Source organism: Schistocerca gregaria, chromosome 8, assembly GCF_023897955.1.
Source record: "Schistocerca gregaria isolate iqSchGreg1 chromosome 8, iqSchGreg1.2, whole genome shotgun sequence".
NCBI classification, from domain to species: Eukaryota; Metazoa; Arthropoda; class Insecta; order Orthoptera; family Acrididae; genus Schistocerca; species Schistocerca gregaria.
In genome coordinates, this window is record NC_064927.1 from 167,050,947 (window position 1) to 167,123,035 (window position 72,089).

Sequence of the window (72,089 nt, forward strand, 5' to 3'; positions counted from 1 at the left end):
TACAGTGGTAACAGTGGGGAGGAAGTATTGACAGGGGAAAGTCTTAAAAATTCCGTAAAGTGATTGCTATACGGAAATTGTCCCACCGTATGTGTACTCATTCTGTCCAATAGACCGAGTTCCACCACTCAAGCGTAAAAAAAAAATGGTTCAAATGGCTCTGAACAGTATGGGACTTAACTTCTGAGGTCATCAGTCCCCTAGAACTTACAACTACTTAAACCTAACTAACCTAAGGACATCACACACATCCATGCCCGAGGCAGGATTCGAACATGGGGCCGTGGCGGTGGCGCGCTTTCTGACTTAAGAGCCTAGAACCGCTCGGCCACTCCGGCCGGCCACTCAATCGTGACAATAACTAGCACCATGAGAATCACCAATATATATTGGTTAATGCCGCCAACACACAGTCGTTTCAATGAACAATAAATAAACCAAAGGAAATTAGCTGAAGCCTTTTCACATGCATCATGTTAATTTGACAGACGTTGCAGTGAGGGATCTCAGACAATCATCAACTACGAGAGTTACCCACTTATGAATGACTACTGCCATGATCAAATGTCACCTCTCCCTAAGCACGTCAAAATACCGTCGATAATGGAATACATATTAGACTGAAGTAAAGGTAATTCCAAACAACATATCACAAAATCAACACGTTCTGATACCTGCCTCCCAAGACCAAACAGGGCTGCTTCGAAACGGACGTCTGTTCACTTGCTGAGCCCAATCAGAAATGTTTGAAAACCATCTCCGCTAGCGAGAAAAGCTACTCTGCTACAAAAACAAAACAAAAAAATTATGGGGAGAGATAAGCTGAGTTTGAAATGTCCAACAAGCTCTCTTGCTCCAGGCATAGCATTTTCATACTTGTCAGGACTGTTCCGTTCTCTGTCGTGTCAAAAACGACGCTAGTTAGAGAACGGTTCTCAGTTTAAAATGTGGAGTGGAGAGATATGTTGAATTTAAAATGCCAAATCAAATCTCACGGAGTATGCCCAGCTTTTTCATTCGTGTCAGTCTCCATTCTCCTCTCCGCCTCCTTCTACTTTTTTTATAAACACCCCTGCATTGATCCAATAACAATTATTTATGAAATACAGGTTAAACGAAAATAGTATCCACTGCGATAACTGAAATAAAACAGAAATCTTGGTCAATTTTTTCTCCATAGGTGTAGTGTTGTATTACCAGCGTAAGAACTAGCATTGCAAATCCGATAAATACGCAAATGATTCAAATTAAACGAAACAAACAGACCGGGTCGTTTCAATATAAACACTTCATTTTCGACTTATCAACATAGTTAAAAAAGGAATGATATTTCATACCAGTCTGCTGGTAAGTGTTGTGACGTCAGCACTACAGCAACAATTTTGAAGCCTTAAGGCACTTGTAACATCAGGTTGGGTGCAATCTTAAAGCATGCACTTATCTTCACTGCAGACTAATTGTGGGTACAGGACTTTTATATAGGCTCTTCTTTATTATTGCTGTATTGTTTTTTTAATGAAATTTCATGGTCAATTGTTCGATAATGTCCTCTGCTATTTCGTGAATCGGGTGCAGGATTGTAGGATTCCCCTTAATAGGTCAGGCGGGCATTACACGCAGGAAGCAGCTACTACGTGTGGCGTGCACACGGGGCTTTTTTAGTTTAGGTGACCCATACCTTGGAAGCAAACACGATTTGCCTGTTAAGTCAACCACAACTACCTCAGAAAATCTTGGTCCTCGCAGATCAGAGATAGAAAAGATTAATATGATTTTAGTAAACTGCAGGAGCATCCATGGAAAGGTCCCAGAATTAGTATTGCTTACTGAAACTTATAATGCACAGATAGCATTTGGAATAGAAAGCTGGTTGAAGCGAGACGTCAATGACAAATCCTAAGTTCAGACTAGAGTGTTTATCGTAAGGATAGGTTAGTCACCAATGGTGACGACGTATTTATTGCAGTAAAAAATTCGATAAAATCTATTGAGGTTATTACGGATTCCGAATGTGAGTTAATCTGGATGAAACTGAGTATCAAATAACGGTTAAAAATAGTGTTCGGACGCTTTTATAGACCGGATCTGTAGTGGTAGAGCGCTTCATACAGAATTTGCAGAATATCATTAGTAATTTTCCGGATCATACCGTTATAAAAGGGGGTAACATCAACTTGCCAGGTATAGATTGGGAGTGTTATGCCATCAAAACTGGTGGCAGAGACAGGGAATCGTGTGGCATTGTTCTAGATGTCTTGTCTGAAAATTGCCTTGAGGAGATAAACCAACTCGTGAGGGTAACGTCTTAGACTTCCTGGAAACAAACAGACCTGAACTTTTGTTAATCTGTTAACGAAGAGGAGGGAATAAGTGATCATAAGGCTGTGACAGCATCTATGAAGACGGTCCTACAAGGAATGTTAAGAAAGGTGGAAAGATATATTTGCTCAGCAAGGGTGACAGATACAAATTTCAGAATATCTCAGCAGTCAGCATCTAATATTCCGTGAAGAGAACGAAGATGTGGAGAACAAATGGAAAAAATTCAAAGGCATTGTTCAATATGCCCTACACAAGTATGTTCGAGTAATTTTTTAAGGGATGGGAAAGATTCACCATGGTTTAATAGCCGTGTTACAAAAGCACTTCGTAAACAAAGAGCACTTCATCTTAAAGAGAAGTAAAAACCTAATTGACAAACAAAAGTTGAACGAAGCGAAAATGAGCGTAAGGAGAGCAATGAGAGAAGCGTTCAATGATTTTGAAAGTAAGACGCTGCCACCGTTGAGTAAAAACCCTAAGAGATTTTGGTCGTATGTAAAATCAGTAAGTGGGTCAAACTCATCTAGTCATTCTCTCAGCCACCACACCGGCACCTAAATGAAAGATAACGGAGAGAAAGTCGAAATACTGAATTCGGTCTTCCAAAGTTGTTTCACCGCGGACAATCGTAACACTGTCCCTCCTTTCAATCGCCGTGCGAACGTCGAAATGGCATATTTTGAGATAACCGATCACGCAATTGAAAAGCAGCTACAATCGCTTAGTTGTGGAAAGGCTTCAGGACCAGATGAGATACCTATAGGATTCTATAAAGATTATGCGAAAAAATTTGGTCCCCTTCTAGCAGTAATTTATCGTAGATCGCGTGAGCAACGAAAGGTAGCTAACGCCCGGAAAAGAGCGATGGTCATTCCCGTTTTTAAGAAAGTGCGTCAGACAGATCCACACAATTATACATATATATCGTTGACGTCAATCTATTGTAGAATTATGGAACATGTTTTATGTTCAAGAATTCTTGGAAATAACCAGCTCCTCTATAAAAATCAGCATGGATTCCGCAAACAGAGATCCTACGAAACTCAGCTCGCTTTGTTCCTCCATGACATCCACAGTGCAGTGGACAACGGCACCCAGGTTGATGCCGTGTTCCTTGATTTCAATAAGTCACTTTACACCGTTCTGCATTGACGTTTAATGAAAAAAGTACGAGCTTACGGAGTATCGGAGCAGACCTGCGATTGGATTCAAGACTATCTTGCAGACAGAACTCAACACGTCGTTCTTCACGGAACTAAATCAACAAGTGTAAAGTTAATATTCGGAGTACCACAGGGAAGTGTGATAGGATTGCTGTTCACAATATACCGTATACAAATGATCAAGTAGAAAGCATCGGATGCTCTTTAAGGCCATTCACAGATGATGCAGTCGTTTATACCAAAGCAGCAACACCAAAAGATAGTAAGAATTTGCAGACCGACCTGCAGAGAACTGATTAATGGTGCAGACTCTGCCAGTTAACCCTGAACGTAAATAAATGTAACACGTTGCGCATACATAGAAATCCACGATTCTACAGCTGCACTATCGACGAAAAATAGCTAGAGACGGCGCCTGCCGTAAAATATCTAGGCGTAATTATCCAGAGCGACCTTAAATGGAATGACCACATAAAACAGATAGTGGGAAAACCTGACACTGGACTCAGACTCATCGGAAGAATCCTAAGGATATGTAACTCAGCTACGAAAGAAGTGGCTTATAAGGCGCTTGTTCGCTCGATTCTTCAGTATTGTTCGCCTATCTGAGATCCCTATCAGGAAGGACTGATAGAGGAAATAGAGAAGAGCGGCACGTTTCGTCACGGGATCGTTTAGCTGGCGAGAGAGCGTTACTGGAGATGCTAAACAAAACTCCACTGGCAGACGTTACAAGAGGGGCATTGTGCATCACGGAGAAATTTACTACAGAAATTTTGAGACAACACTTTACAGGAGGAGTCAGACAACATATTACTTCCCTCCAAATACATCTCACGTATTGTCCACGAGTAGAAAATTCGCGAAATTAGAGCCAATACAGAGGCTTATCGACAATCATTCTTTCCACTCACAATTCACGAATGGAACAGGAATGCAGGTATCAGATAGTGGTACCGAAAGTACGCTCCGCCACACACCAGTAGGTGGTTTGTGGAGTATGATACAGATGTAGATAACTTGTGTAAATCTACGAGTTTTTGCACACAAAATGATTAATTTTTCATCTCCTAAAATTTAATTCGGTCAGTTGAGCGATATTGATCGTATATCTGGATGTGGTGTATTCCAATACTGCAGTGCCTTCAGTATAGTTATAACTTAAATAGAATACATGGCATTACATAATTGCAGTTTGTGTTGTTCATTATATCCAGTTTTAGAGCACATGTTACTGAGTTTACTAATATGATTTTAGTATCATCAGAATTGATGTCTGATGAAATAAGTTAACTTTCATATTTATAATTTAAAAAATCTGAACTAATATTAATTTATTTTATACCATTCTCATCTATATAAAAATCTGAATATTGTACTGACTCTCAAACATTATAAGTTTACACAAACATTTTGAAGGTAGATGTTGTAATGTTGTGAAACTACGGTGGACAGAAGAGCATGTGGCGAATTCCAGTGAAAAATCACGAAGCTTAATGCAGATTTTTGTAACTAGGCTGTCTTTCAAGTAGACAACTAATTGCCAGTATTTGTCTCTCTGTACACAATATTCTTTTCTCGCCCCTACAAGTGAAGTATTTGTGAGGTTAGACTGCATGCATCCCAAAATTGGACAAACGAAAGTGAACAGTTGTCTGATTTATTCTAATTCTTGTAATAAGTGATGCAATCTTATTTTCTGTATGGTAATATAGAAAGATATCCGATCTTTTGAAGTCATCATGGTTCTGCATATTGGCATGTCATGTTTAATCTCTTTCCAATTAACAGTCATTTAAGTGTCAGGAGAAAGGGGACTGAAATTGCGGTCAATACATAAAGGGGAAACACTGTTATCAAAAATCTCGAAAAGTTCTTCACTGATTCACCTCAAATTTTCACATGATACTCAACTTTTGGACGGTCATAGGCTACATATATTTCAATATATAAATATATATGTAATATATAAAAGGGGAAACGAAACCATATATATATATATATATATATATATATATATATATATATATATATATATATATATATATATGTTTGTGTGTGTGTGTGTGTGTGTGTGTGTGTGTGTGCGTGATATAGAAAGGGGAAAGTTGTAACCAAAAACCTCAAAATGTTCTCGATTAATTTACTTCAAATTTTTGTAAGATGCTTTAATTAACATGTGAAGAGTGTAGGCCATGTAATTTAATGTATACATTGTATAAATATATGTATTAAAAGTACGAAGGGGGTATGTTGTTGCCAAACATGTCGAAAAGTTTTTGACTGATTGGCTTCAAATTTTTACTCAATACCCTAATCAACATTAGGACAGACAAAGGTTACGTATTTTTTTAATGTATGATTTTATATGTAATAAATAAAGAGGAAATGGTGTTACCAAAAATCTTCAAGTCTTAACGACCGATATACTGCAGATTTTTACACGATACTCTAAAGAACATTTGGATGGACATAGGTTATAAATTTTTTGTAATATATGAATATATACGTAATACATAAAGGGGAAACGTTGCCACAGTTTCCGAAACGTTCGTAACCGTTCTGCTTTAAACTTTTACACTATAGTCTAATATACGTCCGGACGGACATGAGCCACGTGTAATTTAAACAAAAATGTACAGGTTTTCTGGTAAAACTTACTCCGAGGAAGGAAACCATGTGTTGTGCTCTGCTGTGAAAATGTGCGGTTTTGTTTTCTTTCCCACAGTCAAGAAATTGTTTCTTCGATACTCATTCTCTCTCATTATATGTACTTTTAAACAGTTGTGTGCAGAAGAAAGTGTAATTTTGTTTTTTCTTCGCAGTCGCTTTCCACAGAACATAGAAAAGTTTGTATATGGTTTATTGGCTTATCATTAGACTAGCACTATGGAGTACGAATTTGCCGTAACAATAAACGAGGCTCAAAGTCAGAGAAAGGAGGGAAGACTAGATTAATGGAAGGGGGGAGGGAATGGACAAAAAGAGGGGGAAGAAGGAGATGGAGGAAGAGAGGTGGAGGAAGAGAGAGAGATGGGAAGCGGAGGAGATAGAGACGCCAGGGAAGATGATGAACAGAGAGATGGGGAGGAGGAGGAGATGGACAGAAAAAGGGGAGAGAAGGAGATTAGACTGTATTTCCACACATATTTAGCAACTGCGAAGCACTGCTGCGTTCGCCAGTACAATATAATAACAAATGGCTGATTATCGGCTTCTGCTGACTAGCAAGCATCTACAGATCATGCTTACTAAACGCCCAGTACCTAAATACAGTGTTGGTCACAGCACCATCGTTGCTAAATGTAACTTACACTATGTGATCAAAAGTATCCGGACACCTGGCTGAAAATGACTTACAAGTTCGTGACGCCCTCAATTGGTAATTCCAAAGGTGTTTTATAGGGTTTCAGGTCAGAACTCTGTACAGACCAGTCCATTACAGGGATGTTATTGTCGTGTAACCACTCTGCCACAGGTAGTTCATTATGAACAGGTGCTCGATCGTGTTGAAAGATACAATCGCAATCCCCGAATTGCTCTTCAACAGTGGGAAGCACGAAGGTGCTTAACACATCAATGTAGGCCTGTACTGTTGTAGTGCCACGTAAAACAAGAAGGGGTGCGAGGCCCCTCGACCAAAAACATTGCCACACCATAACACCACCGCTTCCGAATTTTACTATTGGCACTACACACCATGGCAGATGACGTTCACTGGGAATTCGTCATACCCACACCCATGGGATCGCCACATTGTATACCGGGATTAGTCACTCCACACAACGTTTTTACACTGTTCAGTCGTCTAATGTTTCCGCTTCTTACGCCAAGCGAAGCGTCGTTTGGCACTTATTTGTGATGTGTGGCATATGAGCAGCCGCTCGACCATGAAATCCAAGTTTTCTTACCTTCCGCCTAACTGTCATAGTACTTGCAGTGGATCCTGATGCAGTTTGGAATTCCTGTGTGATGGAATGGTTAGATGTCTGCCTATTACACATTACTTTCAACTTTCGGCGGTCTCTGTCAGTCAAAAGACGAGGTCGGCCTGTACGCTTTTGTGCTGTACGTGTCCCTTTACGTTTTCACTTCACTATCACATCCGAAACAGTGGGCCTAGGGATGTTTAGGAGTGTGGAAATCTCGCGTACAGACGTATGACACAAGTGACACCGTATCACCTGACCACGTTCGAAGTGACTTCCACGGAGCGCCCCATTCTGCTCTCTCACAATGTCTAATGACTACTGGGGTCGCTGTTAGGGAACTCCTGGCAGTAGGTGGCAGCACAATGCACCTAATATGAAAAACGTATGTTTTTGGAGGTGTCCGGATACTTTTGGTCAATAAAACTTGATAAAAGCATGACTCCGTCTTCTGCTGGTTTTATACATTAACAGTCACGCTTTGACTCTTTTAATGCGGTCAGGTTATGTTTATTAAGGACTGTGTTGTGACCAACACTACTATACTTAGATATCAATTCTTTAGTAAGCGTCATGTGAGTTACTCTTAGTAACAATGGTGATGTAGCCAACATTATCCATAGGTAATGGTTCATGGTGTGGGTTCCTGTAGTCATGTCCTAGTTCATGAACCATGGGCAACGTATGAGTGGCCAAGTAAGTGGTCCCGACAGTCGGGATACCAGTTACTTTGGAATAAGGCTGGGCATCTCGGACATATTCTGAGTCGTGGTCACCTTTGTGCTCATAAGGCAATGACTACCAAATCCACCAGTTAGACAGCCGTTAGGGGTAAAACCCAATGGGACTCGGGGCAAGTGAGGCTAGCAACCTGCTTCCCTGGTAGTTTAAATATGATGCTGGCAACAATCAGAGCAAAATGCCTCGGACCTTTGGAGGTGACGGAGTCCCACCTCTAACTGACAAACCAGGGACTCCTAAGATACGACTTGGCAAACAAATGGTAATGAGATGGGGAGCTATTAATATCAATGGGGGCTACTCTGGGAAGAAGGTAGAGCTGGCAGAGGCTGCAAGTAAGATGGGGCTGGACGTTTTAGCTGTTAGTGACATTCGGGTAAGGGGTGAGAAAGAAGAGAAAGTGGGAGAATACAAGGTCTACCTGTCAGGAGTCAAAGCAGGAATAGCACAATGGGGTGTAGGGCTTTACATCAGGAAAGAAATGGAACCGAGCGTAGTTGCAATAAGGCATGTAAACGAACGACTGATGTGGATAGATTTGACAGTGTCTAGCAAGAAAATTAGGGTAGCGTCAGGATATTCGCATTGTGAAGGGACAGATCAACATAAGATGGATCGTTTTTATGAGGCACTCAGTGATGTAGTTGTTATAGTGAAGGACAAGTGCAGTGTTTTGGTCATGGGTGATTTTAACACCAGGATTGGAAATCGAACAGAAGGATATGAAAAGGTTAGGAGTAAATTTGGAGAGGATATGGAGGCCAACAGGAACGTGAAACAACTCTTGGATTTCTGTGCCAGTATGGGCTTAGTAATCACAAACTCCTTTTTTAAACATAAGAACATTCACCGGTATACCTGGGAAAGCAGGGGAACCAGATCTGTCATTGACTATATAATAACAGATCAGGAATTCAGGAAGGCTGTGAGGGACACACGTGTATTCAGGGGATTCATTGATGACACTGATCATTATTTAATCTGCAGTGAAATTGGGATTGTAAGGCCGAAAGTGCAGGAGGTCAGGTCTATATGTAGGAGGATAAGAGTGGAGAAACTTCAGGATAAGGAAATCAGGTAAAAGTACATAACAGCGATGTCAGAAGGTACCAGTTAGTTGAATGTAGTCAAATAGAGTCATTAGAAAAGGAATGGACAAGGCACAGGGACACAGTACTAGAAGTGGCTAAAGAATGTCTTGGAACAGTAGTGTGTAAAAGTAGGATGAAGCAAACAGCTTGGTGGATTGACACAGTTAAGGCAGCCTGTAAAAGGAAAAAGAAGGCGTATCAAAAATGTCTACATACTAGAACTCAGGTAGACAGAGAAAGTTATGTTGAAGAAAGAAACAAAGCCAAACAGATAATTGCAGCATCCAAGAAGAAATCTTGGGAAGACTTTGGAAACAGGTTGGAGACTATGGGTCAAGCTGCTGGAAAACCATTCTGGAGCGTAATTAGCAGTCTTCGACAGGGAGGTAAGAAGGAAATGACAAGTATTTTGGACAGGTCAGGAAAACTGCTGGTGAATCCTGTGGATGCCTTGGGCAGATGAAGGGAATATTTTGAAGAGTTGCTCAATGTAGGTGAAAATACGATCAGTAATGTTTCAGATTTCAAGGTACAATGGGATAGAAACGATGATGGAAATAGGATCACATTTGAGGAAGTGGAGAAAATGGTCACTAGATTGCAGTGCAATAAAGCAGCTGGGGTGGATGAAATTAAGTCGGAACTCATCAAATACAGTGGAATGTCAGGTCTTAAATGGCTACACAGGATAATTGAAATGGCATGGGAGTCGGGACTGGTTCCATCAGACTGGACAATAGCAGTAATCACACCAATCTTTAAAAATGGAAACAGAAAAGATTGTAACAACTACAGAGGTATCTCTTTAATCAGCGTTGTGGGTAAAATCTTCTCAGGCATTGTTGAAAGGAAAGTGCGAGTATTAGTTGAGGACCAATTGGATGAAAATAAGTGTGGGTTTAGGCCTCTTAGAGGTTGTCAGGACCAGATCTTTAGCTTACGGCAAATAATGGAGAAGTGTTATGAGTGGAACAGGGAATTGTATCTCTGCTTTATAGATCTAGAAAAGGCATATGACCGGGTTCCTAGGAGGAAGTTATTGTCTGTTCAACGAGATTATGGAATAGGAGGCAAACTTTTGGAAGCAATTAACATCAGAAGAGGCACCAATGTTAGCACTGAATAGGGGATCATGGAGGAATTGTATAAGGAGGGCTATGCTCCAGACTGAACGCTGAAAGGCATAATCAGTCTTAAATGATGATGATGATGAATGATTCCTTAATATGCACGAACTGAGGCTGTTGCTGGCCAACCGAATTCAGTAATCAGCAAGTAATAACTATATTTTATTACGAACAAGGCTATTAAATTTTTTTACAAGTAACAGAGCTTGTTGTATCTCCTTCACTCTAAGATGAAATAAATTAAGTGTACCTTTATTTACATCAGGTGCTCTGTGGCAAGTGTATCATGATAACAAATTGTCGATTACTCAAGTTTCGGCTGCTGAAGTTCTTGAAATCATAAGCCGATTACTGTCTTTTAACTCTTCGAATATATGGTGATCTTATTTCAAACCAAAAATGACATTAATTTAGATTTATGTAAATTAGAAAGCCATTTATCTACCCTATCATTAAAAACGTTTCATAATACTGTCACAAAGGCATTGGTTGTCCATCTCTTAAATTGCCCCGCATGAGAAAACTGTAGGTGTTTTGCTTCATTGTTGGTTCTCTGAAACATCTATAATGATGCTCTGTCGAAGGGACATTAAACTCTAATCGTCTTTACTTTTGCAGTTCACTGAAGATGAAGATAGGTTACGGTATGTTGTTCACATACTTACCAGAAGTTATGATTTGGCGGAAAAAGATCGGTCCAATTATTCGTGTTGCGGTAATTACGCAACGTACACGTGTTTCCTGTAAAAAGGGCCTCTTGATATGAAGTGTAAGTATTTTTGTAACTCCGACATTACTTGAACTATTTGCTCACGTTATCAGGATAAAAGCAGCCATGATTCGTCACAGGAAAAGAGTATTATAGAAGCAACTATAAATTCAGAATATCCCTGGAAACCTTCGATGTGACCTTACATTTCATTCAATGACGAACAAAATTTGTATGTGTAAAGTAACAGGTAAATCAAACCTGAACTTAAACCCCATAGTATACACATGTATCAGTTTGATCAGAAGAAAGCACCACTCAGAAAACGAAACTATTGAACGAGTAATGGATTCATCTTCTAATCTTCCAAGCCATATGTTGTAATCAATAAAAATCATTACACATGAGGTAGGAACGCTACCCAGTGATGTCAACTGAGAGGGACGCCGAGTTGAGACAAGACTAGGGTACTGAGTGATGTTAGATGTCGAAAGCAAACACTGGTAAGTGGCCTTGACCTATGTGAAGAAATAAGTTTAACAGTTCTGAGAAAGAATATTCAGTTTGAAAGACAGTGCTGGACACTGAATATAATAATACTCAAATGAGTTTATTTCCGCAAGTGAAAACACGCGGTGGAACAGGTAATTACAGTGTAAGGCAACGGTTGGAGTCGTAATATAACAGTGGAAATAATACGCAATAAGGCAAAAGGAATGATTGTAGGTCGCTTTCTGCCCGATAAAACGTTTGTCTACAAATGTACCTCAAGAATAAATCGACGCACTCCATCGCAGCTCAACCCTTTTGCACCTTTCGTTGTTTACGATTTCGTGCATTGCTAAAGTCGCATGTTTGTTGCTTTTGCTATCTACCGCAGCCTGTGCCGATAATTGGAAAAAGAATACAATGGAACGCTACTGTCTTATTTCTTTTGAGATTAGCAACCTTTTCGCTTGTCACGTACTAATCGACTGTCGGTACTATATGATTGAGTTGGTGAGCATCTCAAATGGGCCGCGGTAGGTTAGGGGAGTATCATTCCCTCAATACCCACCAATTCCGAACTCCCTGTTTCCGCTCGACTGATGTCCAGCAATACAGCAAATCCTGAGCTTTTTCCCGCTTTTTTCATCTTCGTTACATTGGACAGACGAACAGTGCTCTGCCCCTCCATGCAGCAAATGAGGTTCCGTTTCCAATAGACGCCTGGTTTTTTCTGACACTCCGTAGGTAATTGCCAAGGTGTAAGTTTGTCTGTTCCACTGGAAGATGGTTTGGTTGAAGTCGGGTTGCTTTGTGTTCGTGTCGACTTAGTAATTAATAATGTTTTTCTATTAACCTTTTGTTTGAATCTAAGTAAATTAGGGTATAAGGTAAGTTCTTGTGGTCGTGCTCCGTCCTTAGGCATTATTTGCTATTATGCTAGTTTGTTGCTAATTTTAGTGTTTTATCATAATTATTATGTAATACCTTTGATTTCGTGAAGTATTAATTTGGACCATATTCAACGTCAATGAACTTCTCCAGTGTAACGGACTTTAGTGTACCCTGAGTGATGTTTCCCTGTAGTTTAAATTCCACTTATGATTCTTTCATTTAATAACCATTAGCTAGTTGCCCTGCTATCATTCATCCGCGGTCAGTTATGTTTTTCTTTCCATGTTACACTCCTGGAAATGGAAAAAAGAACACATTGACACCGGTGTGTCAGACCCACCATACTTGCTCCGGACACTGCGAGAGGGCTGTACAAGCAATGATCACACGCACGGCACAGCGGACACACCAGGAACCGCGGTGTTGGCCGTCGAATGGCGCTAGCTGCGCAGCATTTGTGCACCGCCGCCGTCAGTGTCAGCCAGTTTGCCGTGGCATACGGAGCTCCATCGCAGTCTTTAACACTGGTACCATGCCGCGACAGCGTGGACGTGAACCGTATGTGCAGTTGACGGACTTTGAGCGAGGGCGTATAGTGGGCATGCGGGAGGCCGGGTGGACGTACCGCCGAATTGCTCAACACGTGGGGCGTGAGGTCTCCACAGTACATCGATGTTGTCGCCAGTGGTCACCGGAAGGTGCACGTGCCCGTCGACCTGGGACCGGACCGGAGCGACGCACGGATGCACGCCACGACCGTAGGATCCTACGCAGTGTCGTAGGGGACCGCACCGCCACTTCCCAGCAAATAAGGAACACTGTTGCTCCTGGGGTATCGGCGAGGACCATTCGCAACCGTCTCCATGAATCTGGGCTACGGTCCTGCACACCGTTAGGCCGTCTTCCGCTCACGCCCCAACATCGTGCAGCCCGCCTCCAGTGGTGTCGCGACAGGCGTGAATGGAGGGACGAATGGAGACGTTTCGTCTTCAGCGATGAGAGTCGCTTCTGCCTTGTTGTCAATGGTGGTCGTATGCGTGTTTGGCGCCGTGCAGGTGAGCGCCACAATCAGGACTGCATACGACCGAGGCACACAGAGCCAACACCCGGCATCATGGTGTGGGGAGCGATCTCCTACACTGGCCGTACACCTCTGGTGATCGTCGAGGGGAAACTGAATAGTGCACGGTACATCCAAACCGTCATCGAACCCATCGTTCTACCATTCCTAGACCGGAAAGGGAACTTGCTGTTCCAACAGGACAATGCACGTCCGCATGTATCCCGTGCCACCCAACGTGCTCTAGAAGGTGTAAGTCAACTACCCTGGCCAGCAAGATCTCCGGATCTGTCCCCCATTGAGCATGTTTGGGACTGGATGAAGCGTCGTCTCATGCGGTCTGCACGTCCAGCACGAACGCTGGTCCAACTGAGGCGCCAGGTGGAAATGGCATGGCAAGCCGTTCCACAGGACTACATCCAGCATCTCTACGATCGTCTCCATGGGAGAATAGCAGCCTGCATTGCTGCGAAAGTTGGATATACACTGTACTAGTGCCGACATTGTGCATGCTCTGTTGTCTGTGTCTATGTGCTTGTGGTTCTGTCAGTGTAATCATGTGATGTATCTGACCCCAGGAATGTGTCAATAAATTTTCCCCTTCCTGGGACAATGAATTCACGGTGTTCTTATTTCAATTTCCAGGAGTGTATATGTTTGGTAAGTTGAACCTGTTCTTTGTGTGGCACTGACTATCCCCTAGTTTCGAATACGTGTTTTACAATTAGTAATTCTTTCTATTAGCTCAGTGCACTGAGTATAATGAACCTCTAGATCGATGATGATAATCTCCTGTAACAGATCATGTTCTACATTCGTTAGTTGACTCTGGTTCTCTTACGTATTCAAAGCCTCCCTCTCTAATCACATGGTGCTATTTATTCTGAGCATAATGAATCCCTATATGTATGGCAATCGTTCACCAGGAGTGCTTGACTTGGATTTTCTCCGCTTCCTGTGTGTTTATTTGGGTCGATCCATTTTTTTTTTTTTTTTTCGCTAACTCCAAAGCATAATATCCCATGTTCTCTCGAGACATGATTCATGCTGATTAAGATAGTCAATCAGATAAATATTTCCTGTGTGTGAGGAACGGTAATGAATTAATGTATCTACGTGACGTAATGACTTTTTCTGTGTGGAAGCGGAGGACTGTCCAATAAATGTCGATTTCATTTGAGCTTATCTCCATTTGCTTCATCCTCTTTCCGCGGTCCACTTCCGTTAGTATTTCATAATAACGAACTTGTTCCCCCTAAAAGACACTGTTTTAGTAAGAGCATCTGAGAAATATGTTTTGTATCGATTTGAATAATGTATCAATAAAGAATTTATCTTCATCCTATATCACACAGTATCCCACAAATTCTCTCCCGTTGTGTGCCCTAGTGTTATACCTATCAGTTCACTAGAGCCTCTCTGCCATTTTAACGTTGGTTCAGTACGCCCTCGCACGTACGGTGAGTGGCGATACTACCTATTTAAGTAAGAGTAACAGAAGCATTTAACCACGATTGCCTGTGTAAATTCAGTAGTGCAGTTAAATCTATTTGATATTGTGAAAGAAGAGACTCCCCACGAATGTTGATCGAATGTTACAAAAGAGTAGAAGCCTTCATTGGCGTTCCCAATATCATCCGTAAACGACTAGAGGTAAGGATCGTTTCTTACTTTCCAACCATTAGTGATAACAGCTTCGAAAGCTCGGCCCCCCTTTAGCGTCTTTCTTCAGGCTGTGACATCTTTCCATGCTAAAGACTTGGGACTGTCAGTGTTGCTTACATGTCGCACAGTTTCTAAATAACTTCTGCTGCAGCGTTATGCTGTCTGAAAAAAAAAGTACTTATAGCAACGGTGCTGTTCTTATGCACAGTAAAAGTTTCATACTTTCTTGGAGAACATCTTAGGAAGCGATTTAGTAACAGAGAGAGAGGTTGCTTAACTTTCTTCTTCTCATATCTCCATGAGAAATAAAACGTAAGACCAACTCCGAAAATCTCTCTCTGTCATACAGCAATGTACCCGCACGACCGAACGTCCAATTCTTCGCTGTCATAGTGTATGTGCGGACAATAACGTGACCGTCTTAAAAATAGTTCTTCTTATCTATGGTTGCGTAAGATAATGGCAGAAGTCGGGCCTTGAGAGTTTACAATTAAATTATATAGTTCTACTTGTTTGTTGTGGACGTCAATTATTTGTCTATACTTTCCGCTGAATGATGGTTTTCAGAAATGAAAATTCAGAATATTATTCATGTCGCTCAGCTTCCCCAAATAACATACAAGGAAAACAAATAACAGCATCTTTTGGAAAATTTCTGGACGGAACTAACGGCATCGATTTTTTATTTGCTGCTGTAGATCCAAATTCGGGAGTGGCCTACCTAGTGTTTTTAACTGAATTTATTCACCGAGAGTCCTGTCGCTTTTTGGTGTTTTTAATAATTCACTTAGTTGGTCCATATTTGTAACTTTTACAGTTGACTGAATTATCACTTAAAGAAAACACTGTGCACAAAGGTGAAGTGTTTTAACTACCTGACCTCAGAATCAACTACAACATGTTTAGACACAACTGTTTTACACGAACGGGACAATCGTAAACAGAAATACGATACTGTTGTTTTAAAAACGTGCTCAAAATGTGGTGAATAAGTTAGTTTTTTGTTCTGTCAGCCCTGCTGTTGTGAAATATACAAATATTGAAACAAAGCCTCTGAGTTTCAAAATCTAGCGGCATTATCATATTCAAATTATATACAGCCAGACCAGTATTCGATGAACGGGTACCTCGACTAAATCAATCAGAACGGCAAATTTTGAGGCGTGGTACTATAAAACTCCTGCTGTCATCAAAGTGATGTAAAACAAGTATTGTATTCACACTTTTGAAACGGTCAGAAAAGCGTTAAAACAACATATTTTAAGAAGTCTACATTTCAAAATTATCCCGTGGAATGTTCAGTACCGGAACTTTTTTTTTTCAAATCAAACACTGTATGCACCCATTTATAATTATAATTAAGTGTATTATTTCTGTATTCGATGTAATTAATTTGCGTTTCCTAACGCATTTAATAACTTTCAGAAACATTTTAAGACTCGCTTACATGAAGTTCGAGCCCGAATGTTTTCCAACATTGGCGCTAGATAGCAGAATCGTGCTTCTCTTGGTTCTGCACTTCACTGCTCTCTGGCGGTAGGAGCGTAAACCTCCATGTCAGAGCAAACTTCCCTCCACCCTGCGATATGCAGCAACGACCTAATAAACAACATAGACCGGCTATGGCACCGCCATCTTTGAAGCAACTTGAAAACTGAGCCGCCATGTCTTGTAGCGTCAAGGTGCAGCCTACACGTCGTCTGCTAATACTGAATGTTGTTATTGTTTACTAAGCATGTCGTAAAAAAAAAGCCGATCTGCACTTACAATATGATTTCTCTACTGTAAAACATGTACTGATGAAGCCTAAAAGAAATGAAACACACTTCTGATATCGATTAATTGAAAAGTTTATTACGAAATGTTGCAGTTCCTTTCGCTGCAAAGCCATATAGATTAGGTCAAACACAATTTTAAATAGTTCAGTAGGTCCAAAAACGATCAATTTACAGCGCAGGACCTTTCATTGTCCCTTAAACAATATAAGTTTGTATATATTTGCCGAATATGTTTCGCTCTTTCTTCCGTTGGCCTGGGTTTTGCACAAATGGTGTAACCTATAATTAAAATACTATTTTAACAGTATCGTGATTAGAAAAGAGTAATGTGACTCTTCTACAAATTCAGCTGGCACCATTAGATGGTCAAAATCGAGTAAATAAATTCGGCCTGTCATCCAACATTTTGAACAATTCCACTCAACAACTACAGAACGAAGTTCTTCTTCCATATTACGGTTTGACAGTCCCTGAAAACCCTTTCTGCCACTATTAACAATTTGAATACACCCTTTGGAGCAGTATAAAAACTATTTTTGATGCATTTTATTGCAATGAAACCTGTTTTCAATCCGTTTCCTCCAATTTACGGAGGTACCGCTGCAGTAAATTAAGTTTCACACTTGCTGTTAAACCATTAAGAAAACAATAACCAACAGGAATTTTCCATCTCTTATTAATCCCAGTGACCTTTAACACTAATGCCTCTTTTGGTATTTGGCTATCATGACTTCCCTCACATCCTTGCCCTAAGTCAACATAACCCCAGACCTTATTACCATCCCATATCAAGTCTTTTTTAAGAGCCACCTCATTGAACATAAGTGCAGTTAAAATAGGTCCTGAACTACGTTGAACCTCATCTGCAAATTTTTTAAGCTTTCTTCTGTAAATTCAGGGCTGCAGTTTACTGTAGTCGCCCACCTGCGAAGTGTTCGAGGATGGGGTAATTTAACAGACTTCCTCAAATAATTATAAGCTTTGAAGGAGTAAAAATTGAGTGTAACGGCAAACTGTCATTTCTTTAGGATATTCAGGAATTGAATATTTGTTTTCCATTGCAAAAAGTGCTTCAGATTATCACTATTTTTGTCACATCCTATCACTTCAGAAGCACAGTATTTAAGTCTCTTATTTAGGCCTCTTTCTTGAAACACTTTGCCTTGCATATTTCGCTTGCTTCCTCAGATTCTCGGTCCTTTTCTGTAGTGCCTAATAATTCTGTTTCAATTTTTTGGGGCTAGTCAAACAATAAGAATGATCTGTATGATCATTCTGATTCACTCTTTCACCTACAAAGATGAAGTATTATCATTAAGCTTTGTTTTTCTTTAAACATACATTGATTAATAGTAAAATTCACACATAACCCATATAACAAATAAATAACAGGAAAACTAATTTACCTGGTTCATTTGATAAGGAAGCTGATTCTTCACTGACAGGCTGTTTCCTTGGTTGTCTCTATACTATAGTTGTTTTCTGCAGATGGCCAGGAAACGTAAATATTGACGATACTGCGTTTGCCAGAAGTCGCCTTTATCGTTTGTACTATACATGTATGTATCTTCAAAGTGAAACGAGCATATATAGCTATATTGAGTTGGCTGCCACTTATCTCGCCTCGTATTGGCTACCCACCGACTTAATAGCTCTTTCTTTTTCAGAGGAAATCTAAAAATAAAGAGACCTGCATACAGTAGCATATTTACATTTTGTATACAGCTTAAACGAGAAAATGATGCACAAGACGCAAAGTACGACACGCATTTAGATACTCACCTGAAATATGATATTCCAGTAGTTTTATCACTTCTATTAACGTAATTGTACGCTACACATACACTGGGCATGATTCGCGATCGGTCAATAAGATTTTTAAAACAAATTACAACCGGAAAACAGTGATTTTCTGACACCAGTACTGTGCACCAAACTTAAATATACTGACAAGTAGACGTTTCAAAAAATGGCGGCCGGTGTTGCTTTTTGCTGCCGCTGGGAGCGCTGTTACCTCACAGATAGCCACTCTATGTAGTTTATATACCTCCTTGATATGCAGCGTACAGACACCGATCGCGTAGCCTTTTACACACTGTTTATGAGCGCAGACGGCGTCAATCACGCTCTGCAGTACAGTTTATTATCATTAAATGTGACAACTACAGATAGAAGCAGTCAACACAATAGAATTTGTTATCCTTCTACCAGAACATTTTCTTAAACAGAGGCTTTATGTTCATGTTAGTACGAATGATAACGTAATCAATTTTTGAGCCAAGGAATATTTAATACAATCCTTAAAAACTGTCAAAAATGTTTGTAACAAACATTTACAATTATTTGAAATAACGTGCAGTAGTGTAACAATTATGAAACTATAAGTTTTTAACAAATGCGTCACTGCAAAACCAGAATGAAACTTAAGGATTACAATTATACTAACTTTTACATCTTTTATTACTAATAAATTAATGAAAAGAATGCATTATAACAACAAATAATTATTTTAACGTTCTGGCACTTACCATCACGTTTACTGTTATTTATAATCTCGTTCTGCAGTTTTCATGCTCATACTCTTGTTACCGCATTGTGATTTTTTTATCATAGGAACAAATCGATCATAGGAAGAAATCGATTACGCTCCCTCAAAGTATATAGGCCTGTGTCCTTGTTGTAATGAATACGTGAGCAGTTTTGTTTACTACAGAGTGACAGGACCGTACATTGTGAGCTAAGTTCCTTGTTGCTGTTGCAGAGTCGTTCTCTAACACTTTTGTTTTCAATTTGGAACCAAGATTAGGTTTTTCATTCACACTAAAAATGTTTTCCGCCACTTTCAACACGCTGAAAACTGCTTCTGAGGCATAAACTAAAAGGTCACTCCCAGTATAGGTTTTAAGCTCTGTTAATCTACGGGTTTCTTCACATTCTGATGCTCTTGCGTAAAAATTCAACAACTGCGTTCTGACAGTTCTCATACTGACTTGAGCGAAAATATTGTGGAACAACGGTAAGGCGTAAAGTATTTTAAATGACAGAGCATCAGGAAGAGGATTATTTGTACGAACTGTGCCGAAAATATTTTACCTGGTTCGAGACCTGTATTTAAAGTGCCCTCTAAATCGTCTTGAGCAGTCCTTTTTTTCTATGGGTTTCTTCCCTTCTTTGCAGAACGATTGATACCATCCTCTCAATAATTTTCGAATTGATCTGGTTTAAAATGAAGCTAAGAAAGGAAAAAAATTAAAGCAGAACTTATTCGTGACTTCCTTAAATAACGCAGTAACACTTCGGCTCAGAGGAGGAAAGTGATGTCATTCCTTGATGGAATACAAAGATTTTATGTGTGGATTCTTACCTCTCACAGTTTAGAGAACTGCTCCTTTCTTCATGTTCTGTGCAACCACACCCAGCAATGTTCCCCATTTCTTTCCTCTTGTGAAATTTTGATTATCTTGTACCCACGATCTGCTCCTGAGCTGCAATTAACGGCACAACAGTGAGGCATTATTTCTGAAAGTGTAATAAGAGCGAGAAAAAGGTCGCGTTACTGTACTTATATTAGTTAGTTGTCTCTCACAGACAGTTATTCTAAATTTTATTCGCCTACACTTACAAAAAATTGTGATTAAGTTAAAGTATTTTGTCCCCAATTTTGATGATTTCACGTTAAAAAAAATCTTATTACATTCAGATCGAATGTACGCTACACGTAATCTGATTCACAAAGTAGCCACCTTGAGGATTCGCTACAACCACAAACACACTAATGATAGGTAATGTGCAAACGGTTTTGTAAGAACACTATTACATGAAACGATAGAATTACACAGTAATTTCACATTTATGCAAAAAACAGCATGAAAATATTATATTAAACATCATAGAGACGTGAATTAACTAAAATATTATCCAGACACAGAAATGCTAACGATATTGCATAGCTCATCACAATGACTTAAATTCAAATTTTTTGTGTCTAGCATTAATTTCTATATCACAAAAACAACTCAGTAAGTTCGTTCACACAAAACATTTTTGTATGACACAAAGGCTTCATACAAAGAAATAAAACTTAAATTAGTACTTCTCTTGCTTAGATTGGCCCAGAAATGCCTGCCTCGTACCACGTGAAGTTCAGCTGACCAATGGAGAGATGCGATTGTCGGCAATTCATACATAAAAGGTTGTCGTTACTTTCTTTATAGGGCTTCACACGGTGCTTGAAATCAGAGAACACATGCTCGAAATGACGTTTTATGCGCAATACGCATAGAATCCTCTTTCTTTCATTTTCATACAATTAGTGTAGAGTAACTGTAGCTCTGTAATATAGTAGCGCTTTTGCGTCATTATCCTGGAGGACAACGTAATTATAAAATCTGGTCTCACAGTCGTGACTTCGGTTCATGCAATATATCTAAGTAATCCGATGCCAATGTTATGTCTCTCATTCCTATAAAAAATAATGTAGGACGTGTAATACGATTTCGGAGTTGTGAAGTTGAAACATGCGTCATCTCATTCTATTTAAGTTCTCCATAGCTTTTCTAAATTACATGAGGAGAAATCTGCAGCCTGCTAGTGTGGCCGAGCGGTTCTAGGCGCTTCAGTCTGGAACCACGCGACCGCTACGGTCACAGGTTCGAATCCTGCCTCGGGCATGGATGTGTGTGGTGTCCTTAGGTTAATTAGATTTAAGTAGTTCTAAGTTTAGGGGACAGATGACCTCAGAAGTTAAGTCCCATAGTGCTCAGAGTCATATGAACCATTTGAGAAATCTAAACAGACCTCTTTGAATAAGTGATAATATCTGATTACTTCGTCATTGACAGAAAGCTAAACCTTAAACATCCTTATGTCCTTGTTTCTAAATAGATGATAGCCGTAGTCTACATTCAGAACAATACGAGAACAGTAACTACCAGGGTGCCTTAGAAACATTTCGCGTGAAAATTTAAAGAAAAACGACATTCTGTATTCAACTGTAGCATATCAAAGCTTTTGTTGTTAAAATAAACTCGCATATCGTTAAATCATGAGTATCTGTTGAATACAGTATCGAAACGCATCATAACGTAAAAGACTGCTTCAGCTGCATGATAAATATTTATTAATGATCCAATTAGTTTCGCGGCGCCACAGCCACATCTTCAAGGATACAAACTTATTTCATAATTTAGTTCAACGATAAAAAAGTGCAGGCGTCAAAGGGTCAGTATTTCAATTTAAAATACGGCAGAATGCAGGGAATATCACCCCGATACAGAATATCAAAGGCGTAGTACCATCGTCTTGGTAACATGAGGCACACAATGGTCGCCTAGACGAATGAATACATCTACATCCATACTCCGCAACCCACCTGACTGTGTGTGGCGGAGGGTACCATGAGTACCTCTATCGGTTCTCCCTTCTCTTCCAGTCTCGTATTGTACGTGGAAAAACAACAGAAAACTTGCTGCATTTTAAGAGCACAAAATAGCAAAAATAATTGTCTTTTACAAAAAGCAGATCTCCATCACTGAATTTCTATCCAGCGAACGCGAACTTGACAAATATCTAGTTTTATCCATAATGAACCATAATTTTTAATATTCGACGTATAACAACTTTGCAATCGATCCAGAATTAAATTACAAAACAATAGTAAATGTTCCGTCCTGTAAAATAGCTGAAAGTGTGTTACAAGTCAATAGCAGTAGTGGTAATTAAGTTAAGTGTTTGCTGTCTTGCAGACCGATACGTCTCGAATACGCGCGAAAATTTACTGTTAGAAACTCGCGAGAAACGACAGTGTAATTAAGAGTTAGACGCCGAAAGTTGGTCGTGACCAGACGTGGCATGTATATAAGGTGATTGTCCAGACAGGGGGCTCATAGTCTCCAACAGCTCTCAGAAGACAGCAACACGTGTGGAACATGGCAGCCCGTGCAGTTATGGTAAGTTATAAAGTGCATTTCTTTTAGAAAATGTTATTTGTTTCTGTTGTCATTTACCTGGCAAAAGTACATCGAAAAAGACATCACTGTTGTGAAACAAACAATGAAACATATAATTAGGTGTGATGAAAGTATAAGAGTAATATAATAATAATGACAACAGCAAGAGTAGCAGTCTGAAATATCTACTTCAGTACCAAAAAATGTTAAACTGGTATCAGAAGAGAAAGAAATACGTAAAACAAAGTTCACTAAAAGAGACGGAAAAGGCAGAAAGATAGCAACAAAATAGTAAATACAACAAACGGGAGGGAAAGATAGTCCACAAAGAGCATCAGAAAGATGGGAAGTTGTGAGGAGAAAATTTTATATCGGAAGACACAATTCTATCTCCCGTTATACTTTATACCAGAACAATTAGTTATGAAAATAATAATCTCATAAAAGGGAACACTTATATTTTTGACAAGAAGGAACGTTGAACTAAGCTTCTCAACCTTGTTCATTATCATTTATTTCTTAGTTAAAAAATTTAAAAAAAAGTATTACCTTCTCGTAAAAAGGAAACAGATTTTCATAGCTTCATCTCACGTAAAAGTAATAAAAATAATGTTAGGAGTATATTACACCTGATAATGGAGGAACCCACAGGGACCGATAGCAATGTGTATCACAATTAACTACGAATATTTGTTACTGAAGGCGTTGCTTGACGTCTATTTGCAGTTCGCGTTTTCAGTCGTAAGCAAACGTCATGTAAAGGGGCGAAACCCGTGTGGAGGCAGGTTAGGACCTCTCATTCATCGCCTTTTCTTCGGAAATTTCTATTGAATGAGTACATTACCCCATTTAATGAAAGGTATAACAGTTTCAAAATTTCGGTAGATACGACAGTTACGAGCGTTAACCACACTCGACGCTGCTTGTCCACTTGCACCTCATCACTTGTGAATTGCACGTACAGAACAGTTTATGAAAAAATTCAGATGTGCATGTGCAGCGAATTATGTACAGACCTATGGCAGTATAATAATTACGTTATAGCTGTCACATGCAAATGCAACAAATTCACGATAAATACAATCCAAGAGATAGCTTTCCTGGTGTTCAGTTTTCTATGTCATATAATAATGTTTTAGACCTTTAATATTAATAATAACTGTGTTCGGTGTGTGTGTGTGTGTGAGAGAGAGAGAGAGAGAGAGAGACAGTCCATTCCAAGTAAACACAGCCCACACCATTATGGAGCTACCGCCAGCTCGCACAGTGCTTTGTTTGACAACTTGTGTCCATGGCTTCGTGGGGTCTGCGCCGCACTCGAACCCTACCATCAGTTCTTACCAGCTGAAATCGGGACACATCTGACCAGGTTATCGTTTTCCATAGGTCTTGGGTCTAACCGATATAGTCACGTGCCCAGGAGAGGCACTGCAGGCAATGTCGATGCTGCTATTAAAGGCACCCGACTGCGTAGTTTACTGCTGCAGACCATTACCGCCAGATTTCGCCGCACTGAAATAACCGATACGTTCGTCCTACGTCCAACAGCAATTTCTGAAGCTACACTCCTGGAAATGGAAAAAAGAACACATTGACACCGGTGTGTCAGACCCACCATACTTGCTCCGGACACTGCGAGAGGGCTGTACAAGCAATGATCACACGCACGGCACAGCGGACACACCAGGAACCGCGGTGTTGGCCGTCGAATGGCGCTAGCTGCGCAGCATTTGTGCACCGCCGCCGTCAGTGTCAGCCAGTTTGCCGTGGCATACGGAGCTCCATCGCAGTCTTTAACACTGGTAGCATGCCGCGACAGCGTGGACGTGATCCGTATATGCAGTTGACGGACTTTGAGCGAGGGCGTATAGTGGGCATGCGGGAGGCCGGGTGGACGTACCGCCGAATTGCTCAACACGTGGGGCGTGAGGTCTCCACAGTACATCGATGTTGTCGCCAGTGGTCGGCGGAAGGTGCACGTCGACCTGGGACCGGACCGCAGCGACGCACGGATGCACGCCAAGACCGTAGGATCCTACGCAGTGCCGTAGGGGACCGCACCGCCACTTCCCAGCAAATTAGGGACACTGTTGCTCCTGGGGTATCGGCGAGGACCATTCGCAACCGTCTCCATGAAGCTGGGCTACGGTCCCTCACACCGTTAGGCCGTCCTCCACTCACGCCCCAACATCGTGCAGCCCGTGACAGGTGTGAATGTCGTGACAGGTGTGAATGGAGGGACGAATGGAGACGTGTCGTCTTCAGCGATGAGAGCCGCTTCTGCCTTGGTGCCAATGATGGTCGTATGCGTGTTTGGCGCCGTGCAGGTGAGCGCCACAATCAGGACTGCATACGACCGAGGCACACACGGCAAACACCCGGCATCATGGTGTGGGGAGCGATCTCCTACACTGGCCGTACACCTCTGGTGTTCGTCGAGGGGACACTGAATAGTGCACGGTACATCCAAACCGTCATCGAACCCATCGTTCTACCATTCCTAGACCGGCAAGGGAACTTGCTGTTCCAACAGGACAATGCACGTCCGCATGTATCCCGTGCCACCCAACGTGCTCTAGAAGGTGTAAGTCAACTACCCTGGCCAGCAAGATCTCCGGATCTGTCCCCCATTGAGCATGTTTGGGACTGGATGAAGCGTCGTCTCACGCGGTCTGCACGTCCAGCACGAACGCTGGTCCAGCTGAGGCGCCAGGTGGAAAAGGCATGGCAAGCCGTTCCACAGGACTACATCCAGCATCTCTACGATCGTCTCCATGGGAGAATAGCAGCCTGCATTGCTGCGAAAGGTGGATATACATTGTACTAGTGCCGACATTGTGCATGCTCTGTTGCCTGTTGCCTGTTCTATGTGCCTGTGGTTCTGTCAGTGTGATCATGTGATGTATCTGACCCCAGGAATGTGTCAATAAATTTTCCCCTTCCTGGGACAATGAATTCACAGTGTTCTTATTTCAATTTCCAGGAGTGTATTTTACTCAATGTTGCTTGTCTGTTAGCACTGATAACTGTACGAAAACGCAGCTGCTCTTGGTCGTTAAGTGAAGGTCATCGGCCACTGCGTTGTCTGTGATGAGAAATTTTATATTTTCGGCACACTCTTGACTCTATGGATCTCGCAATACTGAATTCCCTAACAATTTCCAAAATAGAATGTTCCAAGCGTCTACCTCCAACTACGATTCCGCGTTCAAAGTCTGTTAATTCCATCAGTGCGACTATAATCACGTCGGAAACCTGTTCAGAAGAATCACCTGAGGACAAATGACAGCCACACATTGCACTGCACTTTTATATCTTGTGTAGGCGATATTTCCGTCATCTGTATACATACACATTGTTATCCCATGACAATTTGTCACCTCTGTGTAAATATCAAACAGTAATTTCATTTGAGCAACTGTATTGATAAACAAAAGGGAATTCTTTTATTAGCTGTCGTTGAATTAGTTACCACCATTTTACTTCTTAATACCACGTGGGGATGAAATCACATTACCTGTAAAACAGCACTGTGTTATTTACCGTATTGTGAATCGGTGACTGTGTGGCTGCCACACTATGGTTTTAAAGGTCTCGGGTTCTATCACACGTCAGTCATAGGACTTTTATCTCTTACTTATCACTTCCTTCACCTCTGACAATGTTTTCTGATCGATATATACCCAGCTGCACCGTGGTTCGGAGTCCGTTGTAGGTCTGCTGTAACTGACCGGCTAAGTCAATTCAAAGGTCTGGTGAAGGCAATGGCATACCATTTCCAACAGGACCATGTGTAGCAAAACACTTGTTGTTCAAACCAATCTGAGAGCTGATGGCGTTTAATTTTTTCACTAACTTGCTGTAATTAAGGATTTATTATCTGTTAAATTGCGTTCTCTAAGCTTGTTTAATGTAAACTTTCAAAACCGTTCACCTGGACCCATGTGGGACGTGCACATACGATACGAATGGGTTTTGTCGAAATATGTAACAGAACTGACGTTTTTGCATCAATGTGAATCTTCTAAAGTAAAAGGTGTTTCAAAACGAATATAGGTGTTTTAAGGCTTTATAGGTTTTATTACATTCAAATAAAAATTATGAAAATACATTAAATGAAAGAGCAACTCAAACACGTATGTTTCTATATCTGTAAGCAAAGGGATGAGTGTGGAACGACGAACAGGATTAAAGAATGCGTCGAACGAGTGAGATTCTTTAAAGCGTAGTCCTAAGAAATCAATTGTGAAGGCTAGTCGTGAATTAGCAGTATCTGTGACGTCTGTTTTCAGACTTTTAAGGAGAATTCCCTAATGATTTACGAAATAGAATGTCCTATTCGTCTAGCTCCAACTACGATTCAGGGTTCAAAGTCAATTGCCGTCGAGAGGCCATAACCAAATCGAAATTTTTTTCGTATGGATCACCTGAGTACAAATGACAGATCCACCAATTACGGATTACGTGCCAACTGTGCAAACAAAACATTGTTGCATGACGATGAGAATTTTTTTGGATAGTGTCGTCTTCAGTGATGAATCAACATTTCACCTTTGTGGAAACGTGAACACACATAATGTGTGCATCGGGGAGTCAACAAATCCCCACGAGATATTACAGGTGCATTGAGACTCCCCTAAATTGAATGTCTTTTGTGCCTTATTTCGGCGGGAAGCTTATGGACCTTTCATTTTCGGTGTAGCAATTGTAACTGGTATTTCTTATCTTGACGTGCTAGAACTATAGTTCTTTACTCAATTGGAAGAAGATAAGCCACATAATTTTTTGATAGTGCGCCCCCTTACTGGCGTAAAACAGTAGCGATTGGTTAAACAGCGGTGTATCAAACCGTAGACTGTCCACAAGGGGCCGAATGACAGAACTAGTTTTCCAGGGCGTCCACGCTCACACACGATCTGACGCCACGCGATTTTTACCTTTGGCCGTTCATAAAGGACCATGTGTATGTGCCTCCTGTAGCAGCTTATCTACCCGATTTTAGAAGCAGCATTGTTGTAACAATTACTCAAGACACACTGATCAAGGTTTGGAAAGACCTCACCTATCGATTCGATGCGTGACGAATGATGCTCACATTGAACACTTGTAATAAAAACTGTTTCAGTTGCGCTTTTATTCGATGTATTATTTATAATTGTAAGTGAATGTAATTGTGACAACGCGTGACGGATCGTTTCAGCATGTAAACATTAAAAAAAAGGATGGAAGCAGATAAAGTACGCTCTAATGACACTTGATTTTGTACAGTTGGCAGTCCTGCTCGCGATGATGGTGACCGTCGCCGTGGCCGCAGTTGGAGGAGCTCGTGTCGCGAGAGAAGAATCCCTGGTGACGGCAAACACTTTTGGTTTTGGCTTCGGAGGTTGGCCGTGGGGCGGCTGGCCATACGGTAAGTGAAAAATGCTTCACACCAATTACTAAGCTGTGATGTCGATTTAAAAGTGAGAGAGATCACTTTCACCAACTATACCTTAAATGAAACATTTATCACACATCTGAATGACTGAAACAGCTTAACCATCTGCTGGATGCTTAGGACATTGGCTCGAAAAACTATACTTCTTTAAATTAGTTAAGTGTCGTAATTTGAACATGCTTTTGAAGGTTTGTGTCTCGTCTTCATTCTTCAATTGTTTTGCCCATTGAAACAAGGCGCATTTTAATGTGATAGTATGCGTTGACGACTTTCGCTTTCTTACCCTCCCAAAATTCTCCAAGAATTCACACAGTTGCTTCACTCGTTTCGTAAACATTTATTGCAAGTTTTCTGTTTGGCTATTATCTACGAGTCTACGTCTAGTTACTAGCAATTCACAGGTAACAAAATGTCTTGTGTGCTTTTCGTTTTCTGTTACTTTCGTCCAGTCAATTATAAGAACCTTCTTCGAACTGATTTTCTTAGGCAGTCTTTTGGTGACTCTAATATCCGTTCTCTAGCTATAACCATAGAATTTCAAATGTACTTTGCATACAGATGAACCTGTCGCCTTCGGCTAGCAATATGCTGTTCTCGATCTTAATTCCATTTTCCCGCAGAGTTTATGTAGTTTCCTACAGTTTTCCATTTCCCCTTTTCAGTTCCGTTCCTTACACAGAGAACATCTAGCTAACAGCTGTCTTCCATTGTTCTAGATTCGAGTTTTGCAATAGTGATACTTACATTGCATTCTCCCACGCAAGAGTCTGAATGTCTTTTGGAATTGGCCGCTGTTTTTAAGTTGCTGGCACTGCACAGACCTGATGGAGGACTGATATGTCCAATGTACTTCCATTATTTTTTTAAAAATGCTAAATATTATTTATAATGAAAATCATTCTTATAAATCGCATGTCCACAATGGCATAAACTATAGCAAAATCTGTTATTTTTATCACTTTTAACAACTTCACATTAATTACAGAAAACACAAAACAATGTGCAATCATCCACGTTTTATGGTCGAATAGACTGGAGGTCGATATCGCCACTTTTGTGCCGAATTCTGGATTAACTAATAGATCACACCCTGAAAAGTTTTCCATACATTCGACTTATTGTCGCTGTTATTAGCACAAATATCTTCCTGAGCGTCACAGTCACAAAACTGGTCAGACGAATATCCCTCTGACGAATAACGTAACAAGCTGCCTTGTATTTCCTGTGTACCATGCTTGCTTTGTGTCCAATAGACAATACACTATTTTACAAAAACAATTAGTACGAAAATATACAGTTCACACATGAGCAAGGCAGTCTTCTATTTATATTTATAAATACGTCGGCAGAAAGATATGATCATCTGTGACATTCAGGTATCAATTCGGGGCGTCTATCAAATATACACGGTGATTTCAATTTTAGAACTCATACCCACAGTGCAGTAAGATTAATGTTTGTTGACCCATGCTACCACTCAAAGTTCCTGGTATGTTAAGACAGTGCAGTAGACAGTACGTAATCACGAATTATTTTTAGTCAAGAACGCTTTAGATCTGAGCTTTCCATATCGCCGTTCCTGCCCTACTATGAAATTGATATTAAATGTATCAGAACAAGAATTTGAAATTTCAACGTAAGTTTGGAGCGAAATTGCTAAATAAATATTTTTACCATCAAATGGGTACAAGATTTTTGAGCTAGCCACCACAGATTTGCTTCAAAGAGGACAAATAATGATTCCCCAATAAATGTTTCATTTCACTTCTTCTGCCAATAATTTTCGTCTTTCCTTTGCAGGTTTCCCCGGAGCGTTCCCACATCCATACTTAGGCTGAGCTACCGTCAGGTGCCTGCATGACAACGATTGAAGATAGTTTTGTATTTATCTTGTAAAGTTGTACTCTACATTAATCGATTAAAAAATTTACCTATAACCGCATTGACTTTGTCTACTGTTCTTGCTGTACGTATGATACTGTCAGTTACAGTTTTTTCGTTGTTTTTAAAATCTATTCTTTGAAGTAGACAAATGAACAACACAAGGATGGGTTTCACGTACCTGTTTATATCACTGAGCTAAACTTTTAATAGACTAAGTGCGACCTTTTAAGAGGTTTCATCAACCAGGCCCATACCGGTCTGGTACACCTTCTCCATAAGTGCAACGTATCACATCCTCTGTCCCTCTTACTAAATCGGTGGGTTCGATTATTTTCATTCTTCTGTTAGCACGATGCTTGAGACTGAGAAATATTTCTATACTACAAAATTTTGAAAAACACAGCCCTCAGTCGCGAACACAATTAATTTGTAACCTAGGTTTCGGTGTCACAAGGGACACCTTCTTCGAACAGAATTAAAACTTGATGTTACAGCATAACGTACCAAAAAATACGAAAGCTGCGATCGTACCTGACAGCGTCAGATAGTCAGAATTAAAATAAAATGCAACAGAGGTGCAAGCTACTAGGGGCTGTCATGTGTCCTCTGCTACAGTCAACACAAGCAGGTGCAGTTGCGCGGAAGAAGTTGTTTCAATAGTATAAAGCCGCTGCTCGACGAGATCTAACACTTTGACGTACCACCTACTTCTTGCAGATTCAGAGATACCTTTTCTTTCTATTTTTACGGCTCATATACGTAAATTAAAGAAAAAGCTTTTCTTGTTTTTTTATAACGTATCTATTATAGCAAGCTGTGATGTCATTTAATGGATTATTTCGCAAATGTCTTCTTTATGCGTTTATTATGGAATTTTTGGACTACAGCCAGTCATTCATTAGTTCTATTTTACATCATGCAGTATTCCGTTATTGCAATTACTTCATGTACACCGTTCAGGTGTTTGTTTATTTCCCTCTCTGCAGTTACGAGAGATGTTTACAAAATAGCTTGTTTAACCAATTAGCCACCAGATGGCGGTATTGTCGTGAAGTTGCCGTAGCGCACAAGTCACATAATGTTCTGTTGACTGTAGCAGATGACACATGGCAGCCGCTAGTGGCTTGCACCTCTGTTGCATTTTATTTTAATTCTGACTATCTGACGCTGTGAGGTATGACCGCAGCTTTCGTATTTTTTGGTACGTTATGCTGTAACATATTTAGTTTTAATTTTGTTCGAGAAAGGTGTCCCTTGTGACACCGAAACCTAGGTTACAAATTAATTGTGTTCACGACTGAGGGCTGTGTTTTTCAAAATTTTGTATTATACAACAGTCGCTGATTGACAGCCATGTTAAAAACCTTTATATAAATAAATCATTGTATATAAATGATCGTTCTAATTACTAGAATTCTGCATGCCGGTTACTCACACTTTTTAGTTAAATAGATAAGTTTACTTGTACGACTTTGCATCTCCACTTTTGAAATCTATAGGTAGTATTAGTTGCTTATTACTTGAACATCTTAACGAAGGTTCTTGTATTTGACAAGATGCGTCATAACGTATGAATATTTATTACTGAGTATTATTGAGAATTTTGTATGATATTTCTGAAGATTAACACCCCTCAACTTTAAGAGAAAAGAATAGAATACGGAATCTGCTGACTGTTTAGTAAGGCGTGAAATTATAAGAAAGCAATAATTGTGTTCCATGAACACCGAGGAAGTTATCACGCACATCTGTAATTGAAATGCTCATTTGCCGCCTCAAGATGACGAACTGTCAAAGTAGTAGGAAGTTACAATGGTTCAAATGGCTCTGAGCACTATGGGACTTAACTGTTGTGATCATCAGTCCCCTATAACTTAGAACTACTTAAACCTAACTAACCTAAGGACATCTCACGCATCCATGCTCGAGGCAGGATTCGAACCTGCGACCGTAGCGGTCGCGCGGTTCCAGACTGTAGCGCCTAGAACCACTCGGCCACTCAGGCCGGCAAGAAGTTATAGCTAGACCTACCTCTTCAGAGGTGAACAGGTTTGCAGTGCGCCACATGCATCTTTGGTACGGCTGAACATCATCCAAGCTGTATGAACAATACGACAGTACGTAATATCCTATGTTATTTGATTTAAAAAATATTTTTCTGCACGCCAAAGCCTCACACGTGAATCGGACAGAATATTCATCTGTAAAAAAATCACACAAAACACAGTATCAAAAGTTAGCCCATACGGTATATGGTTCTTAATGCATACCAGTTCTAGAACTTTTGAGAAACTGTAATTTAGTCCGTTGATTTTGTGTTAGAATAAACAAAGCATAAAAGAGAAAGTGTTACTCTTACAAATATCAACGCCAATCTAGGGAGAGTCTCACCTTTTTGTTTCAACATTTTGTGTCCAGGAATACAATATACGAATGAATCTTCCAGTATCAAGGTTCGTGTATTGATTTCGTATCGAATACAACTGTGCTCTTAGGCTGAGTTTCGTTAGATTACTTGGTCACTATCCAACGCTTTTCTTCTAAATCGCAGAGCGTTACTATTAACATGACACAAACAGTTACTTTACGCTCAGTCACGTAGCAGTGCACGAACAACCAAGGACGGCTACCATTCATTTGTTTCACAGATAAATTTTATTTAACAGTGTAGCCATAAGTAAAGCTCTGGGTACAGCTATGATCCACTGAATCTGTATTACGGTACAAGTACATTAACCATCGATAGTTTTTTTTTACGTACAGTACCGATATGCCAAAACGTCTTGACAGACAAACTGCAAGATTTTCCGGGGAAGAGATCCATTCCGTCACATCATGCCTTTGGATCAATAACCGTAAATGGTCTTAAGAAAACCTCACTTCGTAACACCGAACAGAGGGATTAAAATTATTCTGTGGCATATATCAATTAAATCTATTTTAATAGAGATTATAAAAATTTCTCAGCGACTATAACGGATCACTTTAGGGAATGAAAGAAATCTAACTTATGACAGGAGCTTCGTTTTATCTGTCTGGTTACACCAGAATAGACAGTTATGAAGAAGACGCGCCCTACATAAAAGAAGGATCTACTAGAAACCCATGGCTTTCCACAATTTGAGATAAATTGAGTGTCTGTGGTTTTATAATAATGATAGAAGGTAGGATAGTTACATAAGTGTCTTCTTAGAAAGAACCAGTCGAAAATGCAAAAAAAAACATATCTAAGAATTTCATTTACGTGAATCAGAAAAGACTATTTGATCCTGGAGGTACTCATTCACAACGTTCATAATCGAGTTACAAACATAATGAGGCAGTCCATCGTTGTTCACAGAAATCTTAGAACAAGAAAATTTTGTTGTGGCAAATGACAGTAGCTCCTCCAAACCACACTAATTAAGCTATCGATAATTCCTTAGCGACACCGGTTAAAGTAGCACACGTTATGTAGGATACTGTAGAAGAGAGAATACCAAGTTACTGACCACATTTCAAAAGCACTATTCTCTTCTTACAACAGTTTCTTGTCAACATTTCTATTCTGTGGAAGGCAACCCACCAGACGAATGCCTTCAGGAAATACTTTTCGACGCTTAAATTTACTACATTCCATTAGCCTTGTTTTACTTTTGTTCATCTTATAACCTCTCAAGACGCTGTCCACTCCATTCAGTCGCTCTTCCAAGGCTTTTGCCCTCTCTGTCGAAATTGCAATGTCTTGGGCAAACTTCAAAGCTTTTGTTACTTCTTCTCGAACTTAATTCCCTTTCCGAAAGTCTCCTTGCTTTCCTTTACATATACAGCTCGCTCATTGTACAGACTGAATAACATCGGGGATTGGCTGCGATCCTGTCTCGCTCTTTTCTTAACCACTGATTCCCCTTCCGCGTCCTTCAACTCTTATAACTGCAGTCTCGTTTCTGTACGAGCTGTAAATAGCCTTTCACTCCCTGTATTTTGTCCCTGCTGCCTTCAGTTACGATTGTCATATTTTTTTTCTAAGTCTACAAAATGTACAAAAGTAGATTTACTTTTCTTCACTCCCTCTTCTATGACATGTCCTAGGGTCAGTATTGCCTCACGTTATAAGAATTAAAAACAGTTAACATCCACATCTTCTACATGGATACTTAGCAAATCACATTTAAGTGCCTGGCAGAGGGTTCATGGAACTATTCCAATCTCGTATAGCGCCCGGTAAGAACGAACACCTGTATCTTTCCGTACGAGCTCTGATTTGCCTTATTTTATCGTGGTGATGGTTTCTCCCTATGAAGGTAGGTATCAACAAAATATTTTCGCATTCGGAGGAGAAAGTTGGTGATTGGAATTTCGTGAGAAGATTCCGTCGCACCGAAACATGCCTTTCTTTTAATGATGTCCAGCCCTAATACTGTATCATTTCTGTGACACTCTCCCCCATATTTGGCGAAAATACAAAACGTGCTACCCTTCTTTGAACTTTTTCGATGAACTCCGTCAGTCTTATCTGGTAGTAATCCCACACCGCGCAGCAGTATTCTAAAAGAGGACGGACAAGCGTAGTATAGGCAGTCTCCTTAGTAGATCTGTTACATTTTCTAAGTGTCCAGCCAATAAAATGCAGTCTTTGGTTAGCCTTCCCCCCAACATTTTCAATGTGTTCCTTCCAATTTAAGTTGTTCGTAATTGTAATACCTAGGTATTTAGTTGAAATTACGGTTTTAGATTAGACTGATTTATCGTGTAACCGAAGTTTGAGTTTCTTTTAGCACTCATGTGGATGACCTCACACTTTTCGTTATTCAGATATCTTTTCTAAATCGTTTTGTAATATGCTTTGATACTTTGATGACTATTAGTCGATAAACGAGAGCGTCATCTGCAAACAACATAAGACGGCAGCTCAGATTGTCTCCCAAATCGTTTTTATATATATAAGGAACAGCAAAGGGCCCATAACACTACCTCGGATAGCGCCAGAAATCAGTTCTGTTTTACTCGATGATTTTCGGTGAATTACAACGAACTGTGTGAACTTTTGCCATCGCTACCTTCAGAAATGACACTGCGGGAGGTACTTATCAAAAACAAAGTGTGTGTGTGTATGTGTGTGTGTGTGTGTGTGTGTGTGTGTGTGTGTGTGTGTGTGTTTTATTGAAATAAGTAAAATTGAACGAGTTAAATATTAAACTAAAATTTGGGAAGGTAAAACTTTCTCGTTGCATCCCTTACATGAGGTGAAGATTCTGCGTATTAAATGTGGTAAATTTTCGAGTATTTTCTAAAACTTGTGTGGGATATTATATTTGCCTCCTTTCTCAAGTAAATGAGTTTATCATCTGGTAGCACGCGGAATTCGACGAAAGTGCTACACCGAATTTTGAATTATGTACTTCATCAAATAATACGCACACACGAATAAAATGTACGTTACTTTTATAGGCAGTTTTCTTCATTAATTAATATAAACCTGAAACTTCCTGGAAGATTAAAACTGTGTGCCCGACCGAGACTCGAACTAGGGACCTTTGCCTTTCGCGGGCAAGTGCTCTACCAACTGAGCTACCGAAGCACGACTCACGCCCGGTACTCACAGCTTTACTTCTGCCAGTATCCGTCTCCTATCTTCCAAACTTTACAGAAGCTCTTCTGCGAAACATGCAGAACTAGCACTCCTGAAAGAAAGGATACTGTGGAGACATGGCTTAGCCACAGCCTGGGGGATGTTTCCAGAATGAGATGTTCACTCTGCAGCGGAGTGTGCGCTGATATGAAACTTCCTGGCAGATTAAAACTGTGTGCCCGACCGAGACTCGAACTCGGGACCTTTGCCTTTCGCGGGCAAGTACTCTACCAACTGAGCTACCGAAGCACGACTCACGCCCGGTACTCACAGCTTTACTTCTGCCAGTACCCGTTTCCTACCTTCCAAACTTTACAGAAGCTCTTCTGCGAAACATGCAGAACTAGCACTCCTGAAAGAAAGGATACTGTGGAGACATGGCTTAGCCACAGCCTGGGGGGTGTTTCCAAAATGAGATGTTCACTCTGCAGCGGAGTGTGCGCTGATATGAAACTTCCTGGCAGATTATATCTGTGTGCCCGACTGAGACTCGAACTAGAGACCTTTGCCTTTCGCGGGCAAGTGCTCTACCAACTGAGCTACCGAAGCACGACTCACGCCCGGTACTCACAGCTTTACTTCTGCCAGTATCCGTCTCCTACCTTCCAAACTTTACAGAAGCTCTTCTGCGAAACATGCAGAACTAGCACTCCTGAAAGAAAGGATACTGTAGAGACATGGCTTAGCCACAGCCTGGGGGATGTTTCCAGAATGAGATGTTCACTCTGCAGCGGAGTGTGCGCTGATATGAATCTTCCTGGCAGATTAAAACTGTGTGCCCGACCGAGATTCGAACTCGGGACCTTTGCCTTTCGCGGGCAAGTGCTCTACCAACAGTATCCTTTCTTTTAGGAGTGCTAGTTCTGCATGTTTCGCAGAAGAGCTTCTGTAAAGTTTGGAAGGTAGGAGACGGATACTGGCAGAAGTAAAGCTGTGAGTACCGGGCGTGAGTCGTGCTTCGGTAGCTCAGTTGGTACAGCACTTGCGCACGAAAGGCAAAGGTCCCGAGTTCGAGTCTCGGTCGGGCACACAGTTTTAATCTGCCAGGAAGTTTCATATCAGCGCACACTCCGCTGCAGAGCGAACATCTCATTCGGGAATATAAATCTGTGTTATCATATATTCTGCTGTTAGCAGTGTGAGATTCGACCAATGGGATAGAATTATTTAACCGTTTTTAGAAAGAGGTCGCAGACTGTCGATAGTAACAGAAAAACTTAATTACATTATATTTTCATTTATCGATAAATTACGCGAATCCATTCTTTGTGATCAAGAAAACAACTCGTAGAACATGTTCAATGACATGGTTCGCTCCTGTCCATATATGCTTTGTTTTAACAACAGTAAGCAACCACTTACAGTTAACTGAGTTTGTATCTAATGACAGAACGTACCAAAATCGTAAGCTGATGTGTGCAGCGTGGAAGTGGACATCAAGCCGCCGTCTCGCAACAGTTTTTTGTACTGGAATGATGACCAGAAAATCATCGCATGCCAAAAATACGAAAGCAGCTTAAGGAAGGAAGGAATAGAAGGAAGATCAGGGTTTGACGTATCGTTGGCGATGAGGTTAATAGAGGCAGAACCTGAGCTCAAACTGTGAAAAGGAAAGACAAGGAAAACGCTTGTGTTCTTTGCTCGGGTACACCCGACCTAGGGCAACCACTGTAACAGAAAGGTACAACAAAAGAGATAACACCAGCACGTCACAGAAAATTAAAAATCGAGTTCAAATGGTTCAAATGGTTCAAATGGCTCTAAGCACTATGGGACTTAACATCTAAGGTAATCAGTCCCCTAGACTTAGAACTACTCAAACCTAATCTAAGGACATCACACACATGCATGCCCGAGGCAGGATTCGAACCTGCGACCGTAGCAGCAGCGCGGTTCCGAACTGAAGCGCCTAGAACCACTCGGCCACAACGGTCGGCTTCGAGTTCATGAAATACGATTTTTATACGATACTATTCATATTTTTGGGCCACATCCCTTTCTGCGAGATTCAATCTTCGAAATCGACTCCTGCAGGTTGCTCTAAATGAACCACGTGTCCACCAGAAACCAACTGCGGCTATCAGCTTAGTTGATAGCTTGTAGAACACACGTGGGAGCTTTACAAATTGCCCGCCTTGTTTGCATTAGTTTGTGGCCGCCGCATCGAGTGTGCTCTTCATCTAGTGGAGGAGGGGGGTGGGGGGTGTCGCGATAGGGCAAATGCGAGGCCTCGGGCAAATGAGGCCTTGCCGTGGGGAGGAGAGTAGTGAGATGGGATGGGCGACGACGTCCCCCTCTCTCTGTGTCAAGGAGGTCACGTGCTTCGATTTGTGGCGAGGCATCCTAACCTTGGGCACTGGGAAGTTTGTGTGTGTACAACTGTTTTCTTAGCGTAGAGCTCACTCGAGTCTTCCGTAACTGAATAAATTGCTTTGTGGCAATCTAGTTGGGCATGCTAGGTGATTCGTGGCCGCGGAATTAAGCTCCCTTGTTGCTTGTTGGCCTAGTCTAAGTTTTGGCTCTGAGAAACCCACTTCCTGTCTGAAAGGGCAGATCGAACTTTTGCTAGTGAGCGTGATTGCTCCGACAAGAGTCTTTCACTGCCTTGCCTGTCTCGTCTCCGGTGCCGAACAGAGTTGCAAATTTTTGGTTGTTTAGATTTCTTGGTCCATGCTCGGCAGTACTTACGGAATTATATATGTATTCCACCATCTTTTGTGATACCCACAGTGCGTGAGCACTGTAACTGCAGCAGTGTTGAGCGTGCAGTGTTGGCCCGGACTTATCAAGACGCGCCTCTGGTCTGTTCCAGAGTCACGGACGGTGTGGTATGCCACTTTATGGGACTCTTGGACAGCAGTGCCTTCGCAGCTGTGCTTCTACACGCACTTTCTCACTGTTTTGAGAATGCGTCACTGAAAATATGCGTAGCCTGTTCGAACACCCTTTGTCCCTCGCTAACTTCTTTTTTCTCTCTTGGTCTTTTGTGTACCTACCTTTCAGCCAGCACACACACACACACACACACACACACACACACACACACACACACAAAATTCTTTTTTGACTGAGACATTGGAAAATATAGTCCCATAGATAAATTAAAATTATTTCCAGGGCTCTGGTTCCAATCAAGGTTTTCGTAAGGTTTCTCTGGGTCATCAAGCGAGTGTCAGAACAGCAGATCCTCTCCCAGTTTTTTTCCAATTTGCTATTCCCCTCCTCCACTCCCAGCCTGCTGATATATTTTGGTGGAAAGAACAAATTTTTACATCAGCCCGCCTAACACAGTGAATGAAAGCTGTAATAAGTAAATAAATACATAAACAAATGAAAATACAAAAATTATTCTGAAATGAAATTGCTTCATAATCTTCTGGTTATGTGATGGATTACATAAGGTAAAATTCAAGGCACACCTAGATCCGAAGCTATCATTTGGCAGACAGTCCTTGGGATACTACATCAATATTCCAAGGGTACATGCTCGTCATGTACGGGCTACAGTTACTTACCGAGTCAATGATCATTCTGTAGCTTGTATTTTCACATGACAGCACAGCTGTGGAATTAGTGTGAAATTGTTGTTGCTTAGTCTCTTGCACGAAGTGACATGCCTGTAGTCCTCAAATGACAAAATGTAAACCCCAATAGCAACAGTTAACTGCAAATAAGAAACGACAATCGATCACTGAACCCGTAGCAACCAGAATACCAATATGCAAAACACAAACACTACGAACTTAAGCACCAACCTGATATTAGTACCCACATCATGAAATGGTCGTATGGCATTTGTTGCCCGGGATATCTCCTTCGGGGTTCGGCAAGTCTTTTTAGATGACACCACGTCGGCGACTAGCGTGTCGATGAAAGACACGTAACACCCAGTCTCTTGCTGGGAATCGAACCCGGGCCCCCTTGCGTGATAGGCGGTAACGCTACCGCTGCGCTATGGAGGCGGACACCCACATCATATAATGTTATGCATCGTGCCTAGTGAAGTAACATGATACATGGTATCATGTTGTATAGCATCACACATACCAGTGTGCCATTCAACATGACATTTGTCATGTGGTGCAGCATGACATAACGTATCGTTATAGTTTATAATGCATGCATGCCCGCACTCTGGGATATTTCCTATTGTAGATGCACCCGCTGCTCTCGGATACTTCCTATCATAGACGCATACCACTCTCTCGAAGCGCACAAATTTGTGTCTATTTGTTCATAACCCCTCACCATACACTTAACAGAGATAGGTCTAAGAGAGCACAGTCCTCCGAGGAAATAGGGTTAACTCGTAGAAAAGAGTGAATATGTCAAGATGTTTTGATTTAAATGTCTTTGAAGCTACCAAATAAGTCGAGAAGCTAGTTCATTTCTTTTACATCCCTATCTCTGCCAGAACAAACTAGCCATTTTTTGCTACCTTAGGAACACTCCTGATTTCGTTCCCAACTTAAACTCTACTATAATTTTGACATTAGATCGCCCTAGTTTGGCAATCAATGTAGATCTTTGTCGGCTCGGGCGATGTCTGACCCCGCAAAAGCTTTCGAACCATGTTGCTTACATCGTGACAACGGATAAAGCTTCCGCAAAGCAACAGGACGACCATTAGACCATTAATTAAACGTATTTGTCGACCTCCTTAAAAAATTCGAACCAATTCGCAGAAGCGTGAAACATAGAGGTGGCCCACAAATGGAAACGCTCACAAAAACCGTATTTTTTAAAGTTAAATTCCGAAAGAAGCAAAATTTTTGAAAGTGAATTTTCAGTTCTATTGTAAGAATTTATTCTTTATTTTCCTGATTTACTTTAAACAGTTTAGGTCCTTTACATTCACGTCGTAGCGAATTTTTCGTGCTACACTTAGCTAGACTTTAAACAATCGTAGCTGGACAATGGACAAAAAAATCGTTTTGGCTTTATCCATCTATCTACCTTTGTGCAGAGTTTGAACCGATTCTTAAAAGTTTAAAGTATAGAAGTGACGTTGAGTCAAAAACCTCACACACGAACGTGTTATTTTTTTACATGTAAAATCCAAAGAAAGCACGACTTCTTCAGAGTTAAGACTTATCTTAGGCCAGGGTCCGACGCTCCGGAGGACGAATTTTGAACGATCAGGTCATTCCAGTTCGGAGTTATTTCACGGTGATTGTTTTTGCACGTAAAATCTAAACGATGGTGACTTTTTTTGCACGTAAAATGCGAACGGTGCACAGAAAAATGGTGCCATTAGTTGAGCATTAATTTCAGCCCAGTTAAAATCTTTTGCGAAAGAAATTAATTGATTCGCAATATTTGCTTGGCCGCCAGCTCCGGTTCGTCGATGAAAGCTTGCGAAATACTGTAACATAGCTACAGTAAGACAGAAGTTCGAATGGTTATACAAATGGTCGTTCATCCCGGCCAAAAACTTTTCACTCCATATTCCTACCTCAAATAGGAACTTAGCACCGAGTGCTTCCGCACTCTAACTATTATTTTATTATAAAATATGATTTATCTTAACATAAATTTATGATGAAACATGTTACAATTAGTATTACATCCCCGCCTCTGGTAAAATATTTTGAAACGGTTAATCAGTCATATTGACTTCCGCGGAGATTCCTCTGCGTAGTATCTTAGTTCGTTGTTTATTTTAACTAACCTACTCTAACAAGGAACCTACATAGTTCCGGAGTCTCAACTGTGTTGCCTAATGAGGAAAGTGCCAGCACACACAGCGAGAACAGTAAACTATTACCTACTAATGGGCTGCTTTGGACAGGAGAGAGTGCTGACAAGAAACTTCAGGGGACTTGCAAAATGAGTCCCTATGCAGCACTGCATGAAATAGATACCAAATACAGCAAGAAAACTCTTGAAATACGCCTCTATCCAATACGAAGAACACGTAACGAAGAAGAAATCCTAAAAACAATAACAACAACAATATTATTTTATATATTTGTGTGGCAACACGCGCACAATATGTGGACGTGTGACTGGGGTCAAGTCGAGATTAGACGTTCAGAACAATGTAGCATCAAGACATAAGTTTATGTAATGCACTGTCGTACAGCTAATCTTGAAAGTCACATACGGTGGGACAATGTGTTTTCTGGGCTGGGAGTAAAACAGTATTAAAGAGTATGAATATGGTAGAGTTGTTCGTGAAGATGCGAATCTCAAGGTCAGATGCGTTGTAGTGTAATTACGTGTGTCGACGCTTTATGATTTTGTGTCTTAAACATAGATGACGTTGTAGGAAGTTATTTTCTGCACAGACAATGTCCGAATGATTTGCGAAGGTGTTAGAATATTATTCTGCCACTCTTTCCATCTACATCTACATCTATACTCGGCAAACCATAATTTTAGCCGACTGCCTTGCCGCAATGGTAACAACGGTTCCCGGTAGAGCGCGGATGTTAAGCACTGTCGGGCTCGGCTAGCACTTGAATGGATCACCGTCCGAGTCTGCCAAGTGTTATTGGCAAGCGGGGTCACTCACCACTTGTGAGGCCAATCGTGAACTACTTGATTGAGAAGTAGCGGCACTGATCACGAAAACTTACAACGACGACAAGGAGAGCGGTGTGCTGACCACATGTCCCGCTGTATCCGCACTCGGTGACGCCTTAGGGTTGTCGACGACACTCGGCCGGACGGAACCGTTAGTTCTTCAAGGCCTGTTCGAACGGTGTACCCTTTGTTTGTATTTTAGACACCTTAAGACTGTATTTGAATTAGTAATTAGTACAACTGAAGCGAATCTCTTTAAATTAATAAATTATTCGTTCTAGTTAATGAAGAATATATTTGCTTATGTTTGCAAGAAGAGGAATGATTTCTCACCACGTAATGGAGGGAAAAAGTGTTGAAACTTCCGCTTTGTATGTATAGAATGACAGTGCTGGAAAAACTCTTACGTTATTTGATTTTCAAACTGCTGAACAAAACTGAAAGTACTCAGTTCTCTCTTTACTTATTCTTATCATCACTAAACTGACACACAGTATTTTAGCGCAACGCAATCTGACTTTCAATAATCCCTACCAAAGAATGGCCCTAACAATAACCTATACCTTTCATTAATCACTTACCTCACAAAAATCTTCGTTACTCGAACTACTGCAATACAGCGAACGCCAGTACTGCCAGCTAGATAAAAGTTTCTAACTACTGAAGGCATTAACTACTGATAGGCATATAGTTAGCAAATGAAAGATTTTTATAGAGAACTAACAATGTATTTGCCTTAATAGTGTTCAAAAGTCATTATATATATATATCAGTTCGTGACATCCAGTTTTACAAATTTCCTTTTTCTGATAGACACACGTCCAGATCGTCCGCTCATAGTAACCTCTCAAAACTCTGGCATCTCTCTCCCCACATCCACCACTACTGGCGGCTCACCTCCAACTGCCCACCGGTACGGGCTGTTCACATCCAACTGCCCAACGCTACACAAGCGAATATTCCAACAAGGAGTCCACCTAGCCACAGACTGTACACAGCGCAGCCAGCGATTTTCAAATTGTTTTCGGCAGTGGCCAATACTTATTTGCTATTTTTTTTATAACAAATATATCAAATTCACACACTTATTGATACACTGTTGTCAATAGCAAAAATTGTCTTCACAGTCCATAAAGACAGTCCTGACCATTCATCACAGTAATAATTGCAGTTTTATGCACAAAGTATGAGCAGTAAAAGGAAATGCACACGGAAGTAGTGGATTTCCATGCGGTCTTGAAGAAGTAGTGTTGTCCTTCCAACGGAAAGACAGTGCTGACTCTTGACATGCAGACAGGTAATGAGCCACAACAGAGCAAACCCACAGCAGAGTCAGTCGAAGTTTTGAAGAAAATTGGTGGGTAGGTCATCACAGAGAAGACCCACAGTATTTCTTGTAGAGATAAAGGTATTGGTGGGCCACGAAAGGTGCAGACCCACTGTAGTCCTTGTACAGATAATGGTATTGGTGGGTCATCAAAGGTGCAGACCCACTCTAGTCCTTGTATAGATGATGGTATTGGTGGGCCATCAAAGCTGCAGACCCACTGTAGTCCTTGTAGAGATGACTAGCAGCCACCCGTTGTGACAGTGTGGGTGCACAATCACCATAGAAGAGCCTTGCGGATAACATAGCAAGACCATGAACCACTTCACATCCAACTGCCCAATGCTACGCGCTGTTCACATCCAACTGCCCAGCACTACACAAGCGAATATTCCATCAACGAGTCCAAGTCAGCGATTTTCATACAGAGTGCTATGTGGCGTTACCAACATAAAAACCTAAACAGCCTCCTTACAGTGTCTCGTATTTCGGTTGCTCATTAGAAAAATCTAAAGAAGTCTATTAACATGTTCAGGGCCTGCGCCCTTCAAGGCCTGATAGCTCTGGGAACGGCAGGTGGCCGACTCCACGCCTAGCGTATTCTATTGGCGCCGTCTAGCTATGTTTTGTTTATTGTGTTGATCGAATTTGCATCATTCCGTGCCCCGGCACTCTGCGCTGAACGTAGGTTGCGATTTAGCTGTTGGTTTGTTTGTACCATTCTCTGGTGGAACTTATGTAGGTAAGTGCATTTGTTTTTAGTTTATCGTTCTTTATTTATAAAATAATTATTTTCAGCGTAATTATGCAAAAATTTTATTTTCATAGAAATGTCTCAAAACTCGTGTCGACGTAAGAGGAAATTATTTCCTGTTAAACGTAAATTTGTAACAAGTATAAATTAAGATGTGTACCCTCTGTATTTTTTTGTCTTTTATTATCCATGTTCACTGCATGCTTTGCATAAATATATAGTATTCTGGAAGGCAGGTTTCGGTTACGATTGTGGACGGGGCCGTAATCAGTTACTATTGTATAGGGAGCACATTGTGCTCATGTGGGAGCGATCTAAACGCTTGTAAAACAATAAACTGGTAGCCAAGATCGCAGGAATTCTTTTTATTCCATGATTACGGGTTTCGGCGAAACTAAAGCCGCCATCATCGGATCTACGGAGGACATAAAACACTATTAAAGTGGACTTGGATTCCACTTATATAACATGTATGCATGTAAATTTAGTTACAAACCTTAGGAAACATACAGGTTACAACATCAAGGCAAACAATGATGATATTAATAGTCGCCTATAACACGCAGGGATTAAAAAATTGTCGTAAGTAGCACACAGGCGTCCAAGACAGATGACGTTATAAATGTTAAGTGTCTCCATCATTTATAATGTCATCTCTCTTGGACGCCTATGTGCAACTTACGACAATTTTGTAAGGCCTGCGTGTTATACGCAACCATTAATATCACCATTATTTGCGTTGGTGTTGTAACCTGTATGTGTCATAAGGTATGTAACTAACCATTCTAAAGAGGAAATGTGTTATGGGGAATGAGGAGAAAGAAAAGAGAAAGACAGATATTAGCAAGTCAATAGTTTGACGAAAGAGTAGTACATTCTCTCTTAAAATGAAGTATAAAGTAGAAAAAGTTGATTTTTTTGTGGATCAAAGGAAGCCAAGAAGTTATGTGTATGAAATATTACATAAGAAGAAAATATATTTGTGGTTTGTTCCATCATGGACAGTGAACATTTTGCTGAGGAGATATTTTTGGGAATATTTATGATTTGTGACAGTTACCAAAAGTTGATGTTAAAAGGGTATGCTAGGGAAAGGGATGTAAAAGGTTGTTAGGAGATAAAGATTGAGAGAGAGAATTGAATTATTAAGGAAAGCAAGCAACATATTATTTCTTTGAAGTATGTAGTAGAGGGACGTGAATTTAACAGAGGGATGATGTCAATAATGAAGAGCAAGTTCGAAGGAGAAAGTAATATAGAAGTTTACTGTTTATAAGAAGGAGATAAAGATAACTACATCTAATAAAAGTACAAACTCTAGAACAATGCAATTGGACAGTGGAGAAAGTTTTAAAAGGGAGAAAAGAAGTAGATATTTATTATATTTCGAAATTCTGTTACAGCTTATGCCGAAAAGCAGAGATTGCATAGAAAAAGGCGCCAGAGTCAGAGTCAAGTTGCAGAGTTTATGTAGTAAGATGTACCTATAGTTAGAAAAAAAGAAGTGGACATACTAATACATTAACCTTCATCAACATGCATTTTCCTCTTACTATTCATGATGATGAAGAGGAGGAGACCATTACTTTTTACTAATAAGGAAAAGGAAAAAGAAAGTGTGTATAGAATGGGATAAAAGAAGTTGATCTATTAAAATAGATGTAAAGTTATGAATAATTTTAATAAGGAGAAACTTATGTATAGTTTTTCATACAGAATTTTTGTAAAGTCTCTCAGTAGTTTAGTATTTGCAAAGTTTGTAATGTATCTTAAGGGAGAAGGGGTTTTTGATAATCATTTTGCTTTGATAATTATTGGTAGTGCAACACAAAAACTTAGGTAGGTGGTAATAATATGTAAATGAGAGAAATTTAGGGATGTAAGAGGGACAAAGATGAGCACAACGTTGCATTATACACGAAGTCATCGAGAACAATGCACCGTCATCACAGTCAGATCGATGGCAGAACTGAGTTGAGCGGTTAGGCATCAGGGGAAGGAACACTGAGTGCGTGTGCCTGGTATGTCAGCTTTCAAGACGACGAGAAGAAATGCCTTTGAAGAAGCAATGGTCCTAAAGCACAGCACCACTGTGGAAAATTATGAAGATCTACGGCGAAACTTGGATAGAGGCTACATCTGACATGGGGCGGTCCTTATTCATGTGGAAGTGATATGCGATCTTGATAACACCAATTTTGCTAAAGTGATAGATACTTACCACTTCCGCTGCAAACTGTTTAGAGCAGCATAAGGAGATATGATGGACGTCCACCAAACCGGAATGGAGCTGAACATGGTACATCAATGACAAACAAATGTTTCAATTCACCGGAAGAAGAAGAGACAAGAGGCACGTTTCTGTAACCCAAGATACGGAACGTCTAAAATTTTCGTCGTACCATACGTATTCCAGCAACTGCGGAACATTCCCTGAACACTCATGGGAGTAAGCAAGAGAACGATGGAAAGATGTCCATTGTATTCTAAAGAACAACCTGATACAGTAAAGGATACATAACGATTTGAAAGAAAATACTATATGAATGGATTATACTATAACGAGGTTAAGCAGGTCTTAAGCCCCAAATCCCAGTCCAGAGAAGAACGCAAACATAAGTGAGAAGGTACCAATATTTAATAACAAATGAAGATTCAATGCAGAAGATTAGGAAGAAAGAAGACCTGAACCAGAAAACTTTCTAGAACCCTTCCTATACAAGACAACCAAGCATTCACAATACTTAAACTTTGTGCTATCTATCTCTCTGCTGACTGTCATTCCGTGCTCAGAGGACAGAGGAGACAAGTCGAGGTTCCTGAACATGAAGATGACGAATTCAATGAACTACATTGAAGATATATGAGTAAAAACCGTCTGTGACAGAATAACATGTATCTGGTTAAACTGAGAAAAAATTATGGACACACAGAGTATGTTATTGTTTAAAAATATTTAATTTATGAAGAATTTAGAGTAAGAAACAGATTTTTGCTAACAATACTTTTGAGTTTTTTTTAATCATGACAAATAAATGAAATTTTTTTGTATTTCATATTTTGACAATATAACTAGATTAAGAAAACCAAATGTTGACATTTTCTTTGGATGCTAAGATTCGTGTATGTAATGTGTTTGTTGATATTTAGTTATGTACAAAAAAGGGTTTCCAATTTGATGATGATTTCATGTTTACAGAGTCATTAGTAGGATTAGGAATTTAATATTTTTGTAAAGGCCAATGATTAATTTATTTCTTCTGTGAAGTTATAAAGCATAAGTTTTAGATTTTTGAGGGATATAACTATGTATGTGAATGAAAAAATTATTAATGGAATTTGGCTTGTAAAGTTAGGGGAATGGTGCTTATAAATATAAGATAATTTGAGAAATTATTTTAATGGGTGAAACTTTCTTGAATTATAGTTGCCATAGAAACTGAAGTTGAGAATAAGACATAAGTATTGAAAAAGAGGAGGGTAATCTTAAACGATGGTTTCCTCAACTTCAATACATCTCCATCATCATTTAATACAAGTCTTGATGTCAAATAAAAATTAGTCTCAAATTAAAAAATTATGAGTGGTACAAATTTGCATTTAAGTCAGATATAAAAATGCAGTATATAAATTGAAAGGGGATGTCTAATTTGTTTAAATTTAAAATTAAAGTATAAACAACATAGAATAGAAGGAAAAGGCTTCATATTACTTAAATAATTTTATATTAAGTCAGAAAACTAGTAAAAAACATGTTAAATTCTGGAAAAACATTAGAGTCTGAAAGAACAGCTGTTTTGACTATGCCAAATTAAAAGAGAGTTGGTCAACATAAGCATATAGCAATTGCTACATTCAGCAGTTGAGAATAGTTTTGCACTTTCAATCAATATCTCAACCGTTGATTGGCCCAGTGCAAAGTCAAACACAAAAGGAGGAAGTTATGTAAAATGGCAGCTTGAATGAATGTTAATTTCGCACCTTACATGAGATTTTATACGTCATAACGAGTATATTGATATATCACATGACATACTTCAGTGGTAGTGAGCAGATTGGCCTGTCAGTATGTATGTATGTATGTATGTATCAGTATGTACCGCATGTAACGCAAAAAGGTTTGACACTGAATCGACGGTGCTGACACGCCGAACCCAAATCCTGCATTTCAATGATCAAAAGGTGAAAAAAAACTGCTGTAAGAGACGGTTGAGTTTGGAACAGACTTGGGTTGCGCAGCCACGTCCCATGTACTACGAAAGGCTTTTAACAGGGTGACCTGTGGGAAGGCAGATGGCCAAGCGCTACATGCGACGGAGAAATTCTTTAGAAAATTATGTTGGAGAGTTGCCAGATGGATACAAACAGGCCTGAGGCGCCGATAAAGGAGAGACGCACTCACTGATCACATGAAAGGTCCGTGGTGCTCTTGTGATGTACATGTGTAACTTTTACCCATCAGGAGCGTGCACAAAATGTCCGATTAATTCAAATAAACTTGGTAGGAGTAGAATGGTGAGATTACTTCGCAGTTTGGAGGTACGCCCTATGCGATTGGGGGAGGTAGTTTCCATGAGATGAAAGGAACGCTCACAATGTTCTAAAAAGGCTGTGATGCAAAGCCCGAGAGGAAAAAATTCAAATGTCTCCAAGCACTATGGGACAACATCTGAAGTCATCAGTCGCCTAGACTTAGAACTACTTCAACCTAACCTAAGGACATCATACACATCCATTCCCGAGGCAGGATTCGATCCTGCGACCGTAGCATTAGCGCGGTTCCGGACTGAAGCGCCTAGAACCGCTCTGTCACTGCGGTGGGCGCACGAAAGGACACAGGTAGGAGAGGGGGGGGGGCAGTTTGCAACGAATGACAGGCTGACCCAGTGTCAAGTGTTAACTGGGCGCTTCATGCTCTGCACGATGCCAAAAGAGAAGTTTTGTGTGAACACTGCGTTCATTTTGGCAGACATTCAGCTAGGAACTAGTTGAAGAGTCGTTGAGCTCCGATAGCGGAGAAACGAAACAGCCACATAGTTAATTCCTCTAGCGAGAACTGAGAGGGTGTTGAAATATACACGCTGCTCCATCTATGTACGTGTATATCGCCATATTATCCACACTAGGGATATGTGCATGTTTTCTCGCCTAACAAGTAACATAGGGCAGTTTCAGTTGATAAAATCAGTAAGGATTTTGATTAGTTTCTTATAGGATTTTCAGAGGGCGAGAGCAGCCATGCGGCCGACACCACATCGCACCTAAAAATAAATGCCGCTGGCAGAAGCGTAAAATTATCGGATAACCAGATTGTGTCCACTGTGAACGCGAGCAACCTTGATAGTCTTTCGTGTATCTTGTCACAAAAACTAACCACCGTCCTTAGACTTGATTGTCATCCTAAATAGTACCGAACTTGGAATCGGATGACTTGACGTAATATTGGCCAACTCAGATCTACATCTACATCTACATGACTACTCTGCAAATCACATTTAAGTGCTTGGCAGAGGGTTCATCGAACCACAATCATACTACCTCTGTACTACTCCACTCCCGAACAGCGCGCGGGAAAAACGAACACCTAAACCTTTCTGTTCGAGCTCTGATTTCTCTTATTTTATTTTGATGATAGTTCCTACCTATGTACGTTGGGCTCAACAAAATATTTTCGCATTCGGAAGAGAAAGTTGGTGACTGAAATTTCGTAAAAAGGTCTCGCCGCGACGAAAAACGTCTTTGCTGTAATGACTTCCATCCCAACTCGTGTATCATATCTGCCACACTCTCTCCCCTATTACGTGATAATACAAAACAAGCTGCCCTTTTTTGCATCCTTTCGATGTCCTCCATCAATACCACCTGGTAAGGATCCCACACCGCGCAGCAATATTCTAACAGAGAACGAACGAGTGTAGTGTAAGCTGTCTCTTTAGTGCTTCACTGTTTACATGCAAGAAAATACTTGTAGGGAACCTTCTATTTAAATTTGATATTGTTGTACAGTGTCATTTCTGCTGATCAGAACATAATAGGTTATCCTGACAATTGTTATGAAATTGTCATGTCACAATCTATAAAAACAAGTGTGTCATTGACAATGAAACAGCAAATAAACGAATTTTTTACAGCTAAACACCGATGTAGTCTGTCGTATAATAAGGGTCAACTCCTACCCGCAGTAATTTATTCTAGTGGTGTTAAGGAACTCACAGGGTGTCTTTGCTGATGTCTGACGAATGTGAAAAGGAGTGGAGTGTCAGAGTTGTCGCGTCGCATCGTAATTACTGCCAATCAGCACGCGGAAACTGATTATCGTCCATGCTGTATTGTGTCACGCCATCAGTGGTCGCTTCCGAGGTAACAAACATGACGATCTGTGCGTAATGATGGCAACTCACTCGCGGACGATGGTCACGGACTTGCACCTACTAAGCCCAAGCGTCTTCCGTCGTTTTTGTGTCCCAAGGTTCAACGACACTGTCTACCCTCCGCGGCAAAAAGAACTCCGTGACCAGCGTAACGGCTGCACCTCTGGCGCATTCATTTCGACCCGTAACAATACCTGCGTCCTCACATCTGGGACGCCTGGAATAGGGCAAAACGGCGGGCAGGGCATATGTCCCTCCGCCGGCGGCAAAGAACTGAAATTCGAAGTAACGGTTACTTAAGAGTTTTAGTAATACTCCATATTGTACCAATTCCAAATTAATTATACAAGTCGTCGGAAAATTATAATCGCTTCACGAGCCAGTACTCATATTCTTAGGCAAACCTACAGGTCCCTAAATGCCGGGGAAAATTAATTTTATATTATTTAATCAGAAATTAATGAACTCGACTTGTAAACTACCGTGCTTATCAGCCCATGACTACATCAATAGACTCTTAATCTAAAAATGAAGGTACACGTTGAGCCGTGGCGGGACTGGTGCTAGGGCTATCTTTGGTTAGGAACTATCGATTCCCTCTGGCAGAAGTTTGTCTTTGGAGCCTGGGCCGGCTGAGGATATAGTGGGGCAGTACTGGGTGGAAAGGGACAACAACCTTGGACACGGAACGCGGAAGTGCGCGTATCAGCGAGACGTTTGAGACGACAGCGAGCACGGTGTGCCTGAGTACGGGCGGAAGTTGGCTCTCGATCTTACTGGGGTCAGTAACAGCAGGCCGGCGCTGTGGCTTCTTGGCAACTTCGTGAAGCTACCAACGATTAGTGAAATATAAAGATTGCTCTTGAGGCAGCAAAGCGTTGCAAGGACTGTGATGTGATGTTTCATGCCTCTTATTGTGTGCTTCGCTCCTTAATAGTATTGTTCTTAGTTCAAGTGTCTAAAACATACGTGTGCGCAGCCTTGCCGAACGATCTGTATTCCATGTCTAAAGATTGCCGTGTGGTACCTTACAGGCCCACATAAGGTGCTCCAAGTGATGCTTGGGTTTTAACGAGCCAGTTCCGTTTCCATCATTCGTGTACGTGGTTCTGCTTAAAGGAATGAAATCAGTTGTATTATTGTCAATTTTGTCAGAGTAGTTTTCTGTATAAGTTTCAGTATTAATGTGGAGGAAGGGTTGTTTGGTTCCCTGTTGTCGCTTATGATTTATGTTTCAGAGATCGGAAGCAGTGGGCCACTGAAGTGCAGAGCCTCCCCTTTTAAATTACTAGCGGGCGTATGGGCAGTGGACTTCGCCTGAGCTCGCGTGTGCTGTTTGGTTCCGAACAGGGGGTTCTGAACGGGGTGGAAGTACAAACGGAGTCCACATCTTAATTCCAACATAAGTACTCAGTCGCCTCCACCGTTCGTGGCATTCGGGAGGACGACGGTTCAATCCCGCGTCCGGCCATCCCGATTTAGTTATTCCGTGATTTCCCTAAATCGCTCCAGGCAAATACCGGGATGGTTCCTTTCAAAGGGCACGGCCGACTTCCTTCCCGATCATTCGCTAATCCGATGAGGCCGATGACTTCGCTGTCTGGTCTCCTTCCCCAAAACAACCCCAACAGTTCGTGTCCAAGTCGCGGCCTCTCAATCTCGGGCCTCAGTTATTGTACAACCTGCAGGTCTCAAAAAATTATGGTGGGTCTCCAAGGTTGCCCGGGTTAAACGTTATAAATATTTGTCTTAAGAATTTTGAGGGATTTCTAGAAGAATGTATCTTAATTGAAACCGTTTTCTAAAATTGCGGTGCAGTTCAGCCTTAGTGGCGTATGTCAATTTTGATGGGGAAATAACAGAGCTATTATTGATCAAACTGTCTATAGCCATGTAAAGTTGACTGCTAATATCTCGCCCGGGAGGGGCGGTTTTTCATTCGATGTGGAAATAATAACTAATTTCCTGGTTATTTGATAAAAAGTTTATTTTAAATGATTTACTTGGCCGAGTGGCGGTTTTTTATATGTTTGCAAAGAGATTAATTCGCTTGTGGTTTCATATAACAAACAGTTTGTAAAATTGACATGAGTAAAGGGTTTTTAAATGTCTTTGAATTGATTAGTTCATGAAAGTAGGTTGTATACATGGAAGAACCCTGGAGATACTAAAAGGTATCAGGTAGATTATATAATGGTAAGACAGAGATTTAGGAACCAGGTTTTAAATTGTAAGACATTTGCAGGGGCAGATGTGGACTCTGACCACAATCTATTGGTTATGATCTGTAGATTAAAACTGAAGAAACTGCAAAAAGGTGGGAATTTAAGGAGATGGGACCTGGATAAACTGACTAAATCAGAGGTTGTACAGAGTTTCAGGGAGAGCGTAAGGGAACAAATGACAGGAATGGGGGAAAGAAATACAATAGAAGAAGAATGGGTAGCTCTGAGGGATGTAGTAGTGAAGGCAGCAGAGGATCAAGTAGGTAAAACGACGAGGGCTAGTAGAAATATTGAATTTAATTGATGAAAGGAGAAAACATAAAAATGCAGTAAATGAAGCTGGCAAAAAGGAATACAAACGTCTCAAAAATGAGATCGACAGGAAGTGCAAAATGGATAAGCAGGGATGGCTAGAGGACAAATGTAAGGATGTAGATGTTTATCTCACTAGGGGTAAGATAGATACTGCCTACAAGAAAATTAAAGAGACCTTTGGAGAGAAGAGAACCACTTGTATGAATATCAAGAGCTCAGATGGTAACCCAGTTCTAAGCAAAGAAAGGAAAGCACAAAGGTGGAAGGAGTATATAGAGGGTCTATACAAGGGCGATGTACTTGAGGGCAATAGTATGGAAATGGAAGAGGATGTAGATGAAGATGAAATGGGAGATACGATACTGCGTGAAGAGTTTGACAGAGCACTGAAAGACCTGAGTCGAAACAAGGCCCCCGGAGTGGACAACATTCCATTGGAACTACTGACGGCCTTGGGAGAGCCAGTCCTGACAAAACTGTACCATCTGGTGAACAAGATGTATGTAACAGGCGAAATACCCTCAGACTTAAAGAAGAATATAATAATTCCAATCCCAAAAAAATCAGGTATTGACAGATGTGAAAATTACCGAACAATCAGTTTAATAAGCCATAGCTGCAAAATACTAACACGAATTCTTTACAGACGAATGGAAAAACTAGTAGAAGCCGACCTCGGAGAAGATCAGTTTGGATTCCGTAGAAATACTGGAACACGTGAGGCAATACTGACCTTACGACGTATCTTAGAAGAAAGATTAAGAAAAGGCAAACCTATGTTTCTAGCATTTGTAGACTTAGAGAAAGCTTTTGACAATGTTGACTGGAACACTCTCTTTCAAATTCTAAAGGTGGCAGGGTTAAAATACAGGGAGCGAAAGGCTATTTACAATTTGTACAGAAACCAGATGGCAATTACAAGAGTCGAGGGGCATGAAAGGGAAGCAGTGGTTGGGAATGGAGTGAGACTGGGTTGTAGCCTATCCACGATGTTATTCAATCTGTATATTGAGCAAGCAGTAAAGGAAACAAAAGAAAAATTCGGAGTAGGTATTAAAATCCATGGAGAAGAAATAAAAACTTTGAGGTTCGCCGATGACATTGTAATTCTGTCAGAGACAGCAAGTGACTTGGAAGAGCAGTTGAATGGAATGGACAGTGTCTTGAGAGGAGTATACAAGATGAACATCAACAAAAGCAAAACGAGGATACTGGAATGTAGTCGACTTAAGTCGGGTGATGCTGAGGGAATTAGATTAGGAAATGAGACACTTAAAGTAGTAAAGGAGTTTTGCTATTTGGGGAGCAAAATAACTCATAATGGTCGAAGTAGAGAGGATATAAAATGTAGACTGGCAATGGCAAGGAAAGCGTTTCTGAAGAAGAGAAATTTGTTAACATCGCGTATAGATTTAAGTGTCAGGAAGTCATTTCTGAAAGTATTTGTATGGAGTGCAGCCATGTATGGAACATGGACGATAAATAGTTTGGACAAGAAGAGAATAGAAGCTTTCGAAATGTGGTGCTACAGAAGAATGCTGAAGATCAAATGGGTAGATCACATAACTAATGAGGAAGTATTGAATGGGATTGGGGAGAAGAGAAGTTTGTGGCACAACTTGACCAGAAGATGGGATCGGTTGGTAGGCCATGTTCTGAGGCATCAAGGAATCACCAATTTAGTATTGGAGGGCAGCGTGGAGGGTAAAAATCGTAGAGGGAGACCAAGAGATGAATACACTAAGCAGATTCAGAAGGATGTAGGTTGCGGTAGGCACTGGGAGATGAAGAAGCTTGCACAGGATAGAGTAGCATGGAGAGCTGCAGCAATCCAGTCTCGGGACTGAAGACAACAACAGCAACAATAATTCATTTGTGGTTTTATATAAGAAGCAGTTTGTAGTTTGCCTGAATGGCGTTTCTTAAAGAAATTATTGTCTGATTTATGATTGTAGTTCTCTTAATGATTTATCTATGATGCAAATAAATATGTTGAAATGAAATGGTCACTGTATGGGTCAAGTCCTTCCACTTCCTTTATAGTAAAGGTTAAGGAATTTGCAGTTCACAAAGAAATAACGTTCCATACGTGTTATCAAAGGTACTGATTAAATTTTTTTAGGGCACTCTCCCTTTGTCAAAGGGCTTAACTAGCTGCTAAATTGCCTCCACGTGTTCTGTGGCTAGGTACAACAATGGATGGTGAACATTAATAAAACCAACAAACTGCAAGAACGAATTCCTGACTGGATATAGAGGAAAACAGGGCCTATGAACGTGTGTCCAGAAATGCATCGTTGCCACGGTAGATGGAACTGACGAATGACAGTTCCTCTGACCAAGTGCTGTATGTTCCTTGTGTGTTGCAGGCTGTGTGATTGACGCAGCGTATTGTAAGCAGCAGAGATAGTGTTTGTGTACTGCCAATCAGATTGAAACGGTCTGTAGGCAGAACGGCAATACCGAAGCAAGTATCCTCGCAAACATCACACACAACATTTCAAGCCCTTTTTGGACGTCTATGTGGTGGTGCGTCCTTTCATTCAGACAAATGTGCAGGAAGGCGACGGATTGGTCATACACCAGATCTGGAGACAAGCAAGCTCCAGAAAAGTTTCCTGCTAACATTGTGTAAGCCAGAGTACGAATATGTGTATCTTACATGACACTGCTTCCCATGGGGGCCACTTTGCATATTTTTTTTTGTGACTTGGATGCGATGATTTTGCTGTCGTAGCACGCACATCGTCCATTTCCAGACACATGATCATGGGACCTGTATTCCTCCATTTCAGTTCAGGAATCCGTCCCTGTAGTTTGTTGATTTATCAGTGCTACAAGGTGAGCGCGGAAAATGACTTCGCGGGCAGGAGCGACAGCTTGCGACTAACGTGATAAAATTTGTTGACGATGAAAAGAGAGAGGACTTATCGTTCCGGAGGAGAAGTTGTAAGGTGACCATGTCATTTTGATTTGTGTATGTTATCGACGTCCACGCCATTTTTGAAGAGAAGGACTTTGAGGTAAGACTGCAGCACTGCACGGGTCGACAGAAGCGTCCGATCCGACGCGTCGGCTTTGACTTGTGACGTAAGGGTGTTGTCGTGTGTGACGTCATTACGGCGCGGAGTTTGGTTTGTGAGTGTGGAGTGTTTGTAGATGTCGTCGTGTTGTGGTTTGTTGTGCTCTCTGGTGGTATGTTCAGGGTTTTCGTTTGTGTGGCTTAATGGGCTGAGTTTTCTTTCGCTCATTATCCAGAATTGAGCTGTCTTTTGCAGTGGAATTCGTTTCAGTGAGTTAACGATTTTGTGTGAAGGTTAATTTAGTGTTGTTCAGTAAAATTAATCAGTTGCTGTTTTTGTTCAGGAATGGATATGACGGATAAAATTAACAGTGCGCAGGTCAAGGGAAGTGTTCGATCCCAATGTGTGGCTGTGTATATTGATATTAGTACCGGGAGATGTTTTTGAGCTATATAGCCCAAGGGAAGTGTTTGACCCTAATCTATGGGATCGGGAGCTGCTGTTGAGCTATATAGGTCAAGGGGTCAGATTCCACACGATATTGTGTTTAGTGGTATTTGGGGAGCTTTGTGGTGATGGTTTTTTTCGTCGTTTTGTGTGGTTTTGTATGGGGATGGGTGTCTAAATTTGTTTATATTTAGTTTGCCCCCACCCTAAAACACCTCATTTTCCGCGCTTGTCCCGTTAGTGTCATTAGGCTTTTTGTGGAAAATGGTGTTTGTTTGTCGAAGTATTTTCGTACTCATAATGTGAACATACCGACTTTATATGCGCCATATTGGAATCGTGGTTTATGGTCGTTTCAGCCATATTTGTGACGTCCTGCGTCAAAGCAGACGGGCGGGATCGGACGCCTCCGTATTTCCCTCAGACATTATTACCAGGCACGGTCCCTTTCCTTTCCATGCAATCACCGAGTGTCGTAAGAATAGGAAAACTGTTTACTGCCACTTTTGTGTGTTTGCTAACGACCATTTTCAGTTTACGTTTTCTGCCTCAGTAATTGTTCGTTCATGTATTGCAGACGCAAAATTTCAGTGGCAAAACTAATAACTGAAGAGATTTCTGCTGACTTGGAATGTATATTATTGTTGTTATATTAAAAATAAAATCGCTTGCTCATTTACTTGAAGTTAATGCAATCCAATCTAGCAATTGCTTGCCCTTTACTAAATTTTGCATTACATTACGCTCAGTTACTGAAAGTCATTTGAGTACACAACAAAGTTTTAGTTAAGCCAGTCGCTTATTTAACCAGTAAATTCATTAATTTTACTTTCAAAGATGAGTATTTCAGAATAAGAAGCTGCAAACTCATTGATTATTGATTCATTTATTTTCTCATGAACTGTTGTGCTGTGGAAAAGCGTCGTAACCTTCTGTTGCTGCGCCAGAGACGATTGCCTAAATTTTTTGCTATTGCCTTTCTTAAGATTCTGGAGACTCATTTCCCTAGCGGGCTTGTGACCGTTTAATTATACCCTTTAGAGGTAATCAGTGTTTTCTTTGTATTATCAATAATTGTTGTAGTATATATTACGTAGTACTCGTTTTCCCCCCTGTGAGGTTCGTGAGCGATAGCACTATATTCCATGCATTCCAACATTATCATCGGTATTCAGGTTAAGTTTAGAATAGATCCTTCCATCAGATGAGTCTGTTGTACACTTTCCTCCAACTAACCGGTGTTTTTCCTTCGGTAACGAAAACCTTATTCACCGTAAAATTTCATTAGGCATATGCGATCACGGCCAGTTATATCGCTATCCAGTAGGCTGTTTAGGAAGGGTGGGTGTTACACGGGGCGATATTGGCGACAGGGCACTATCAATATGGTATTGTTCTGGGCACTAAATTTGCATTGTACAGATTCGTAGTGAATTAAAGCCTTCCGCTAAGAATGAAGTCGCTCACCCATGATCGTAGTAAGTAGTGGAAATAAGCCACAAATTTCCAAAATGCATTAATCAGTAAAACCAGCGACATGATGGACACAAAGGAAACTGATAATTTGATTGTACTTAATGGGAACAATCGGTAGAACCAAGGGGAACGCTGGCAGCGGAATCCATTGTTGAGGAACCGGCGGTTAGCATCACAAACGCTACCGCTGAAACACAGGAACAGAGGAAAATTGAATTCCTGGTATTGACAGATGATACGGAATTCGGAATAAAAATCAAAATCGAATCCAGTGATGGTGGATACGAAGAAACCATTAAGAAAGAACCAGAGTGAGTCAAAACCAGTAATAGCTGGAAATACAAACGATTTGTTGAGCATGTTGTTCAGTACAAACAATGCCCAGACCAAATCAACTGTACAGAATCAATGAAAGCTCAATCCGAATCAATTAATGCTCAATTCAAAGCAATCAATATTGCGAACAATAATATTGGAGTTATTAACACGAAAGTAGATGAAATGAAGTAAGAAATAATTGCAATGAACACCGAAATCGGTACCTGACAGAGGTACAGTCAAACATAGGAAGCATAAATAGTCGTTTTGAGACGGAGTACAGAACATTGAATAGAAACTAAAACAGACTGTTGATCCCGTTATTGAAAATAAAGTAATTGAAAAGACAGAATTAACGCGAAAAAGAAGATAGGGAAAAGGTTACGAATTTGCTAACTTTAGTATCAGACATAAAGAAACAGCTGACTACGTGTGATGCGGAAAAGAAGGAAGTGGAAACGTTAACGACGATCACTTGCCAAGTAGTTACAAAAGTAACCGAACTAGAAAAGAGATTAGATGAAAAGCAGCACTACGTATCATGCCATGCAAATAACACTGAAATCTTATCAAAAAACAGGGTGGATTGGACTTCATTAAAAATTGCCAAAGAGTATTGCCTGTATAATGGACGGATAAGAGAAAAATTAGAGCTGTGATCGATGTGATAGTGGGCAAGGCTAAGCGATGAGGCTGAAACCTCGATATTGTGAACATGAGCATTCCGGAATTTAAGAATGCGTTCTTGAAAGAATATTGGTCAGAGCAGAAGATGGAGAGCGAATGGTGCGAACTCTCGCTCCTTGATGAAAGAATTTTGTGAAAATTGGATCCGCAAATTAGAATATTTGGCGTGATCGACGGACTGAATCGGAGATTGTTTGGGAGTTGTGGAAGAAGCTTCCAGATGATTTCAAGAGGTACAAAGGCAGCGGTTATAGAATAATTACTCCGTTCTTAGAAAAGATCGAAATAATTGCCGGAATAATCGAAAATTGTAAGAGTCGTGGTAATAGCAACAACAACGACAACAACTATAATAACAATGGTAACCACCACCATAGTGATAATAAATCACACCACAATAACAAAGTCATTGGCGGATTTACATATAGTCCCACTAGAGGCGGCACCTGTACTCGTTTTAACCTTCTACGTTTTAAATAAATAACAACAAAAAAATTAATATTATTAAACTACTTGCTAGTTTATATAAGCATTAAGAACTAAATTCGACAATAGAAGCTTTGAAATATACGTAGTTTACTTGGTGACTGAATGGAAATTTAACAGCCGACCTCGGTGGTCTAGCGGTTCTAGGCGCTACGATAAGGAATGGACTGGACACCCAAGTCGCCAGCTAACCATTAGGACGACCCCAACCTGCAAGTTTTAGTGTGAGACTTTTTCGCGTCTTTGTTGCGTCAAGGACCACCCGCCAGCCGATGTTAAAAGCTACAGCCCTCCAGAAAAACAGTATAGATCTTACGATAACACAAAAAGGGCCACACCACCCGCAAGTTTTAGCGTGAGACTTTTTCGCGTCTCTGTTACATTAGGACCACCCCCCAGCCCATGTTAAAAGATAGAGCCCTCCAGAAGAACAGTATAGATCTTACTATAACGCTAAAAGGACCACACCAGCTGCAGGTTTCAGCGTGAGACTTTTTCGCGTCTCTGTTACGTTGCAAACTTTAAAAACATTACCCCATCACGAAAAGTATAACGTTTCTCATTGGATAGACAGAATTTTTGTAGGCGGAGCTTAAGGTTAACATTGAGACCCTGATTGGTCAGATGAAACCACAGCCAAATAGTTTTTTTTAAACCAACTTCGGTAAACTGTAGTAAGGAGAAGTGAGGAGAAGTTAGTTCCGAGACGGCGAGCTGGATGGCTGCTGCGCCGGCCGCCGCCGCCCCCCCCCCCCCCCCCCCCCCCCCCCGCCGAACACCGACAAGGTAATGAACGCACGCGATGCCGCATAACAGCGATTAAAGCTTCACTCAGAACTGCATAAGTCTCATATGTTACACCTCCTTTTTGCGTAATACTAGTGTCGATCGTCAATTAAAGCTCATGGTGTTCACATTTGCCACTTGAAGTAAAAAGCTGAAACGCGATGATTTTTCTGTTATATAGTTATTGAGAAGCCATATCAGCCACTGTAATTTACGACAAGTTAAATAAGTTATTAAAGATAATTGAGGGTCACTGTAGACCATTTTGATAGTTTTTTCTCTTTTGTGGAACTTAATTTAAACCTAGATTATAGATGTGATATGGCATAGGTCAATCTTCGATCCATTGTAGAACGTTAAAACCCATTCAGGGAATATTCGTTCACATTTTTGTTGAACGCAGTTGGTTTTTACCATCCTGTATTAAAACACTTCCTTTTATCAATGTGCAATCTATAAACAATGTTTTGTGAGTAGAATAAAATTTCCAATGGTAAACTTAACTGCATTTTCGACGCTATTTTACCAGCTAACTAAAAATAGGAAAGCCTTGAGCACCTTCCACTAAATTTAGTTAGTATTATGATTCTTTTACAGGGAGTGCAGTGGAGCTGACGCTGAGATCATTTAGTATTTGGTTATATCATCGCTAGTCTCACTGAACTCTTCTGAATTCTACATGTCATGTGTGGTCTGGCGTCTCCTTACCAGCAACAGGTAGGGAGACACGATATAGAACAAACAGACACCACCATAAATGTTTAGAACTCTCGTTAGTTATAAACCTACAGAGTGGTGTGTCAGTGAACTAACAATTGACGTTTTCTTACAATGTGGCATTCATCAAAATTGTAATAGTGATTTTTCTAATTCAAGAAGATCAATAGGCGAAAAAGCACATATTTGAACAAAAACGTATTTTACCGTAACCTTTTAAATGGTGATTTTCTAGTATACTCCTGTAGCACCGTTGCTGTTTTATTTGCACCATGTAAATTGTTCGGAGGTAAGGCTGCGATTGCTACGAATGGTATTGCAGATTGGAAAAACATTTTTAATATTTTATCTCAGCATTAGAATTCTGAGTTATCACTCTTAACAAGAAAACGACCACTTGGAACAATAGACAACCATTTCGAGTCATATGTTCACACAGAAAAAATGTACTGGCGTAGTGTGTTGAAAAGCGTGTTTTCACTAGTGAAGAAGCTATCATGTCGTGGGCTTCCATTCCTTACATAGTCATGTCTCTTGAACTTATAGCTGAGTTTGATCCTTTCCTCCCAGAGCACATTGAACAATATGGAAATCCAGGGCAGGGACATACAAGTTATCTTTTGTCAACAATCTGTGATAAAGTAATACAGATTCTTTCTGAACGAATAAAAAGAATTATCATCAGTGAAATAAAAAAGGTCAAATATTTCTCTATAATATTAGATTCTACTGAGGACCTTTTACATATTGATCAAGTATCTTTCACATTAAAATATGTGAACGAGAATGTTGAACCTGTTGAACAATTCCTTCTGTGTGAGACCTGAGTTTCTCCTGGCGTATACAACTTTCAGATAACTTCCGGGAATTCAGCCAGGTAACACTTTCTGCGACCGCCGATATTTCGACGGGAGAACACCCCGCCATTTTCAAGGCAAACTGCGGTGGACAGGCAGCGTATATGCAAATTTAAAATCTCGGTTCTCGGACTGAAGCAGGAAAGATAACACACACACTGAACACTAGTGCCACCAAAGATGACCAAAGTCAGAGCTATCGATAGTGAGACTATTAATTCGCGGGTGAGGTAGCATTGACTCTGTCCCTCTATTTTTTGACAAGGGAGAGAGCCGATTTCCAAACAGTTTAAACAGAAACCTCCATCCCTGTTAACGAGTTTGCTCGCTAATTTAATCTCAACTGCCTCCCTAATAATACTGTCCCAATAGCTGGACGTGCATGCCAATATCTCGGTGTGATATAATAACGTGGGGTGACCAGTATCCAATCAATGTTCGGCAATAGCAGATCTATTTGGCTGCTGTAATCGTGTGTGCCGTATATGCGCAGTACATCGGTCCTCCACGGTCCTGATAGTTTGACCAATATATGCCATGCCGCAGCTACAAGGAATACGATATACATCCGCCTTACGCAGTCCAAGATCATCCTTAACGGAACTCAAAAGTGCTATAATTTTAGATGGAGGTCGGAAAACACATTTCACACCGTATTTCCGTAAAATACGACCGATCTTGTTGGACGTGTTTCCTGCGTAAGGCAAAAAGGCAGTAGACTTAGGTGTTGACTCAGAATTACCATCAATCACCCGATGTACAGTTGGTCGATAGCGCAACGCACGTTCAATCTATCACTATAACCATTTTGACGAAATGTAACTTCAAGATGGGACAGCTCAGCTGGCAAAGTCTCAGCGTCAGAAACATGTGCCCTGTGTACCAAGGTACGAAGTACCCCTTCACGCTGAGCCGGATGGTGACAACTATTAGCCTGTAAGTACAAGTCGGTTGAGTACGTTTCCTGTAGACTGCATGTCCCAGTGACCCATCATCCTTCCTCCTAATCATCACTATAGAAAGGGAAGGCAACCATAAGAAACGCAATCTGTTAATGCTTATGATATTTGTGTTTGTTGCACACAGTATTTATGTTTATTGCATTTAAGTTTCATCAGGACACTTACTTGAACTCAACAAGAGAAATGCAATCTGTTAATGGTGATGATACTTACGAAAAATTGTGTAAATTATTCATTGTAGCTAATGATTTCTTATTCGCTTCTTATCCATTTATTCATTTTCTGTATACCTTTTTAACTGTTACATTTTCTTGCAAAGTACTGACCTGAAATTTTCATTTCAAATATAATGGTTTCTTGAAAGATGAAATTTTGTTGTTTAATTTATGTTATGGTACACTGTAATGATTAGATTTCAAATTAACTTGGCTGCCTGCTGTTTGATACACTAACTTCTTGATGAGGCAGAGACAAAACATCCGAAATGGCTCAGAAGGTGGCGAAAATGCGAGATTAACTCGCTTTCCTTTCTCGCGCGTGGCAGGCGGCACTGCGTTTTTCTCTATGTCCGATGTTTGGTACAATTTGATTTTAAATTAAAACTTCCCAATGAGCTAAAGACTTGAAACTTTCAACGTAGCTGAGAAGCGGATGACACTGCTATATTTACTAGTTTTCTCTTGTGTGTAGCGGAGGGTAGTTTGCGTACCTTTGCTATTTCTCCCTTTTCCTGTTCCGGTCGTGAATTTTCGCGGTAAGAACGACTGGTGGTAAGCCTCAGTATGACCTCGAATTTCTCTAATTTTCATCTCCATGATCTTTTCGCGATTGCAGCTAGACAGCGAGAATCTTGCGCCTACATGCTGCACTATTGCCGTACTTCCCGACTACTGAATTTTCATTCAACTGTCAGTTTTTTGCTTTTTTTTTTTTTTGTTCTTGTAGCAGTATATCTGTGAACATGTATGTAAATCTTTTAAGTGTGATTTAAAAAGAGTCAAGTGGCGACAATAAATGTTAAGTCCTTCACAAGCAGGCGAAGGGAATTATTTACCGCACTTTTTAACTTTTTCAGACGTGAGTTTGAAAGCAGGTCTCCTACACTGTGACTCTTAAAGTTTTCCCAGCGAATCCAATGTTGACACTTGAAAACACAAGAACGGACTCCGGGACCATGTGGTGTTGGCAGGAGAACTGTAGAGAGAGTTGTAAACGGAAGTGTCAGAGCTGTAGAAACCGTGGAAAAAGTTGGTTTCGTGTCGTCTGAATAGCATCGAAATAGCAAGGAACTTTTAACACAAATGAATGGTTTTAACTAGGATGTTTTATAGTACTCCATGTGAATGATGAATGCCCGACATCACAAAAACGTCTAACAGTTATGCAGAAGAAAATTGGCGTCAATGGTAAGCGCTTTGTCAACGTAAAAAAATTTAATAGACGTTGGTTTCAAACACGTTAAGAAGACAGTTTTTAACTCTAAGAAGTGACAGATACAGCACGATCCCTTACTAAGATTCACGGTACAAGAGAGGGTAGTTTGACGAAACATGGATCAATTAGAATCAATCGAGGAAGATCTGCTAGAAAATGAGTGATGTTACGAGCTGGAATAGGTTCTCAGATAATTATTCTGCGTGCTGACTGTTCTTCTGGTTTTATTTCTGAGAATAAACTTGTGTTTAAGTGTAAGAAAACCAGAAGTGACTACCATTAGGAAACGGACTCTGTCAGTTTAGTTGATTCACAGTTCTTGTCATACCTTGCTTCGAAAATGGGTCATTGCCAGTTAATCCAACACCAAGTAGAGACACCAGAAAAACGGATATTTTTCCCTGGCTTAAAATTAAAAATATTTATCACAGTATAAATCAGCCTCGTGACGATCTCCTACAGCTCGTTAATTTATACAAGTAACATGACAGAACGTACAAACCTGACGTCCTTGCACGTGAATAGGGCCACGCAGTTTTGCGTTTAATCACGTGTCACTGTCAGTGTAGCACCTTGGATTTAATTTGGGCAAAGGGTTAAGGCTATGTGGAAGAAAAAGCAAAACATTGAAGATAACATACACTGAATCGCTTATGCATGAGACAATAGGCAACATACCACTTGTAACGTGGGCACCGGTATACTGAAAAGCTTTAGAAAGAAGAATTTGGCAGGTGTGTGATGGATATAAGCCTTGAAACTATCATCGTAAATTTACAATGAGATTGTTCCCAAACAGATTTGAATAGAAGTAACGATGGTATTAGGATGTAGACTTTGGAACGAAGTAATAATATTTCTTAGTTTTAAAGACTCGTGGGTTAAAAAATGTGTTTGTTAATATATTAGTTGCATACATAACAATGAGAACTTCGAATCCTTTTTGATTAGGACTTTGTATCCTTTTCATTGTTCTTGTTGTGGTCTTCAGACCAGAGACTGGTTTGATGCAGCTCTCCGTGCTACTCTATCCTGCGAAAGCTTCTTCATCTCCGGGTGCCTATTGCAACCTTCTGAATCTGCTTTGTGTATTTATCTCTTGGTCTCCCTCTTCTATTTTCACCCTCCGGGCTGCCCTCCAATACTAAATTGGTGATCCCTTGATGCCTCACAACATGTCCTACCAACAGAACAGTTTTAGTCAAGCTGTGCCACAAATTTCTCTTCTCTCCAATTCTGTTCAGTACCTCTCATTAGTTACGTGATATACCTATCCAATGGTCATCATTCTTCTGTAACACAACATTTGGAAAGTTTCTCTTCTTGTCCAAAATATTTATCGTCCATGTTTCACTTCCATACATGGCTACACTCCATACAAATATTTCAGAAACGACTTCCTGACACTTAAAATCTATACTCGATATTGACAAATTTCTCTTCTTTAGATACACTTTCCTTGCCATTGCCAGTCTACGTTTTATATCCTCTCTACTTCGACCATCATGACTTATTTTGCTCCCCAAATAGCAAAACTTATCTACTACTTTAAGAGTCTATTTCCTAATATTATTCTCTCAGCATCACACATCAGACTACATTCCACTATCCTCGTTTTGCTTTTGTTGATGTTCATCTTATATCCTCCTTTCAAAACACTGTCTACTCCGTTCAATTGCTCTTCCAGGTCCTTTTCCGTCTCTGAAACAATTTCAATGTCATCGGCAAATCTCAAGGTTATTATTTCTTCTCCGTGGATTTTAATTCTACTCCGAATTCTTCTTTTGTTTTCTTTACTGCTTGTTCAATATTCAGATTGAATAACATCGTTAATAGGCTGCAACCCTATCTCACTCCCTTCCCAACCACTGCTTCCATTTCATGCCACTCGACTTTTATAACTGTCATTTGGTTTCTGTACAAACTGTAAATAGCCTTTCACTCCCTATATTTGAAATATAGTATTCCAGTCAACATTGTCAAAAGCTTCCCCTAAGTCTGCCGGCCAGGGTGGTCGAGCGGTTCTAGGCGTTACAGTCTGGAACCGCGCGACAGCTACGGTCGCAGGTTCGAATCCTGCCTCTGGCATGGATGTTTGTGATGTCCTTAGGGTAGTTATGTTTAAGTACTAAGTTCTAGGGAACTGATGACCTGAAAAGTTAAGTCCCATAGTGGTCAGAGCCATTTGAACCATTTTTGATCCCCTAAGTCTACAAATGCTAGAAACGTAGGTTTGCCTTTCTTTAATCCATCTTTTAAGGTAAGTCGTAGGGTCAGTATTGCCTCATGTTCAGTATTTCTGCCGAATCCAAACTGATCTTCCCCGAGTTTTTCCATCCGTCTGTAAAGAGCTGTAATTCGGTTATTTTCACACCTGTCGAGATCTGCTCTCTTTGGGAGTGTAATTATTACATTATTCTTAAAGTCTGAGTATATTTCGCCTGTTATCAGTAGTTCTAATGGAATGCTATCTAGTCCTGGTCCTTTGTTTCGACTTGGTTTTTCAGTGCACTGTCAAACTCTTCATGCAGTATCATATCCCCCATTTCATCTTCATCCTCTTCCATTTCCATAATATTACCCTCAAGTACATCACCCTTGTATAGACCCCTCTATATACTTCTTTCACCTTTCTTCTTTCCCTTCTTTGCTTAGAGCTGTGATTTCCATCTGGGCTCTTGCTATTCATAAGAGTGGTTCTCTTTTCTCCAAAGGTCTCCTTAATTTTCCTGTAGGCAGTATCTATCTTACCCCTAGTGATATGTGCCTCTACATCCCTACAGCTGCCCCCTAAACATCTCTGCTTAGCCATTTTGCACTTCCTGTCGATCTCATTTTTGAGTCGTTTGTTTTCCTTTTTGCCTGCTTCATTTACTGCATTTTTATATTTTCTCCTTTCATCAATTAAATTCAACCGTATTTCTTCTGTTACCCAAGGATTTATTCTAGCCCCCGTCTCTTTACCTACTTGAGCCTCTGCTGCCTTCGCTATTTCATCTCTCAAAGCTACCCATTCTTCTACTATATCTCTTTCCTCCCTTCTTGTCAATCGTTCCCTAATGCCCTCCGACACTCTATGCAACCTCTGGTTTAGTCAGTTTATCTAGGTCCCATCTCTTTAAATTCCTACCTATTTGCAGTTTCTTCAGTTGTAATCTGCAATTCATAACCATAGATCGTGGTCAGAGTCCACATCTGCCCCAGAAAATGTCTTACAATTTAAAACCTGGTTCCTAACTCTTTCTTACCATTATATAATATATTTAGAGCCTTCCAGTGTCTCCTGGCCTCTTCCACGTATACAACCTTCTTTCATTATTCTTGAACAAAATGTTAGCTATGATTAAGTTATGCTCTGTGCAAAATTCTATCAGGTGACTTCCTCTTTCATTCCTTACTGTCATTCCATATTCACCTACTACTTTTCCTTCTCTTCCTTTTCCTACTATCGAATTCCCATCCCCAGTGACTATGTAATTTTTGTCTCCCTTCACTATCTGAATAATTTCTTTTATCTCATCATACATTTCATCAAACTCTTGGTCATCTGCGGAGCTAGTTGGAATATAAACTTGTACTACTGTGGTAGACGTGGGCTTTGTGACTACCTTGGGAACAATAATACTACGCTGTTCGTAGTAGCTTATGTGCGATCCAATTTCTTTATTCATCATTAAACCTACTCCTGCATTACCCCCACTTTATTTTGTATTTATAACCCTGTATTCACCTGACCCAAGGTCTTGTTCCCACTATATCTAAATTTAACCTATCTATTTCCCTTTTTAAATTTTCTAACCTATTTGCCCGATTAAGGGATCTGATATTCCATGCTCCTATCTGTAGAAGGCCAGTTTTCTTTCTCCTGGTAATGACGTCCTCCTGAGTAGTCCCCGCCTGGAGATCCGAATGGGGAACTATTTTACGTCCGGAATATTTTACCCAAGAGGATGCCATCATCATTTAACCATACAGTAAAGCTGCATGTCATCGGGAAGAATTATGGCTGTAGTTTCCCCTTGCTTTCAGCCGTTCGTAGTACCAACACAGCAAGGCCGTTTTGGTTAATGTTACAAGGCCAGATTAGTCAATCATACAGACTGTTACCCCTGCAACTACTGAAAAGGCTGCTGACCTTGTTCAGGAACCACACGTTCGTCCTGCCTCTGAAGATACCCCTCCGTTGTGGTTGCACCTATGTTACGGCTATCTGCATCGCTGAGACATGCAAGCCTCCCCACCGACGGCAAGGTTCATGGTTCATCCTTTGCATTATGCAGACTATAATGTTCAACATATTGCCCAAGGAGAAGTTAATCTCCAACCACCATGCAGCTGGATAAATTCGTCCCAAGTCCGATATTTCCGCATGTAAACATTTTCAAGGCACAAACTGGGTACGGCCAAAAACGACAGGAACTGTTAATGGTCGAAATATCTGTGGTTTCCGATGTCATCGGTCAGAATTCCGTGGAGTTATTTGCAGATGGTAGTTATCTGTTTGCTTGTTCAGTGGATTATAAATGCAGTCTCTCATCGTAATTCAGTCTCTCACCGTAATGTCGAATGAGTTCGTTCCCACTCATAACGCCCTTTAACAACGAAAAATATGAAATCTTACTGACCACTTCTTTAATAGTCCTTTACATTAGTTTTTCTGCCACTAATTCTTTTTTACCCTCAGTGATTACACTTAACTACTGTTAAACACACACACACATACCTTACACAAATTTTTAAAATAATTCTGTTGAGCAGAAGGAGTTGTCAAGCAAATACGATTTCGGTTTGTGCTTGAAGTTAATTTTGTTGTGTATTAATTTTTTACATATAATACAGTTCAAATCGCAATGAATGATAATTATTGCGACGTCACACAGAGTAAATTTGTGGAGCAGTGGACGCAACGTTTTCAAGACGTGAATAAGATTTCTCTCATGACGATTGATCGAAATTGGTTTTAATATTTACTGTTCCACTAATAGATTTGAACCTATAATACGCTATATCGTGGCAAATGAGCGTGACTGTTGTTCGCAGCAACGAAGTTTCGCAACGTGGTGTCTCTTTGCAAGCTCTCTGCTGCCGCGGATGCGTAGTTCTCATCTCTCTACGCTTCTTCACCGCTCTGCTTCTATGCGCGGAAGCGTCGTCCTACTTGACGCGTGCTACAGGTGAACCATTCAAATATTTATTATACGTGCTCCATGGTTTTCTTTCTATTTTTTACAAGTATTGTCATACCTATGAAAAACTCACGGGAACAAATTTTGAAGACTATGTGTATGGGATTAGGACTCTGTATGGGGTTAGGAGAAATGATTTTATACTTCCTAGCCCGTTTTAAAAACATATTATAAACAGTACTGATTATAAGATACACAATACTATAAAGGCTTAGAGAAGTGTAATTAGTCATTTTGGCACTAAAAAATTAAGAGCATGTCGGCAGTAGAAGAAACTACAGAAATCGAGCAGTTTTTCAAATCTCACATAAAATTTTGTCATCATACTCCCAGTTTTCTAAAATGGAATATGTTGTGAACGGCTATCATGTTATGTGTATTTTTGCGGTGAGTTTCATGGCCCTAATCCTTAATACGTCAACTAAAATGTAATGGACAGTTAATTAACTAAGGTTATAGCACTATTCAGCTGACTTTCCTGTCAGCCCACAATATCTGCAATGTTAACTATATTCGTAAACTGAACTGATGGATTCGACCTTCTTATTTAACTGCACCCATATGTAGCGAATTTGATAGGAATTAGTGGTGGGCAGGAAATCGCGTATCTGTTAGAAATCACAGTGATTGAGAAGTCACAGATATCACAGTAACAACTTTACAAAATCTAACTGCGATTTCAGTCACAGTTAGCAGTCGCAACTAGCATTTCACAATAAACGCCGTGAGCCATCTGTTGGCCGAATTCCATACTGCTTTCTGTAATTTCAGTGACAAATCGCAACTAAGAGTCGCAAGTAGCAACTAAAAAGCGCAGTTAACAGTGCCATCTGTTAGCCAAAGTTCGTACTACGCTCATCTGTGCGACACGCTATCGAGTCTAACTGCGACTTCTGTGGCAAGTCGCAACTAAGAGTCGCAAGTAGCAACTAAAAAGAGCAGTTAGCAGTGCCATCTATTGAGCAAAGCTCATACTATGCTATTTGCTACCGAGTCAAACTGCGATTTCCGTGACAAATCGCAACTGAGAGTCACAAGTAGCAACTAAAGAGCGCAGTTAACATTCTTTTCCTAGTGCCATCTGTTGAACGACGTACGTACTTCGTTATAAGAGCCTTGTGCCTCACGAGATCGGTGTGCTGTGTGTACGTATGAAGGACTTATTTCGTTAGTGGTACAAGTCAATTTTTGTTCATTTTGAGATACGGAGTCGTAAAGTTAAATCAGTGCTGAAAAATCTTCAGTTGAGATACCAGAAATATTCAAGCATATGGCTTCTTGCTAGAAATGAACCTTTATTAATGTTTGTTTGGAGCATTAATTTCAGAAGCATTATAGACAGAAAAGTGGAGGTAATGGACTTGTACCAGTATTGAAATAAGCCCTTCACATTATATGACGACATGCACATTCAGCATCAGTTATGATTGGTCAAACATAGCTGTGACTCTGAATGTATTATATTAATAAGAAGCAACATTGTGTTTTTCTCCTTAAAATATCAAGTAACCTAACAAATGTGATTCTGCTTCCAATATGACAATTTTGGTTAATACTTCACATGTCTACAGGACTTAACAATGTTAACACAGCAGAACTCAGACATCTGTATAAGTGTAGTGAAATGAAAACAGCATTATTGAGTCATATGAATGCCTCACTTTTATTCCGGCACAGTTCAAGACTCGGGATAAAAGTTTTGCCCCTGGTGTTCTACATGTCAACTTCACACACACGAACTTTTGGCCGACACTACAACCACATACATACGTAAGCTTTTCCTGTGTTACTTTCAAGTACTGCACTTAAGCTATTCCTGATTTAACTGGAAGATCTGTACTTCCCACTTTCATATCAACAGCCCCAAAATGCATATTCTATACCTCGGGCTATGTTACAGGTCAGTGTCACACCAAGATTGTGGAGGAGGGGAGGGGGGGGGGCGGCGGTGGCATGTCACTCTTCAACTAGTGTTTACCATTAAATATGTGGCGGAAAATTACGGGTATAGGACGGCTTAAACATGTGAAAATGAGACTTTCATTATTCAGTCACTGTATTTAACATTTATTATTCCTTTAAAATCGCATAACAACTTCAATAAAACACAGTTTAATCACTCATCTGCACACTTATTTCACAATTATGTCACTTTTAAACTGCAAATCCTCTAAGAGCTGTCTTGAATCTTCACGAGTCTCTCTCAATAGCCTTGATGTGGATAGATACGTACAGAAACCAGTAATCAAGAGTCAGAACTGTGTCTGCAAAACCACAAGGATTATTAAACAATTTTTGCTGTCACTAATTACAAGCGATATAATTGACAGAGTAGATTGCTAATA

General features: G+C 40.5%; 2 long non-coding RNA genes across 2 annotated transcripts in view; one reads left to right on the plus strand and one right to left on the minus strand.

The window, feature by feature from the left end:
- Positions 1–22,848: 22,848 nt before the first annotated feature.
- On the plus strand, positions 22,849–30,287 carry LOC126284668 (uncharacterized). The gene is made up of 3 exons (XR_007551522.1): positions 22,849–22,913; positions 28,182–28,323; positions 30,151–30,287. It is a non-coding gene; the product is annotated as an uncharacterized LOC126284668 (long non-coding RNA).
- Positions 30,288–71,800: 41,513 nt separating this feature from the next.
- LOC126284669 (uncharacterized) overlaps positions 71,801–72,089 on the minus strand; it is a 719-nt gene continuing 430 nt past the window's right edge. The window contains exon 3 of the long non-coding RNA XR_007551523.1: positions 71,801–72,008. This is a non-coding gene — a long non-coding RNA (uncharacterized LOC126284669). The remainder of the gene's footprint in view (positions 72,009–72,089) is intronic.